The sequence below is a fragment of the Carcharodon carcharias genome, chromosome 5 (genome assembly GCF_017639515.1).
Source record: "Carcharodon carcharias isolate sCarCar2 chromosome 5, sCarCar2.pri, whole genome shotgun sequence".
Classification (NCBI taxonomy): domain Eukaryota; kingdom Metazoa; phylum Chordata; class Chondrichthyes; order Lamniformes; family Lamnidae; genus Carcharodon; species Carcharodon carcharias.
In genome coordinates this window covers 35025206-35088140 of record NC_054471.1, presented here as the reverse complement: position 1 = coordinate 35088140, position 62935 = coordinate 35025206, and the positions used below count along the sequence as shown (strand labels likewise).

Sequence of the window (62935 nt, the reverse complement as noted above, 5' to 3'; positions counted from 1 at the left end):
CTGTGCTGGCTCGGCCACGTTAATCGGGTGCATGACTGCCTTACACACAAAGACATTTTGAATGGTGAATTGGTCACTGGCTCATGTCTTCCTGGGATTCCATACCTCTGTTACAAGGACACCTGCAAGCCAGGTATCAAAATTGCGGACATCCACACTAGAAGACAGTGACTCGGGGCCATGACACCTGGATGCTGACTGTTTGGAGAGGCATTGGAATAGGTGGGAAAAAATGAAAAGCTTAGCCGGCCAAGGAGAGGGCCCAGAGAGAACAGAGGCCAGTGACTTGTACACCTTCTCAGGCCGCTGTATTTTATTACTATTATTGCTCTTCTTATTATTGGCTATCCCTCGCTAGTGAGGATGATTGTGTCCCGTGATTCTGAAGATGACTGACGAGACCGATTCCAGATGTGCAGTCTTTATGGCATTTGGGGCATTTGTTGTCATGCGGGATGTGTGGTCATGTGTTATCACTTCGGGTCATGGCATGAACGTTTTGCCATTTGGGCTCTTCCTCTTCATTTTCTTGTCGTTGCGGCTCAAAATGTTGGCGATCCTTCACCACAGACTCTGCTGCCTCGAGCTTCGGTCCAAGGTGACGATCTCCCAGGTATGAATGTCAACGTTGCCTCTCTTCATGTTGGACCTCTGCACATCCTTGGAGCGCTTCTTTTGTGCTCCTCTGCCCTGACTGAGCCTGGAGAAGATGACCTGCTTTGGGACCCTGGTATCTGACACCGGAACTGTATAACCAAATCACCGAAGCTGATGGCGGATGATTATATCCTCGATGCTTATGGTACCTGCATGTGAGAGGAAACTGATGTTTCTGTCCTACAACTTAAGATGTAAGGTCTGCGCTGGCAGCGTTGATGCATTGACTTCAGAGCTTTGAGGTGCCATTGATGCGTTGCCCATGTTTCGGCCCAATGCAGTACAGAATTGACCACGACCGCATGGTAGACCATGAGTTTGGTGTTAATTTTGACATCATGGTCTTCAACCACTCGCTTCCTCAGTTGACCAAAGGCTGCACCAATAGATTTCAGGCAGTGTTCGATCTCTTTGTCAATATCAGCCGTCTATGAAAGATACCATTGAAGCTACTGGAAGTGTTCCAAATTTCCCAGGCACCCATCATGAATCCTAATCAATGGGGGAAGGACTTCTGCATTTGGAGTTTACTGATGGTAGGCTTTAGCTATCTGAATGTTGAGTGTCAATGCCATCTTCTCAAATACCTCAGTAAATACATCAATGATTCTCTGGATTTCCATTTCCAATATAGCATTTGCTGCAGCATCACCAGCGTATTGGAGCTCAGTGACTGGGGTCGGCAAGGTCTTAGTTTGTGATTGGATTCATCTGAGAGTAAATAGTTTACTGTCCATTCCAGTTGTAAGCTGCAATCCATCGGGGAGCTTGTCTCTATTCAGACGGAGCAAAGAAGCAAGGAAGGTCAAAAACAGAGTTGAAGCGACCATTCAACCTTGTTTCTCATCCGTCTTAACAGCAAACAGACTAATGTATCCATTGTTAAGGATCGCCACTCGCATTTCATCATGAAACAGGCAGAGGGTGGGAACATTTTGGAGGACTTGCATATTTCAGCAGAATCTTCCAGCGTCCCTCATGAATTACAGAGTCAAGTGCCTTTGTCAAATCAAAGAACGCTATGTAGAGAGGTTGATTTGTTCGTGACATATTTTCTTGTAGCTGGCGACATGTAAAAGTCATGTTGGCCGTGCCTCTTGATAGCCTAAGGCCACATTGAGATTCAAGGAGTATCTCTTGAGCAAGCATAATAAGTCGATTCAGAAGGGTTCTTGTAACGATCTTTTCTGCAATGGGAATCAGGGGAGATGGCTGTGTAATTTGCACCACTGCATTTGTCCTCTTTCTAGAAGATTGTCACAATGATGGTGTCCTTGAGGTAATTTGGGACGTCCTGTTCATTCCAGCTCTGTGGGATCAGGGCATGGAGCTGTAATGTTAGTTCCTCTCCTCCCTCCTTCCTTCATTTGTGTGATGGCTTGCATCATCTCCATAGACGTTGGTGGAGTTCTGAGCTCATCCCTAATTAGGTGTTGTGGGGTGGAGTTGAAAACACTCTCTTCAGCGACTGATACTTGATTGAAAAAGTCTTCAAATTGGACCCAGCAACATGCTACCTCTGCAACAAACGCAGCCAAGAGCTGCCATGCCAGAGTGGAGCTCCTCCAGCTCACACCGAGTTGGGAAACACGGTACAAACCATCGCTGTACAAGATGTAGTACAGCCAACTGCTGCTGTTGACAGAGTATTATGTCTCCAACAAATGAAATGGAAAGAAAGGACTTTCCAAAATACATCCATTTAGTAGGCACGCCTGAAAGGTGGAATTGAACCACTCTGTTGCTAGACAGCTACAGGTTTGAAGCCTGCACCCCAGACCACTGAGGGTCATCCAGGCATTATTTATTTTTTGTCGGAGCGGTATATAAACCACTAATGTCTTCCTCCTTTTTAGTTTGCAGCGATTTATTCTGTGCTTTTTAAAATATCTCTCTGACTATTATTCCGCAAGTCTTCAAATTACAAACTGAAATCACTGCAGCAAAGAAGTTTCAACTCAGTTCACATGGATGATGCCTGCAAACCCATCACAATCTGCAGACTCATATGCAAATATTGAACATTCTGATTGGACAAGGTCGCCAATTCAGAAGTGCTGGAGCCTGCTAATTCCACCAGCACAGAGTCATTGTTAAGCCCACAAAGTCTGTGCTGGCTCGGCCACGTTAATCGGGTGCATGACTGCCTTACACACAAAGACATTTTGAATGGTGAATTGGTCACTGGCTCATGTCTTCCTGGGATTCCATACCTCTGTTACAAGGACACCTGCAAGCCAGGTATCAAAATTGCGGACATCCACACTAGAAGACAGTGACTCGGGGCCATGACACCTGGATGCTGACTGTTTGGAGAGGCATTGGAATAGGTGGGAAAAAATGAAAAGCTTAGCCGGCCAAGGAGAGGGCCCAGAGAGAACAGAGGCCAGTGACTTGTACACCTTCTCAGGCCGCTGTATTTTATTACTATTATTGTTCTTCTTATTATTGGCTATCCCTCGCTAGTGAGGATGATTGTGTCCCGTGATTCTGAAGATGACTGACGAGACCGATTCCAGATGTGCAGTCTTTATGGCATTTGGGGCATTTGTTGTCATGCGGGATGTGTGGTGATGTGTTATCACTTCGGGTCATGGCATGAACGTTTTGCCATTTGGGCTCTTCCTCTTCATTTTCTTGTCGTTGCGGCTCAAAATGTTGGCGATCCTTCACCACAGACTCTGCTGCCTCGAGCTTCGGTCCAAGGTGACGATCTCCCAGGTATGAATGTCAATGTTGCCACTCTTCATGTTGGACCTCTGCACATCCTTGGAGCGCTTCTTTTGTGCTCCTCTGCCCTGACTGAGCCTGGAGAAGATGACCTGCTTTGGGACCCTGGTATCTGACACCGGAACTGTATAACCAAATCACCGAAGCTGATGGCGGATGATTATATCCTCGATGCTTATGGTACCTGCATGTGAGAGGAAACTGATGTTTCTGTCCTACAACTTAAGATGTAAGGTCTGCGCTGGCAGCGTTGATGCATTGACTTCAGAGCTTTGAGGTGCCATTGATGCGTTGCCCATGTTTCGGCCCAATGCAGTACAGAATTGACCACGACCGCATGGTAGACCATGAGTTTGGTGTTAATTTTGACATCATGGTCTTCAACCACTCGCTTCCTCAGTTGACCAAAGGCTGCACCAATAGATTTCAGGCAGTGTTCGATCTCTTTGTCAATATCAGCCGTCTATGAAAGATACCATTGAAGCTACTGGAAGTGTTCCAAATTTCCCAGGCACCCATCATGAATCCTAATCAATGGGGGAAGGACTTCTGCATTTGGAGTTTACTGATGGTAGGCTTTAGCTATCTGAATGTTGAGTGTCAATGCCATCTTCTCAAATACCTCAGTAAATACATCAATGATTCTCTGGATTTCCATTTCCAATACAGCATTTGCTGCAGCATCACCAGCGTATTGGAGCTCAGTGACTGGGGTCGGCAAGGTCTTAGTTTGTGATTGGATTCATCTGAGAGTAAATAGTTTACTGTCCATTCCAGTTGTAAGCTGCAATCCATCGGGGAGCTTGTCTCTATTCAGACGGAGCAAAGAAGCAAGGAAGGTCAAAAACAGAGTTGAAGCGACCATTCAACCTTGTTTCTCATCCGTCTTAACAGCAAACAGACTAATGTATCCATTGTTAAGGATCGCCACTCGCATTTCATCATGAAACAGGCAGAGGGTGGGAACATTTTGGAGGACTTGCATATTTCAGCAGAATCTTCCAGCGTCCCTCATGAATTACAGAGTCAAGTGCCTTTGTCAAATCAAAGAACGCTATGTAGAGAGGTTGATTTGTTCGTGACATATTTTCTTGTAGCTGGCGACATGTAAAAATCATGTTGGCCGTGCCTCTTGATAGCCTAAGGCCACATTGAGATTCAAGGAGTATCTCTTGAGCAAGCATAATAAGTCGATTCAGAAGGGTTCTTGTAACGATCTTTTCTGCAATGGGAATCAGGGGAGATGGCTGTGTAATTTGCACCACTGCATTTGTCCTCTTTCTAGAAGATTGTCACAATGATGGTGTCCTTGAGTTAATTTGGGACGTCCTGTTCATTCCAGCTCTGTGGGATCAGGGCATGGAGCTGTAATGTTAGTTCCTCTCCTCCCTCCTTCCTTCATTTGTGTGATGGCTTGCATCATCTCCATAGACGTTGGTGGAGTTCTGAGCTCATCCCTAATTAGGTGTTGTGGGGTGGAGTTGAAAACACTCTCTTCAGCGACTGATACTTGATTGAAAAAGTCTTCAAATTGGACCCAGCAACATGCTACCTCTGCAACAAACGCAGCCAAGAGCTGCCATGCCAGAGTGGAGCTCCTCCAGCTCACACCGAGTTGGGAAACACGGTACAAACCATCGCTGTACAAGATGTAGTACAGCCAACTGCTGCTGTTGACAGAGTATTATGTCTCCAACAAATGAAATGGAAAGAAAGGACTTTCCAAAATACATCCATTTAGTAGGCACGCCTGAGAGGTGGAATTGAACCACTCTGTTGCTAGACAGCTACAGGCTTGAAGCCTGCACCCCAGACCACTGAGAGTCATCCAGGCATTATTTATTTTTTGTCGGAGCGGTATATAAACCACTAATGTCTTCCTCCTTTTTAGTTTGCAGCGATTTATTCTGTGCTTTTTAAAATATCTCTCTGACTATTATTCCGCAAGTCTTCAAATTACAAACTGAAATCACTGCAGCAAAGAAGTTTCAACTCAGTTCACATGGATGATGCCTGCAAACCCATCACAATCTGCAGACTCATATGCAAATATTGAACATTCTGATTGGACAAGGTCGCCAATTCAGAAGTGCTGGAGCCTGCTAATTCCACCAGCACAGAGTCATTGTTAAGCCCACAAAGTCTGTGCTGGCTCGGCCACGTTAATCGGGTGCATGACTGCCTTACACACAAAGACATTTTGAATGGTGAATTGGTCACTGGCTCATGTCTTCCTGGGATTCCATACCTCTGTTACAAGGACACCTGCAAGCCAGGTATCAAAATTGCGGACATCCACACTAGAAGACAGTGACTCGGGGCCATGACACCTGGATGCTGACTGTTTGGAGAGGCATTGGAATAGGTGGGAAAAAATGAAAAGCTTAGCCGGCCAAGGAGAGGGCCCAGAGAGAACAGAGGCCAGTGACTTGTACACCTTCTCAGGCCGCTGTATTTTATTACTATTATTGCTCTTCTTATTATTGGCTATCCCTCGCTAGTGAGGATGATTGTGTCCCGTGATTCTGAAGATGACTGACGAGACCGATTCCAGATGTGCAGTCTTTATGGCATTTGGGGCATTTGTTGTCATGCGGGATGTGTGGTCATGTGTTATCACTTCGGGTCATGGCATGAACGTTTTGCCATTTGGGCTCTTCCTCTTCATTTTCTTGTCGTTGCGGCTCAAAATGTTGGCGATCCTTCACCACAGACTCTGCTGCCTCGAGCTTCGGTCCAAGGTGACGATCTCCCAGGTATGAATGTCAACGTTGCCACTCTTCATGTTGGACCTCTGCACATCCTTGGAGCGCTTCTTTTGTGCTCCTCTGCCCTGACTGAGCCTGGAGAAGATGACCTGCTTTGGGACCCTGGTATCTGACACCGGAACTGTATAACCAAATCACCGAAGCTGATGGCGGATGATTATATCCTCGATGCTTATGGTACCTGCATGTGAGAGGAAACTGATGTTTCTGTCCTACAACTTAAGATGTAAGGTCTGCGCTGGCAGCGTTGATGCATTGACTTCAGAGCTTTGAGGTGCCATTGATGCGTTGCCCATGTTTCGGCCCAATGCAGTACAGAATTGACCACGACCGCATGGTAGACCATGAGTTTGGTGTTAATTTTGACATCATGGTCTTCAACCACTCGCTTCCTCAGTTGACCAAAGGCTGCACCAATAGATTTCAGGCAGTGTTCGATCTCTTTGTCAATATCAGCCGTCTATGAAAGATACCATTGAAGCTACTGGAAGTGTTCCAAATTTCCCAGGCACCCATCATGAATCCTAATCAATGGGGGAAGGACTTCTGCATTTGGAGTTTACTGATGGTAGGCTTTAGCTATCTGAATGTTGAGTGTCAATGCCATCTTCTCAAATACCTCAGTAAATACATCAATGATTCTCTGGATTTCCATTTCCAATATAGCATTTGCTGCAGCATCACCAGCGTATTGGAGCTCAGTGACTGGGGTCGGCAAGGTCTTAGTTTGTGATTGGATTCATCTGAGAGTAAATAGTTTACTGTCCATTCCAGTTGTAAGCTGCAATCCATCGGGGAGCTTGTCTCTATTCAGACGGAGCAAAGAAGCAAGGAAGGTCAAAAACAGAGTTGAAGCGACCATTCAACCTTGTTTCTCATCCGTCTTAACAGCAAACAGACTAATGTATCCATTGTTAAGGATCGCCACTCGCATTTCATCATGAAACAGGCAGAGGGTGGGAACATTTTGGAGGACTTGCATATTTCAGCAGAATCTTCCAGCGTCCCTCATGAATTACAGAGTCAAGTGCCTTTGTCAAATCAAAGAACGCTATGTAGAGAGGTTGATTTGTTCGTGACATATTTTCTTGTAGCTGGCGACATGTAAAAGTCATGTTGGCCGTGCCTCTTGATAGCCTAAGGCCACATTGAGATTCAAGGAGTATCTCTTGAGCAAGCATAATAAGTCGATTCAGAAGGGTTCTTGTAACGATCTTTTCTGCAATGGGAATCAGGGGAGATGGCTGTGTAATTTGCACCACTGCATTTGTCCTCTTTCTAGAAGATTGTCACAATGATGGTGTCCTTGAGGTAATTTGGGACGTCCTGTTCATTCCAGCTCTGTGGGATCAGGGCATGGAGCTGTAATGTTAGTTCCTCTCCTCCCTCCTTCCTTCATTTGTGTGATGGCTTGCATCATCTCCATAGACGTTGGTGGAGTTCTGAGCTCATCCCTAATTAGGTGTTGTGGGGTGGAGTTGAAAACACTCTCTTCAGCGACTGATACTTGATTGAAAAAGTCTTCAAATTGGACCCAGCAACATGCTACCTCTGCAACAAACGCAGCCAAGAGCTGCCATGCCAGAGTGGAGCTCCTCCAGCTCACACCGAGTTGGGAAACACGGTACAAACCATCGCTGTACAAGATGTAGTACAGCCAACTGCTGCTGTTGACAGAGTATTATGTCTCCAACAAATGAAATGGAAAGAAAGGACTTTCCAAAATACATCCATTTAGTAGGCACGCCTGAAAGGTGGAATTGAACCACTCTGTTGCTAGACAGCTACAGGTTTGAAGCCTGCACCCCAGACCACTGAGGGTCATCCAGGCATTATTTATTTTTTGTCGGAGCGGTATATAAACCACTAATGTCTTCCTCCTTTTTAGTTTGCAGCGATTTATTCTGTGCTTTTTAAAATATCTCTCTGACTATTATTCCGCAAGTCTTCAAATTACAAACTGAAATCACTGCAGCAAAGAAGTTTCAACTCAGTTCACATGGATGATGCCTGCAAACCCATCACAATCTGCAGACTCATATGCAAATATTGAACATTCTGATTGGACAAGGTCGCCAATTCAGAAGTGCTGGAGCCTGCTAATTCCACCAGGCACAGAGTCATTGTTAAGCCCACAAAGTCTGTGCTGGCTCGGCCACGTTAATCGGGTGCATGACTGCCTTACACACAAAGACATTTTGAATGGTGAATTGGTCACTGGCTCATGTCTTCCTGGGATTCCATACCTCTGTTACAAGGACACCTGCAAGCCAGGTATCAAAATTGCGGACATCCACACTAGAAGACAGTGACTCGGGGCCATGACACCTGGATGCTGACTGTTTGGAGAGGCATTGGAATAGGTGGGAAAAAATGAAAAGCTTAGCCGGCCAAGGAGAGGGCCCAGAGAGAACAGAGGCCAGTGACTTGTACACCTTCTCAGGCCGCTGTATTTTATTACTATTATTGTTCTTCTTATTATTGGCTATCCCTCGCTATTGAGGATGATTGTGTCCCGTGATTCTGAAGATGACTGACGAGACCGATTCCAGATGTGCAGTCTTTATGGCATTTGGGGCATTTGTTGTCATGCGGGATGTGTGGTGATGTGTTATCACTTCGGGTCATGGCATGAACGTTTTGCCATTTGGGCTCTTCCTCTTCATTTTCTTGTCGTTGCGGCTCAAAATGTTGGCGATCCTTCACCACAGACTCTGCTGCCTCGAGCTTCGGTCCAAGGTGACGATCTCCCAGGTATGAATGTCAATGTTGCCACTCTTCATGTTGGACCTCTGCACATCCTTGGAGCGCTTCTTTTGTGCTCCTCTGCCCTGACTGAGCCTGGAGAAGATGACCTGCTTTGGGACCCTGGTATCTGACACCGGAACTGTATAACCAAATCACCGAAGCTGATGGCGGATGATTATATCCTCGATGCTTATGGTACCTGCATGTGAGAGGAAACTGATGTTTCTGTCCTACAACTTAAGATGTAAGGTCTGCGCTGGCAGCGTTGATGCATTGACTTCAGAGCTTTGAGGTGCCATTGATGCGTTGCCCATGTTTCGTCCCAATGCAGTACAGAATTGACCACGACCACATGGTAGACCATGCGTTTGGTGTTAATTTTGACATCATGGTCTTCAACCACTCGCTTCCTCAGTTGACCAAAGGCTGCACCAATAGATTTCAGGCAGTGTTCGATCTCTTTGTCAATATCAGCCGTCTATGAAAGATACCATTGAAGCTACTGGAAGTGTTCCAAATTTCCCAGGCACCCATCATGAATCCTAATCAATGGGGGAAGGACTTCTGCATTTGGAGTTTACTGATGGTAGGCTTTAGCTATCTGAATGTTGAGTGTCAATGCCATCTTCTCAAATACCTCAGTAAATACATCAATGATTCTCTGGATTTCCATTTCCAATACAGCATTTGCTGCAGCATCACCAGCGTATTGGAGCTCAGTGACTGGGGTCGGCAAGGTCTTAGTTTGTGATTGGATTCATCTGAGAGTAAATAGTTTACTGTCCATTCCAGTTGTAAGCTGCAATCCATCGGGGAGCTTGTCTCTACTCAGACGGAGCAAAGAAGCAAGGAAGGTCAAAAACAGAGTTGAAGCGACCATTCAACCTTGTTTCTCATCCGTCTTAACAGCAAACAGACTAATGTATCCATTGTTAAGGATCGCCACTCGCATTTCATCATGAAACAGGCAGAGGGTGGGAACATTTTGGAGGACTTGCATATTTCAGCAGAATCTTCCAGCGTCCCTCATGAATTACAGAGTCAAGTGCCTTTGTCAAATCAAAGAACGCTATGTAGAGAGGTTGATTTGTTCGTGACATATTTTCTTGTAGCTGGCGACATGTAAAAATCATGTTGGCCGTGCCTCTTGATAGCCTAAGGCCACATTGAGATTCAAGGAGTATCTCTTGAGCAAGCATAATAAGTCGATTCAGAAGGGTTCTTGTAACGATCTTTTCTGCAATGGGAATCAGGGGAGATGGCTGTGTAATTTGCACCACTGCATTTGTCCTCTTTCTAGAAGATTGTCACAATGATGGTGTCCTTGAGTTAATTTGGGACGTCCTGTTCATTCCAGCTCTGTGGGATCAGGGCATGGAGCTGTAATGTTAGTTCCTCTCCTCCCTCCTTCCTTCATTTGTGTGATGGCTTGCATCATCTCCATAGACGTTGGTGGAGTTCTGAGCTCATCCCTAATTAGGTGTTGTGGGGTGGAGTTGAAAACACTCTCTTCAGCGACTGATACTTGATTGAAAAAGTCTTCAAATTGGACCCAGCAACATGCTACCTCTGCAACAAACGCAGCCAAGAGCTGCCATGCCAGAGTGGAGCTCCTCCAGCTCACACCGAGTTGGGAAACACGGTACAAACCATCGCTGTACAAGATGTAGTACAGCCAACTGCTGCTGTTGACAGAGTATTATGTCTCCAACAAATGAAATGGAAAGAAAGGACTTTCCAAAATACATCCATTTAGTAGGCACGCCTGAAAGGTGGAATTGAACCACTCTGTTGCTAGACAGCTACAGGTTTGAAGCCTGCACCCCAGACCACTGAGGGTCATCCAGGCATTATGTATTTTTTGTCGGAGCGGTATATAAACCACTAATGTCTTCCTCCTTTTTAGTTTGCAGCGATTTATTCTGTGCTTTTTAAAATATCTCTCTGACTATTATTCCGCAAGTCTTCAAATTACAAACTGAAATCACTGCAGCAAAGAAGTTTCAACTCAGTTCACATGGATGATGCCTGCAAACCCATCACAATCTGCAGACTCATATGCAAATATTGAACATTCTGATTGGACAAGGTCGCCAATTCAGAAGTGCTGGAGCCTGCTAATTCCACCGGCACAGAGTCATTGTTAAGCCCACAAAGTCTGTGCTGGCTCGGCCACGTTAATCGGGTGCATGACTGCCTTACACACAAAGACATTTTGAATGGTGAATTGGTCACTGGCTCATGTCTTCCTGGGATTCCATACCTCTGTTACAAGGACACCTGCAAGCCAGGTATCAAAATTGCGGACATCCACACTAGAAGACAGTGACTCGGGGCCATGACACCTGGATGCTGACTGTTTGGAGAGGCATTGGAATAGGTGGGAAAAAATGAAAAGCTTAGCCGGCCAAGGAGAGGGCCCAGAGAGAACAGAGGCCAGTGACTTGTACACCTTCTCAGGCCGCTGTATTTTATTACTATTATTGTTCTTCTTATTATTGGCTATCCCTCGCTAGTGAGGATGATTGTGTCCCGTGATTCTGAAGATGACTGACGAGACCGATTCCAGATGTGCAGTCTTTATGGCATTTGGGGCATTTGTTGTCATGCGGGATGTGTGGTGATGTGTTATCACTTCGGGTCATGGCATGAACGTTTTGCCATTTGGGCTCTTCCTCTTCATTTTCTTGTCGTTGCGGCTCAAAATGTTGGCGATCCTTCACCACAGACTCTGCTGCCTCGAGCTTCGGTCCAAGGTGACGATCTCCCAGGTATGAATGTCAATGTTGCCACTCTTCATGTTGGACCTCTGCACATCCTTGGAGCGCTTCTTTTGTGCTCCTCTGCCCTGACTGAGCCTGGAGAAGATGACCTGCTTTGGGACCCTGGTATCTGACACCGGAACTGTATAACCAAATCACCGAAGCTGATGGCGGATGATTATATCCTCGATGCTTATGGTACCTGCATGTGAGAGGAAACTGATGTTTCTGTCCTACAACTTAAGATGTAAGGTCTGCGCTGGCAGCGTTGATGCATTGACTTCAGAGCTTTGAGGTGCCATTGATGCGTTGCCCATGTTTCGGCCCAATGCAGTACAGAATTGACCACGACCGCATGGTAGACCATGAGTTTGGTGTTAATTTTGACATCATGGTCTTCAACCACTCGCTTCCTCAGTTGACCAAAGGCTGCACCAATAGATTTCAGGCAGTGTTCGATCTCTTTGTCAATATCAGCCGTCTATGAAAGATACCATTGAAGCTACTGGAAGTGTTCCAAATTTCCCAGGCACCCATCATGAATCCTAATCAATGGGGGAAGGACTTCTGCATTTGGAGTTTACTGATGGTAGGCTTTAGCTATCTGAATGTTGAGTGTCAATGCCATCTTCTCAAATACCTCAGTAAATACATCAATGATTCTCTGGATTTCCATTTCCAATATAGCATTTGCTGCAGCATCACCAGCGTATTGGAGCTCAGTGACTGGGGTCGGCAAGGTCTTAGTTTGTGATTGGATTCATCTGAGAGTAAATAGTTTACTGTCCATTCCAGTTGTAAGCTGCAATCCATCGGGGAGCTTGTCTCTATTCAGACGGAGCAAAGAAGCAAGGAAGGTCAAAAACAGAGTTGAAGCGACCATTCAACCTTGTTTCTCATCCGTCTTAACAGCAAACAGACTAATGTATCCATTGTTAAGGATCGCCACTCGCATTTCATCATGAAACAGGCAGAGGGTGGGAACATTTTGGAGGACTTGCATATTTCAGCAGAATCTTCCAGCGTCCCTCATGAATTACAGAGTCAAGTGCCTTTGTCAAATCAAAGAACGCTATGTAGAGAGGTTGATTTGTTCGTGACATATTTTCTTGTAGCTGGCGACATGTAAAAATCATGTTGGCCGTGCCTCTTGATAGCCTAAGGCCACATTGAGATTCAAGGAGTATCTCTTGAGCAAGCATAATAAGTCGATTCAGAAGGGTTCTTGTAACGATCTTTTCTGCAATGGGAATCAGGGGAGATGGCTGTGTAATTTGCACCACTGCATTTGTCCTCTTTCTAGAAGATTGTCACAATGATGGTGTCCTTGAGGTAATTTGGGACGTCCTGTTCATTCCAGCTCTGTGGGATCAGGGCATGGAGCTGTAATGTTAGTTCCTCTCCTCCCTCCTTCCTTCATTTGTGTGATGGCTTGCATCATCTCCATAGACGTTGGTGGAGTTCTGAGCTCATCCCTAATTAGGTGTTGTGGGGTGGAGTTGAAAACACTCTCTTCAGCGACTGATACTTGATTGAAAAAGTCTTCAAATTGGACCCAGCAACATGCTACCTCTGCAACAAACGCAGCCAAGAGCTGCCATGCCAGAGTGGAGCTCCTCCAGCTCACACCGAGTTGGGAAACACGGTACAAACCATCGCTGTACAAGATGTAGTACAGCCAACTGCTGCTGTTGACAGAGTATTATGTCTCCAACAAATGAAATGGAAAGAAAGGACTTTCCAAAATACATCCATTTAGTAGGCACGCCTGAAAGGTGGAATTGAACCACTCTGTTGCTAGACAGCTACAGGTTTGAAGCCTGCACCCCAGACCACTGAGGGTCATCCAGGCATTATTTATTTTTTGTCGGAGCGGTATATAAACCACTAATGTCTTCCTCCTTTTTAGTTTGCAGCGATTTATTCTGTGCTTTTTAAAATATCTCTCTGACTATTATTCCGCAAGTCTTCAAATTACAAACTGAAATCACTGCAGCAAAGAAGTTTCAACTCAGTTCACATGGATGATGCCTGCAAACCCATCACAATCTGCAGACTCATATGCAAATATTGAACATTCTGATTGGACAAGGTCGCCAATTCAGAAGTGCTGGAGCCTGCTAATTCCACCAGCACAGAGTCATTGTTAAGCCCACAAAGTCTGTGCTGGCTCGGCCACGTTAATCGGGTGCATGACTGCCTTACACACAAAGACATTTTGAATGGTGAATTGGTCACTGGCTCATGTCTTCCTGGGATTCCATACCTCTGTTACAAGGACACCTGCAAGCCAGGTATCAAAATTGCGGACATCCACACTAGAAGACAGTGACTCGGGGCCATGACACCTGGATGCTGACTGTTTGGAGAGGCATTGGAATAGGTGGGAAAAAATGAAAAGCTTAGCCGGCCAAGGAGAGGGCCCAGAGAGAACAGAGGCCAGTGACTTGTACACCTTCTCAGGCCGCTGTATTTTATTACTATTATTGTTCTTCTTATTATTGGCTATCCCTCGCTATTGAGGATGATTGTGTCCCGTGATTCTGAAGATGACTGACGAGACCGATTCCAGATGTGCAGTCTTTATGGCATTTGGGGCATTTGTTGTCATGCGGGATGTGTGGTGATGTGTTATCACTTCGGGTCATGGCATGAACGTTTTGCCATTTGGGCTCTTCCTCTTCATTTTCTTGTCGTTGCGGCTCAAAATGTTGGCGATCCTTCACCACAGACTCTGCTGCCTCGAGCTTCGGTCCAAGGTGACGATCTCCCAGGTATGAATGTCAATGTTGCCACTCTTCATGTTGGACCTCTGCACATCCTTGGAGCGCTTCTTTTGTGCTCCTCTGCCCTGACTGAGCCTGGAGAAGATGACCTGCTTTGGGACCCTGGTATCTGACACCGGAACTGTATAACCAAATCACCGAAGCTGATGGCGGATGATTATATCCTCGATGCTTATGGTACCTGCATGTGAGAGGAAACTGATGTTTCTGTCCTACAACTTAAGATGTAAGGTCTGCGCTGGCAGCGTTGATGCATTGACTTCAGAGCTTTGAGGTGCCATTGATGCGTTGCCCATGTTTCGGCCCAATGCAGTACAGAATTGACCACGACCGCATGGTAGACCATGAGTTTGGTGTTAATTTTGACATCATGGTCTTCAACCACTCGCTTCCTCAGTTGACCAAAGGCTGCACCAATAGATTTCAGGCAGTGTTCGATCTCTTTGTCAATATCAGCCGTCTATGAAAGATACCATTGAAGCTACTGGAAGTGTTCCAAATTTCCCAGGCACCCATCATGAATCCTAATCAATGGGGGAAGGACTTCTGCATTTGGAGTTTACTGATGGTAGGCTTTAGCTATCTGAATGTTGAGTGTCAATGCCATCTTCTCAAATACCTCAGTAAATACATCAATGATTCTCTGGATTTCCATTTCCAATACAGCATTTGCTGCAGCATCACCAGCGTATTGGAGCTCAGTGACTGGGGTCGGCAAGGTCTTAGTTTGTGATTGGATTCATCTGAGAGTAAATAGTTTACTGTCCATTCCAGTTGTAAGCTGCAATCCATCGGGGAGCTTGTCTCTATTCAGACGGAGCAAAGAAGCAAGGAAGGTCAAAAACAGAGTTGAAGCGACCATTCAACCTTGTTTCTCATCCGTCTTAACAGCAAACAGACTAATGTATCCATTGTTAAGGATCGCCACTCGCATTTCATCATGAAACAGGCAGAGGGTGGGAACATTTTGGAGGACTTGCATATTTCAGCAGAATCTTCCAGCGTCCCTCATGAATTACAGAGTCAAGTGCCTTTGTCAAATCAAAGAACGCTATGTAGAGAGGTTGATTTGTTCGTGACATATTTTCTTGTAGCTGGCGACATGTAAAAATCATGTTGGCCGTGCCTCTTGATAGCCTAAGGCCACATTGAGATTCAAGGAGTATCTCTTGAGCAAGCATAATAAGTCGATTCAGAAGGGTTCTTGTAACGATCTTTTCTGCAATGGGAATCAGGGGAGATGGCTGTGTAATTTGCACCACTGCATTTGTCCTCTTTCTAGAAGATTGTCACAATGATGGTGTCCTTGAGGTAATTTGGGACGTCCTGTTCATTCCAGCTCTGTGGGATCAGGGCATGGAGCTGTAATGTTAGTTCCTCTCCTCCCTCCTTCCTTCATTTGTGTGATGGCTTGCATCATCTCCATAGACGTTGGTGGAGTTCTGAGCTCATCCCTAATTAGGTGTTGTGGGGTGGAGTTGAAAACACTCTCTTCAGCGACTGATACTTGATTGAAAAAGTCTTCAAATTGGACCCAGCAACATGCTACCTCTGCAACAAACGCAGCCAAGAGCTGCCATGCCAGAGTGGAGCTCCTCCAGCTCACACCGAGTTGGGAAACACGGTACAAACCATCGCTGTACAAGATGTAGTACAGCCAACTGCTGCTGTTGACAGAGTATTATGTCTCCAACAAATGAAATGGAAAGAAAGGACTTTCCAAAATACATCCATTTAGTAGGCACGCCTGAAAGGTGGAATTGAACCACTCTGTTGCTAGACAGCTACAGGTTTGAAGCCTGCACCCCAGACCACTGAGGGTCATCCAGGAATTATTTATTTTTTGTCGGAGCGGTATATAAACCACCAATGTCTTCCTCCTTTTTAGTTTGCAGCGATTTATTCTGTGCTTTTTAAAATATCTCTCTGACTATTATTCCGCAAGTCTTCAAATTACAAACTGAAATCACTGCAGCAAAGAAGTTTCAACTCAGTTCACATGGATGATGCCTGCAAACCCATCACAATCTGCAGACTCATATGCAAATATTGAACATTCTGATTGGACAAGGTCGCCAATTCAGAAGTGCTGGAGCCTGCTAATTCCACCAGCACAGAGTCATTGTTAAGCCCACAAAGTCTGTGCTGGCTCGGCCACGTTAATCGGGTGCATGACTGCCTTACACACAAAGACATTTTGAATGGTGAATTGGTCACTGGCTCATGTCCTCCTGGGATTCCATACCTCTGTTACAAGGACACCTGCAAGCCAGGTATCAAAATTGCGGACATCCACACTAGAAGACAGTGACTCGGGGCCATGACATCTGGATGCTGACTGTTTGGAGAGGCATTGGAATAGGTGGGAAAAAATGAAAAGCTTAGCCGGCCAAGGAGAGGGCCCAGAGAGAACAGAGGCCAGTGACTTGTACACCTTCTCAGGCCGCTGTATTTTATTACTATTATTGTTCTTCTTATTATTGGCTATCCCTCGCTAGTGAGGATGATTGTGTCCCGTGATTCTGAAGATGACTGACGAGACCGATTCCAGATGTGCAGTCTTTATGGCATTTGGGGCATTTGTTGTCATGCGGGATGTGTGGTGATGTGTTATCACTTCGGGTCATGGCATGAACGTTTTGCCATTTGGGCTCTTCCTCTTCATTTTCTTGTCGTTGCGGCTCAAAATGTTGGCGATCCTTCACCACAGACTCTGCTGCCTCGAGCTTCGGTCCAAGGTGACGATCTCCCAGGTATGAATGTCAATGTTGCCACTCTTCATGTTGGACCTCTGCACATCCTTGGAGCGCTTCTTTTGTGCTCCTCTGCCCTGACTGAGCCTGGAGAAGATGACCTGCTTTGGGACCCTGGTATCTGACACCGGAACTGTATAACCAAATCACCGAAGCTGATGGCGGATGATTATATCCTCGATGCTTATGGTACCTGCATGTGAGAGGAAACTGATGTTTCTGTCCTACAACTTAAGATGTAAGGTCTGCGCTGGCAGCGTTGATGCATTGACTTCAGAGCTTTGAGGTGCCATTGATGCGTTGCCCATGTTTCGGCCCAATGCAGTACAGAATTGACCACGACCGCATGGTAGACCATGAGTTTGGTGTTAATTTTGACATCATGGTCTTCAACCACTCGCTTCCTCAGTTGACCAAAGGCTGCACCAATAGATTTCAGGCAGTGTTCGATCTCTTTGTCAATATCAGCCGTCTATGAAAGATACCATTGAAGCTACTGGAAGTGTTCCAAATTTCCCAGGCACCCATCATGAATCCTAATCAATGGGGGAAGGACTTCTGCATTTGGAGTTTACTGATGGTAGGCTTTAGCTATCTGAATGTTGAGTGTCAATGCCATCTTCTCAAATACCTCAGTAAATACATCAATGATTCTCTGGATTTCCATTTCCAATACAGCATTTGCTGCAGCATCACCAGCGTATTGGAGCTCAGTGACTGGGGTCGGCAAGGTCTTAGTTTGTGATTGGATTCATCTGAGAGTAAATAGTTTACTGTCCATTCCAGTTGTAAGCTGCAATCCATCGGGGAGCTTGTCTCTACTCAGACGGAGCAAAGAAGCAAGGAAGGTCAAAAACAGAGTTGAAGCGACCATTCAACCTTGTTTCTCATCCGTCTTAACAGCAAACAGACTAATGTATCCATTGTTAAGGATCGCCACTCGCATTTCATCATGAAACAGGCAGAGGGTGGGAACATTTTGGAGGACTTGCATATTTCAGCAGAATCTTCCAGCGTCCCTCATGAATTACAGAGTCAAGTGCCTTTGTCAAATCAAAGAACGCTATGTAGAGAGGTTGATTTGTTCGTGACATATTTTCTTGTAGCTGGCGACATGTAAAAATCATGTTGGCCGTGCCTCTTGATAGCCTAAGGCCACATTGAGATTCAAGGAGTATCTCTTGAGCAAGCATAATAAGTCGATTCAGAAGGGTTCTTGTAACGATCTTTTCTGCAATGGGAATCAGGGGAGATGGCTGTGTAATTTGCACCACTGCATTTGTCCTCTTTCTAGAAGATTGTCACAATGATGGTGTCCTTGAGTTAATTTGGGACGTCCTGTTCATTCCAGCTCTGTGGGATCAGGGCATGGAGCTGTAATGTTAGTTCCTCTCCTCCCTCCTTCCTTCATTTGTGTGATGGCTTGCATCATCTCCATAGACGTTGGTGGAGTTCTGAGCTCATCCCTAATTAGGTGTTGTGGGGTGGAGTTGAAAACACTCTCTTCAGCGACTGATACTTGATTGAAAAAGTCTTCAAATTGGACCCAGCAACATGCTACCTCTGCAACAAACGCAGCCAAGAGCTGCCATGCCAGAGTGGAGCTCCTCCAGCTCACACCGAGTTGGGAAACACGGTACAAACCATCGCTGTACAAGATGTAGTACAGCCAACTGCTGCTGTTGACAGAGTATTATGTCTCCAACAAATGAAATGGAAAGAAAGGACTTTCCAAAATACATCCATTTAGTAGGCACACCTGAAAGGTGGAATTGAACCACTCTGTTGCTAGACAGCTACAGGTTTGAAGCCGGCAACCCAGACCACTGAGGGTCATCCAGGCATTATTTATTTTTTGTCGGAGCGGTATATAAACCACTAATGTCTTCCTCCTTTTTAGTTTGCAGCGATTTATTCTGTGCTTTTTAAAATATCTCTCTGACTATTATTCCGCAAGTCTTCAAATTACAAACTGAAATCACTGCAGCAAAGAAGTTTCAACTCAGTTCACATGGATGATGCCTGCAAACCCATCACAATCTGCAGACTCATATGCAAATATTGAACATTCTGATTGGACAAGGTCGCCAATTCAGAAGTGCTGGAGCCTGCTAATTCCACCGGCACAGAGTCATTGTTAAGCCCACAAAGTCTGTGCTGGCTCGGCCACGTTAATCGGGTGCATGACTGCCTTACACACAAAGACATTTTGAATGGTGAATTGGTCACTGGCTCATGTCCTCCTGGGATTCCATACCTCTGTTACAAGGACACCTGCAAGCCAGGTATCAAAATTGCGGACATCCACACTAGAAGACAGTGACTCGGGGCCATGACACCTGGATGCTGACTGTTTGGAGAGGCATTGGAATAGGTGGGAAAAAATGAAAAGCTTAGCCGGCCAAGGAGAGGGCCCAGAGAGAACAGAGGCCAGTGACTTGTACACCTTCTCAGGCCGCTGTATTTTATTACTATTATTGTTCTTCTTATTATTGGCTATCCCTCGCTAGTGAGGATGATTGTGTCCCGTGATTCTGAAGATGACTGACGAGACCGATTCCAGATGTGCAGTCTTTATGGCATTTGGGGCATTTGTTGTCATGCGGGATGTGTGGTGATGTGTTATCACTTCGGGTCATGGCATGAACGTTTTGCCATTTGGGCTCTTCCTCTTCATTTTCTTGTCGTTGCGGCTCAAAATGTTGGCGATCCTTCACCACAGACTCTGCTGCCTCGAGCTTCGGTCCAAGGTGACGATCTCCCAGGTATGAATGTCAATGTTGCCACTCTTCATGTTGGACCTCTGCACATCCTTGGAGCGCTTCTTTTGTGCTCCTCTGCCCTGACTGAGCCTGGAGAAGATGACCTGCTTTGGGACCCTGGTATCTGACACCGGAACTGTATAACCAAATCACCGAAGCTGATGGCGGATGATTATATCCTCGATGCTTATGGTACCTGCATGTGAGAGGAAACTGATGTTTCTGTCCTACAACTTAAGATGTAAGGTCTGCGCTGGCAGCGTTGATGCATTGACTTCAGAGCTTTGAGGTGCCATTGATGCGTTGCCCATGTTTCGGCCCAATGCAGTACAGAATTGACCACGACCGCATGGTAGACCATGAGTTTGGTGTTAATTTTGACATCATGGTCTTCAACCACTCGCTTCCTCAGTTGACCAAAGGCTGCACCAATAGATTTCAGGCAGTGTTCGATCTCTTTGTCAATATCAGCCGTCTATGAAAGATACCATTGAAGCTACTGGAAGTGTTCCAAATTTCCCAGGCACCCATCATGAATCCTAATCAATGGGGGAAGGACTTCTGCATTTGGAGTTTACTGATGGTAGGCTTTAGCTATCTGAATGTTGAGTGTCAATGCCATCTTCTCAAATACCTCAGTAAATACATCAATGATTCTCTGGATTTCCATTTCCAATACAGCATTTGCTGCAGCATCACCAGCGTATTGGAGCTCAGTGACTGGGGTCGGCAAGGTCTTAGTTTGTGATTGGATTCATCTGAGAGTAAATAGTTTACTGTCCATTCCAGTTGTAAGCTGCAATCCATCGGGGAGCTTGTCTCTATTCAGACGGAGCAAAGAAGCAAGGAAGGTCAAAAACAGAGTTGAAGCGACCATTCAACCTTGTTTCTCATCCGTCTTAACAGCAAACAGACTAATGTATCCATTGTTAAGGATCGCCACTCGCATTTCATCATGAAACAGGCAGAGGGTGGGAACATTTTGGAGGACTTGCATATTTCAGCAGAATCTTCCAGCGTCCCTCATGAATTACAGAGTCAAGTGCCTTTGTCAAATCAAAGAACGCTATGTAGAGAGGTTGATTTGTTCGTGACATATTTTCTTGTAGCTGGCGACATGTAAAAATCATGTTGGCCGTGCCTCTTGATAGCCTAAGGCCACATTGAGATTCAAGGAGTATCTCTTGAGCAAGCATAATAAGTCGATTCAGAAGGGTTCTTGTAACGATCTTTTCTGCAATGGGAATCAGGGGAGATGGCTGTGTAATTTGCACCACTGCATTTGTCCTCTTTCTAGAAGATTGTCACAATGATGGTGTCCTTGAGGTAATTTGGGACGTCCTGTTCATTCCAGCTCTGTGGGATCAGGGCATGGAGCTGTAATGTTAGTTCCTCTCCTCCCTCCTTCCTTCATTTGTGTGATGGCTTGCATCATCTCCATAGACGTTGGTGGAGTTCTGAGCTCATCCCTAATTAGGTGTTGTGGGGTGGAGTTGAAAACACTCTCTTCAGCGACTGATACTTGATTGAAAAAGTCTTCAAATTGGACCCAGCAACATGCTACCTCTGCAACAAACGCAGCCAAGAGCTGCCATGCCAGAGTGGAGCTCCTCCAGCTCACACCGAGTTGGGAAACACGGTACAAACCATCGCTGTACAAGATGTAGTACAGCCAACTGCTGCTGTTGACAGAGTATTATGTCTCCAACAAATGAAATGGAAAGAAAGGACTTTCCAAAATACATCCATTTAGTAGGCACGCCTGAAAGGTGGAATTGAACCACTCTGTTGCTAGACAGCTACAGGTTTGAAGCCTGCACCCCAGACCACTGAGGGTCATCCAGGCATTATTTATCTTTTGTCGGAGCGGTATATAAACCACTAATGTCTTCCTCCTTTTTAGTTTGCAGCGATTTATTCTGTGCTTTTTAAAATATCTCTCTGACTATTATTCCGCAAGTCTTCAAATTACAAACTGAAATCACTGCAGCAAAGAAGTTTCAACTCAGTTCACATGGATGATGCCTGCAAACCCATCACAATCTGCAGACTCATATGCAAATATTGAACATTCTGATTGGACAAGGTCGCCAATTCAGAAGTGCTGGAGCCTGCTAATTCCACCAGCACAGAGTCATTGTTAAGCCCACAAAGTCTGTGCTGGCTCGGCCACGTTAATCGGGTGCATGACTGCCTTACACACAAAGCCATTTTGAATGGTGAATTGGTCACTGGCTCATGTCCTCCTGGGATTCCATACCTCTGTTACAAGGACACCTGCAAGCCAGGTATCAAAATTGCGGACATCCACACTAGAAGACAGTGACTCGGGGCCATGACACCTGGATGCTGACTGTTTAGAGAGGCATTGGAATAGGTGGGAAAAAATGAAAAGCTTAGCCGGCCAAGGAGAGGGCCCAGAGAGAACAGAGGCCAGTGACTTGTACACCTTCTCAGGCCGCTGTATTTTATTACTATTATTGTTCTTCTTATTATTGGCTATCCCTCGCTAGTGAGGATGATTGTGTCCCGTGATTCTGAAGATGACTGACGAGACCGATTCCAGATGTGCAGTCTTTATGGCATTTGGGGCATTTGTTGTCATGCGGGATGTGTGGTGATGTGTTATCACTTCGGGTCATGGCATGAACGTTTTGCCATTTGGGCTCTTCCTCTTCATTTTCTTGTCGTTGCGGCTCAAAATGTTGGCGATCCTTCACCACAGACTCTGCTGCCTCGAGCTTCGGTCCAAGGTGACGATCTCCCAGGTATGAATGTCAATGTTGCCACTCTTCATGTTGGACCTCTGCACATCCTTGGAGCGCTTCTTTTGTGCTCCTCTGCCCTGACTGAGCCTGGAGAAGATGACCTGCTTTGGGACCCTGGTATCTGACACCGGAACTGTATAACCAAATCACCGAAGCTGATGGCGGATGATTATATCCTCGATGCTTATGGTACCTGCATGTGAGAGGAAACTGATGTTTCTGTCCTACAACTTAAGATGTAAGGTCTGCGCTGGCAGCGTTGATGCATTGACTTCAGAGCTTTGAGGTGCCATTGATGCGTTGCCCATGTTTCGGCCCAATGCAGTACAGAATTGACCACGACCGCATGGTAGACCATGAGTTTGGTGTTAATTTTGACATCATGGTCTTCAACCACTCGCTTCCTCAGTTGACCAAAGGCTGCACCAATAGATTTCAGGCAGTGTTCGATCTCTTTGTCAATATCAGCCGTCTATGAAAGATACCATTGAAGCTACTGGAAGTGTTCCAAATTTCCCAGGCACCCATCATGAATCCTAATCAATGGGGGAAGGACTTCTGCATTTGGAGTTTACTGATGGTAGGCTTTAGCTATCTGAATGTTGAGTGTCAATGCCATCTTCTCAAATACCTCAGTAAATACATCAATGATTCTCTGGATTTCCATTTCCAATACAGCATTTGCTGCAGCATCACCAGCGTATTGGAGCTCAGTGACTGGGGTCGGCAAGGTCTTAGTTTGTGATTGGATTCATCTGAGAGTAAATAGTTTACTGTCCATTCCAGTTGTAAGCTGCAATCCATCGGGGAGCTTGTCTCTATTCAGACGGAGCAAAGAAGCAAGGAAGGTCAAAAACAGAGTTGAAGCGACCATTCAACCTTGTTTCTCATCCGTCTTAACAGCAAACAGACTAATGTATCCATTGTTAAGGATCGCCACTCGCATTTCATCATGAAACAGGCAGAGGGTGGGAACATTTTGGAGGACTTGCATATTTCAGCAGAATCTTCCAGCGTCCCTCATGAATTACAGAGTCAAGTGCCTTTGTCAAATCAAAGAACGCTATGTAGAGAGGTTGATTTGTTCGTGACATATTTTCTTGTAGCTGGCGACATGTAAAAATCATGTTGGCCGTGCCTCTTGATAGCCTAAGGCCACATTGAGATTCAAGGAGTACCTCTTGAGCAAGCATAATAAGTCGATTCAGAAGGGTTCTTGTAACGATCTTTTCTGCAATGGGAATCAGGGGAGATGGCTGTGTAATTTGCACCACTGCATTTGTCCTCTTTCTAGAAGATTGTCACAATGATGGTGTCCTTGAGGTAATTTGGGACGTCCTGTTCATTCCAGCTCTGTGGGATCAGGGCATGGAGCTGTAATGTTAGTTCCTCTCCTCCCTCCTTCCTTCATTTGTGTGATGGCTTGCATCATCTCCATAGACGTTGGTGGAGTTCTGAGCTCATCCCTAATTAGGTGTTGTGGGGTGGAGTTGAAAACACTCTCTTCAGCGACTGATACTTGATTGAAAAAGTCTTCAAATTGGACCCAGCAACATGCTACCTCTGCAACAAACGCAGCCAAGAGCTGCCATGCCAGAGTGGAGCTCCTCCAGCTCACACCGAGTTGGGAAACACGGTACAAACCATCGCTGTACAAGATGTAGTACAGCCAACTGCTGCTGTTGACAGAGTATTATGTCTCCAACAAATGAAATGGAAAGAAAGGACTTTCCAAAATACATCCATTTAGTAGGCACGCCTGAAAGGTGGAATTGAACCACTCTGTTGCTAGACAGCTACAGGTTTGAAGCCTGCACCCCAGACCACTGAGGGTCATCCAGGCATTATTTATTTTTTGTCGGAGCGGTATATAAACCACTAATGTCTTCCTCCTTTTTAGTTTGCAGCGATTTATTCTGTGCTTTTTAAAATATCTCTCTGACTATTATTCCGCAAGTCTTCAAATTACAAACTGAAATCACTGCAGCAAAGAAGTTTCAACTCAGTTCACATGGATGATGCCTGCAAACCCATCACAATCTGCAGACTCATATGCAAATATTGAACATTCTGATTGGACAAGGTCGCCAATTCAGAAGTGCTGGAGCCTGCTAATTCCACCAGCACAGAGTCATTGTTAAGCCCACAAAGTCTGTGCTGGCTCGGCCACGTTAATCGGGTGCATGACTGCCTTACACACAAAGACATTTTGAATGGTGAATTGGTCACTGGCTCATGTCCTCCTGGGATTCCATACCTCTGTTACAAGGACACCTGCAAGCCAGGTATCAAAATTGCGGACATCCACACTAGAAGACAGTGACTCGGGGCCATGACATCTGGATGCTGACTGTTTGGAGAGGCATTGGAATAGGTGGGAAAAAATGAAAAGCTTAGCCGGCCAAGGAGAGGGCCCAGAGAGAACAGAGGCCAGTGACTTGTACACCTTCTCAGGCCGCTGTATTTTATTACTATTATTGTTCTTCTTATTATTGGCTATCCCTCGCTAGTGAGGATGATTGTGTCCCGTGATTCTGAAGATGACTGACGAGACCGATTCCAGATGTGCAGTCTTTATGGCATTTGGGGCATTTGTTGTCATGCGGGATGTGTGGTCATGTGTTATCACTTCGGGTCATGGCATGAACGTTTTGCCATTTGGGCTCTTCCTCTTCATTTTCTTGTCGTTGCGGCTCAAAATGTTGGCGATCCTTCACCACAGACTCTGCTGCCTCGAGCTTCGGTCCAAGGTGACGATCTCCCAGGTATGAATGTCAATGTTGCCACTCTTCATGTTGGACCTCTGCACATCCTTGGAGCGCTTCTTTTGTGCTCCTCTGCCCTGACTGAGCCTGGAGAAGATGACCTGCTTTGGGACCCTGGTATCTGACACCGGAACTGTATAACCAAATCACCGAAGCTGATGGCGGATGATTATATCCTCGATGCTTATGGTACCTGCATGTGAGAGGAAACTGATGTTTCTGTCCTACAACTTAAGATGTAAGGTCTGCGCTGGCAGCGTTGATGCATTGACTTCAGAGCTTTGAGGTGCCATTGATGCGTTGCCCATGTTTCGGCCCAATGCAGTACAGAATTGACCACGACCGCATGGTAGACCATGAGTTTGGTGTTAATTTTGACATCATGGTCTTCAACCACTCGCTTCCTCAGTTGACCAAAGGCTGCACCAATAGATTTCAGGCAGTGTTCGATCTCTTTGTCAATATCAGCCGTCTATGAAAGATACCATTGAAGCTACTGGAAGTGTTCCAAATTTCCCAGGCACCCATCATGAATCCTAATCAATGGGGGAAGGACTTCTGCATTTGGAGTTTACTGATGGTAGGCTTTAGCTATCTGAATGTTGAGTGTCAATGCCATCTTCTCAAATACCTCAGTAAATACATCAATGATTCTCTGGATTTCCATTTCCAATACAGCATTTGCTGCAGCATCACCAGCGTATTGGAGCTCAGTGACTGGGGTCGGCAAGGTCTTAGTTTGTGATTGGATTCATCTGAGAGTAAATAGTTTACTGTCCATTCCAGTTGTAAGCTGCAATCCATCGGGGAGCTTGTCTCTATTCAGACGGAGCAAAGAAGCAAGGAAGGTCAAAAACAGAGTTGAAGCGACCATTCAACCTTGTTTCTCATCCGTCTTAACAGCAAACAGACTAATGTATCCATTGTTAAGGATCGCCACTCGCATTTCATCATGAAACAGGCAGAGGGTGGGAACATTTTGGAGGACTTGCATATTTCAGCAGAATCTTCCAGCGTCCCTCATGAATTACAGAGTCAAGTGCCTTTGTCAAATCAAAGAACGCTATGTAGAGAGGTTGATTTGTTCGTGACATATTTTCTTGTAGCTGGCGACATGTAAAAATCATGTTGGCCGTGCCTCTTGATAGCCTAAGGCCACATTGAGATTCAAGGAGTATCTCTTGAGCAAGCATAATAAGTCGATTCAGAAGGGTTCTTGTAACGATCTTTTCTGCAATGGGAATCAGGGGAGATGGCTGTGTAATTTGCACCACTGCATTTGTCCTCTTTCTAGAAGATTGTCACAATGATGGTGTCCTTGAGGTAATTTGGGACGTCCTGTTCATTCCAGCTCTGTGGGATCAGGGCATGGAGCTGTAATGTTAGTTCCTCTCCTCCCTCCTTCCTTCATTTGTGTGATGGCTTGCATCATCTCCATAGACGTTGGTGGAGTTCTGAGCTCATCCCTAATTAGGTGTTGTGGGGTGGAGTTGAAAACACTCTCTTCAGCGACTGATACTTGATTGAAAAAGTCTTCAAATTGGACCCAGCAACATGCTACCTCTGCAACAAACGCAGCCAAGAGCTGCCATGCCAGAGTGGAGCTCCTCCAGCTCACACCGAGTTGGGAAACACGGTACAAACCATCGCTGTACAAGATGTAGTACAGCCAACTGCTGCTGTTGACAGAGTATTATGTCTCCAACAAATGAAATGGAAAGAAAGGACTTTCCAAAATACATCCATTTAGTAGGCACGCCTGAAAGGTGGAATTGAACCACGCTGTTGCTAGACAGCTACAGGTTTGAAGCCTGCACCCCAGACCACTGAGGGTCATCCAGGCATTATTTATCTTTTGTCGGAGCGGTATATAAACCACCAATGTCTTCCTCCTTTTTAGTTTGCAGCGATTTATTCTGTGCTTTTTAAAATATCTCTCTGACTATTATTCCGCAAGTCTTCAAATTACAAACTGAAATCACTGCAGCAAAGAAGTTTCAACTCAGTTCACATGGATGATGCCTGCAAACCCATCACAATCTGCAGACTCATATGCAAATATTGAACATTCTGATTGGACAAGGTCGCCAATTCAGAAGTGCTGGAGCCTGCTAATTCCACCAGCACAGAGTCATTGTTAAGCCCACAAAGTCTGTGCTGGCTCGGCCACGTTAATCGGGTGCATGACTGCCTTACACACAAAGACATTTTGAATGGTGAATTGGTCACTGGCTCATGTCCTCCTGGGATTCCATACCTCTGTTACAAGGACACCTGCAAGCCAGGTATCAAAATTGCGGACATCCACACTAGAAGACAGTGACTCGGGGCCATGACATCTGGATGCTGACTGTTTGGAGAGGCATTGGAATAGGTGGGAAAAAATGAAAAGCTTAGCCGGCCAAGGAGAGGGCCCAGAGAGAACAGAGGCCAGTGACTTGTACACCTTCTCAGGCCGCTGTATTTTATTACTATTATTGTTCTTCTTATTATTGGCTATCCCTCGCTAGTGAGGATGATTGTGTCCCGTGATTCTGAAGATGACTGACGAGACCGATTCCAGATGTGCAGTCTTTATGGCATTTGGGGCATTTGTTGTCATGCGGGATGTGTGGTCATGTGTTATCACTTCGGGTCATGGCATGAACGTTTTGCCATTTGGGCTCTTCCTCTTCATTTTCTTGTCGTTGCGGCTCAAAATGTTGGCGATCCTTCACCACAGACTCTGCTGCCTCGAGCTTCGGTCCAAGGTGACGATCTCCCAGGTATGAATGTCAATGTTGCCACTCTTCATGTTGGACCTCTGCACATCCTTGGAGCGCTTCTTTTGTGCTCCTCTGCCCTGACTGAGCCTGGAGAAGATGACCTGCTTTGGGACCCTGGTATCTGACACCGGAACTGTATAACCAAATCACCGAAGCTGATGGCGGATGATTATATCCTCGATGCTTATGGTACCTGCATGTGAGAGGAAACTGATGTTTCTGTCCTACAACTTAAGATGTAAGGTCTGCGCTGGCAGCGTTGATGCATTGACTTCAGAGCTTTGAGGTGCCATTGATGCGTTGCCCATGTTTCGGCCCAATGCAGTACAGAATTGACCACGACCGCATGGTAGACCATGAGTTTGGTGTTAATTTTGACATCATGGTCTTCAACCACTCGCTTCCTCAGTTGACCAAAGGCTGCACCAATAGATTTCAGGCAGTGTTCGATCTCTTTGTCAATATCAGCCGTCTATGAAAGATACCATTGAAGCTACTGGAAGTGTTCCAAATTTCCCAGGCACCCATCATGAATCCTAATCAATGGGGGAAGGACTTCTGCATTTGGAGTTTACTGATGGTAGGCTTTAGCTATCTGAATGTTGAGTGTCAATGCCATCTTCTCAAATACCTCAGTAAATACATCAATGATTCTCTGGATTTCCATTTCCAATATAGCATTTGCTGCAGCATCACCAGCGTATTGGAGCTCAGTGACTGGGGTCGGCAAGGTCTTAGTTTGTGATTGGATTCATCTGAGAGTAAATAGTTTACTGTCCATTCCAGTTGTAAGCTGCAATCCATCGGGGAGCTTGTCTCTATTCAGACGGAGCAAAGAAGCAAGGAAGGTCAAAAACAGAGTTGAAGCGACCATTCAACCTTGTTTCTCATCCGTCTTAACAGCAAACAGACTAATGTATCCATTGTTAAGGATCGCCACTCGCATTTCATCATGAAACAGGCAGAGGGTGGGAACATTTTGGAGGACTTGCATATTTCAGCAGAATCTTCCAGCGTCCCTCATGAATTACAGAGTCAAGTGCCTTTGTCAAATCAAAGAACGCTATGTAGAGAGGTTGATTTGTTCGTGACATATTTTCTTGTAGCTGGCGACATGTAAAAATCATGTTGGCCGTGCCTCTTGATAGCCTAAGGCCACATTGAGATTCAAGGAGTATCTCTTGAGCAAGCATAATACGTCGATTCAGAAGGGTTCTTGTAACGATCTTTTCTGCAATGGGAATCAGGGGAGATGGCTGTGTAATTTGCACCACTGCATTTGTCCTCTTTCTAGAAGATTGTCACAATGATGGTGTCCTTGAGGTAATTTGGGAAGTCCTGTTCATTCCAGCTCTGTGGGATCAGGGCATGGAGCTGTAATGTTAGTTCCTCTCCTCCCTCCTTCCTTCATTTGTGTGATGGCTTGCATCATCTCCATAGACGTTGGTGGAGTTCTGAGCTCATCCCTAATTAGGTGTTGTGGGATGGAGTTGAAAACACTCTCTTCAGCGACTGATACTTGATTGAAAAAGTCTTCAAATTGGACCCAGCAACATGCTACCTCTGCAACAAACGCAGCCAAGAGCTGCCATGCCAGAGTGGAGCTCCTCCAGCTCACACCGAGTTGGGAAACACGGTACAAACCATCGCTGTACAAGATGTAGTACAGCCAACTGCTGCTGTTGACAGAGTATTATGTCTCCAACAAATGAAATGGAAAGAAAGGACTTTCCAAAATACATCCATTTAGTAGGCACGCCTGAAAGGTGGAATTGAACCACTCTGTTGCTAGACAGCTACAGGTTTGAAGCCTGCACCACAGACCACTGAGGGTCATCCAGGCATTATTTATCTTTTGTCGGAGCGGTATATAAACCACCAATGTCTTCCTCCTTTTTAGTTTGCAGCGATTTATTCTGTGCTTTTTAAAATATCTCTCTGACGATTATTCCGCAAGTCTTCAAATTACAAACTGAAATCACTGCAGCAAAGAAGTTTCAACTCAGTTCACATGGATGATGCCTGCAAACCCATCACAATCTGCAGACACATATGCAAATATTGAACATTCTGATTGGACAAGGTCGCCAATTCAGAAGTGCTGGAGCCTGCTAATTCCACCAGCACAGAGTCATTGTTAAGCCCACAAAGTCTGTGCTGGCTCGGCCACGTTTATCGTGTGCATGACTGCCGTACACACAAAGACATTTTGAATGGTGAATTGGTCACTGGCTCATGTCCTCCTGGGATTCCATACCTCTGTTACAAGGACACCTGCAAGCCAGGTATCAAAACTGCGGACATCCACACTAGAAGACAGTGACTCGGGGCCATGACATCTGGATGCTGACTGTTTGGAGAGGCATTGGAATAGGTGGGAAAAAATGAAAAGCTTAGCCGGCCAAGGAGAGGGCCCAGAGAGAACAGAGGCCAGTGACTTGTACACCTTCTCAGGCCGCTGTATTTTATTACTATTATTGTTCTTCTTATTATTGGCTATCCCTCGCTAGTGAGGATGATTGTGTCCCGTGATTCTGAAGATGACTGACGAGACCGATTCCAGATGTGCAGTCTTTATGGCATTTGGGGCATTTGTTGTCATGCGGGATGTGTGGTGATGTGTTATCACTTCGGGTCATGGCATGAACGTTTTGCCATTTGGGCTCTTCCTCTTCATTTTCTTGTCGTTGCGGCTCAAAATGTTGGCGATCCTTCACCACAGACTCTGCTGCCTCGAGCTTCGGTCCAAGGTGACGATCTCCCAGGTATGAATGTCAATGTTGCCACTCTTCATGTTGGACCTCTGCACATCCTTGGAGCGCTTCTTTTGTGCTCCTCTGCCCTGACTGAGCCTGGAGAAGATGACCTGCTTTGGGACCCTGGTATCTGACACCGGAACTGTATAACCAAATCACCGAAGCTGATGGCGGATGATTATATCCTCGATGCTTATGGTACCTGCATGTGAGAGGAAACTGATGTTTCTGTCCTACAACTTAAGATGTAAGGTCTGCGCTGGCAGCGTTGATGCATTGACTTCAGAGCTTTGAGGTGCCATTGATGCGTTGCCCATGTTTCGGCCCAATGCAGTACAGAATTGACCACGACCGCATGGTAGACCATGAGTTTGGTGTTAATTTTGACATCATGGTCTTCAACCACTCGCTTCCTCAGTTGACCAAAGGCTGCACCAATAGATTTCAGGCAGTGTTCGATCTCTTTGTCAATATCAGCCGTCTATGAAAGATACCATTGAAGCTACTGGAAGTGTTCCAAATTTCCCAGGCACCCATCATGAATCCTAATCAATGGGGGAAGGACTTCTGCATTTGGAGTTTACTGATGGTAGGCTTTAGCTATCTGAATGTTGAGTGTCAATGCCATCTTCTCAAATACCTCAGTAAATACATCAATGATTCTCTGGATTTCCATTTCCAATACAGCATTTGCTGCAGCATCACCAGCGTATTGGAGCTCAGTGACTGGGGTCGGCAAGGTCTTAGTTTGTGATTGGATTCATCTGAGAGTAAATAGTTTACTGTCCATTCCAGTTGTAAGCTGCAATCCATCGGGGAGCTTGTCTCTATTCAGACGGAGCAAAGAAGCAAGGAAGGTCAAAAACAGAGTTGAAGCGACCATTCAACCTTGTTTCTCATCCGTCTTAACAGCAAACAGACTAATGTATCCATTGTTAAGGATCGCCACTCGCATTTCATCATGAAACAGGCAGAGGGTGGGAACATTTTGGAGGACTTGCATATTTCAGCAGAATCTTCCAGCGTCCCTCATGAATTACAGAGTCAAGTGCCTTTGTCAAATCAAAGAACGCTATGTAGAGAGGTTGATTTGTTCGTGACATATTTTCTTGTAGCTGGCGACATGTAAAAATCATGTTGGCCGTGCCTCTTGATAGCCTAAGGCCACATTGAGATTCAAGGAGTATCTCTTGAGCAAGCATAATAAGTCGATTCAGAAGGGTTCTTGTAATGATCTTTTCTGCAATGGGAATCAGGGGAGATGTCTGTGTAATTTGCACCACTGCATTTGTCCTCTTTCTAGAAGATTGTCACAATGATGGTGTCCTTGAGTTAATTTGGGACGTCCTGTTCATTCCAGCTCTGTGGGATCAGGGCATGGAGCTGTAATGTTAGTTCCTCTCCTCCCTCCTTCCTTCATTTGTGTGATGGCTTGCATCATCTCCATAGACGTTGGTGGAGTTCTGAGCTCATCCCTAATTAGGTGTTGTGGGGTGGAGTTGAAAACACACTCTTCAGCGACTGATACTTGATTGAAAAAGTCTTCAAATTGGACCCAGCAACATGCTACCTCTGCAACAAACGCAGCCAAGAGCTGCCATGCCGGAGTGGAGCTCCTCCAGCTCACACTGAGTTGGGAAACACGGTACAAACCATCGCTGTACAAGATGTAGTACAGCCAACTGCTGCTGTTGACAGAGTATTATGTCTCCAACAAATGAAATGGAAAGAAAGGACTTTCCAAAATACATCCATTGAGTAGGCACGCCTGAAAGGTGGAATTGAACCACTCTGTTGCTAGACAGCTACAGGTTTGAAGCCTGCACCCCAGACCACTGAGGGTCATTCAGGAATTTTTTATTTTTTGTCGGAGCGGTATATAAACCACCAATGTCTTCCTCCTTTTTAGTTTGCAGCGATTTATTCTGTGCTTTTTAAAATATCTCTCTGCCTATTATTCCGCAAGTCTTCAAATTACAAACTGAAATCACTGCAGCAAAGAAGTTTCAACTCAGTTCACATGGATGATGCCTGCAAACCCATCACAATCTGCAGACTCATATGCAAATATTGTACATTCTTATTGGACAAGATTGCCAATTCAGAAGTGCTGGAGCCTGCTAATTCCACCAGCACAGAGTCATTGTTAAGCCAACAAAGTCTGTGCTGGCTCGGCCACGTTAATCGGGTGCATGACTGCCGTACACACAAAGACATTTTGAATGGTGAATTGGTCACTGGCTCATGTCCTCCTGGGATTCCATACCTCTGTTACAGGGACACTTGCAAACCAGGTATCAAAATTGCGGACATCCACACTAGAAGACAGTGACTCGGGGCCATGACATCTGGATGCTGACTGTTTGGAGAGGCATTGGAATAGGTGGGAAAAAATGAAAAGCTTAGCCAGCCAAGGAGAGGGCCCAGAGAGAACAGAGGCCAGTGACTTGTACACCTTCTCAGGCCGCTGTCTTTTATTACTATTATTGTTCCTGTTATTATTGGCTGTCCCTCGCTAGTGAGGATGATTGTGTCCCGTGATTCTGAAGATGACTGACGAGACCGATTCCAGATGTGCAGTCTTTATGGCATTTGGGGAATTTGTTGTCATGCGGGATGTGTGGTCATGTGTTATCACGTCGGGTCATGGCGTGAACGTTTTGCCATTTTGGCTCTTCCTCTTCATTTTCTTGTCGTTGCGGCTCAAGATGTTGGCGATCCTTCACCACAGACTCTGCTGCCTCGAGCTTCGGTCCAAGGTGACGATCTCCCAGGAATGAATGTCAATGTTGCCTCTCTTCATGTGGGCTCTCTGCACATCCTTGGAGCGCTTCTTTTGTGCTTCTCTGCCCTGACTGGGCCTGGAGAAGATGACCTGCTTTGGGACCCTGGTATCTGACACCGGAACTGTATAACCAAACCACTGAAGCTGATGGCGGATGATCATATCCTCGATGCTTATGTGAGCACCTGCATGTGAGAGGAAACTGAAGTTGGTGTTTCTGTCCTACAACTTAAGATGTAAGATCTGCGCTGGCAGCGTTGATGCAATGACTTCAGATCTTTGAGGTGCCATTGATGTGTTGCCCATGTTTCGGCCCAATGCAGTACAGAATTGACCACGACCGCATGGTAGACCATGAGTTTGGTGTTAATTTTGACATCATGGTCTTCAACCACTCGCTTCCTCAGCTGACCAAATGCTGCACCAATAGATTTCAGGCAGTGTTCGATCTCTTTGTCAATTTCAGCCGTCTATGAAAGATACCTTTGAAGCTACTGGAAGTGTTCCAAATTTCCCAGGCACCCATCATGAATCCTAATCAATGGGGGAAGGACTTCTGCATTTGGAGTTTACTGATGGTAGGCTTTAGCTATCTGAATGTTGAGTGTCAATGCCATCTTCTCAAATACCTCAGTAAATACATCAATGATTCTCTGGATTTCCATTTCCAATATAGCATTTGCTGCAGCATCACCAGCGTATTGGAGCTCAGTGACTGGGGTCGGCAAGGTCTTAGTTTGTGATTGGATTCATCTGAGAGTAAATAGTTTACTGTCCATTCCAGTTGTAAGCTGCAATCCATCGGGGAGCTTGTCTCTACTCAGACGGAGCAAAGAAGCAAGGAAGGTCAAAAACAGAGTTGAAGCGACCATTCAACCTTGTTTCTCATCCGTCTTAACAGCAAACAGACTAATGTATCCATTGTTAAGGATCGCCACTCGCATTTCATCATGAAACAGGCAGAGGGTGGGAACATTTTGGAGGACTTGCATATTTCAGCAGAATCTTCCAGCGTCCCTCATGAATTACACAGCCAAGTGCCTTTGTCAAATCAAAGAACACTATGTAGAGAGGTTGATTTGTTCGTGACATATTTTCTTGTAGCTGGCGACATGTAAAAATCATGTTGGCCGTGCCTCTTGATAGCCTAAGGCCACATTGAGATTCAAGGAGTATCTCTTGAGCAAGCATAATACGTCGATTCAGAAGGGTTCTTGTAACGATCTTTTCTGCAATGGGAATCAGGGGAGATGGCTGTGTAATTTGCACCACTGCATTTGTCCTCTTTCTAGAAGATTGTCACAATGTTGGTGTCCTTGAGGTAATTTGGGACGTCCTGTTCATTCCAGCTCTGTAGGATCAGGGCATGGAGCTGTAATGTTAGTTCCTCCCCTCCCTCCTTCCTTCATTTGTGTGATGGCTTGCATCATCTCCATAGATGTTGGTGGAGTTCTGAGCTCATCCCTAATTAGGTGTTGTGGGGTGGAGTTGAAAACACTCTCTTCAGCGACTGATACTTGATTGAAAAAGTCTTCAAATTGGACCCAGCAACATGCTACCTCTGCAACAAACGCAGCCAAGAGCTGCCATGCCAGAGTGGAGCTCCTCCAGCTCACACCGAGTTGGGAAACACGGTACAAACCATCGCTGTACAAGATGGAGTACAGCCAACTGCTGCTGTTGACAGAGTATTATGTCTCCAACAAATGAAATGGAAAGAAAGGACTTTACAAAACACATCCATTTAGTAGGGACACCTGAAAGGTGGAATTGAACCACTGTGCCACTAGACAGATACAGGTTTGAAGCCTGCACCCCAGACCATTGAGGGTCATCCAGATATAATTTGTTGTTTGTCTGAGCGGTATATAAACCACCAATGTCTTCCTCCTTTTTAGTTTGCAGCGATTTATTGTGTGCTTTTTAAAATATTTCTCTGACTATTATTCTGCAAGTCTTCAAATTACAAACTGAAATCAATGCAGCAAAGAAGTTTCAACTCAGTTCACATGGATGATGCCTGCAAACACATCACAATCTGCAGACTCATATGCAAATATTGTACATTCTGATTGGACAAGGTCGCCAATTCAGAAGTGCTGGAGCCTGCTAATTCCACCAGCACAGAGTCATTGTTAAGCCAACAAAGTCTGTGCTGGCTCGGCCACGTTAATCAGGTGCATGACTGCCGTACACACAAAGACATTTTGAATGGTGAATTGGTCACTGGTTCATGTCCACCTGGGATTCCATACCTCTGTTACAAGGACACCTGCAAGCCAGATATCAAAATTGCAGACATCCACACTAGAAGACAGTGACTCGGGGCCATGACATCTGGATGCTGACTGTTTGGAGAGGCATTGGAATAGGTGGGAAAAAATGAAAAGCTTAGCCGGCCAAGGAGATGGCCCAGAGAGAACAGAGGCCAGTGACTTGTACACTTTCTCAGGCCGCTGTCTTTTATTACTATTATTGTTCCTGTTATTATTGGCTGTCCCTCGCTTGTGAGGATGATTGTGTCCCGTGATTCTGAAGATGACTGACGAGACCGATTCCAGATGTGCAGTCTTTATGGCATTTGGGGAATTTGTTGTCATGCGGGATGTGTGGTCATGTGTTATCACTTCGGGTCATGGCGTGAACGTTTTGCCATTTTGGCTCTTCCTCTTCATTTTCTTGTCGTTGCGGCTCAAGATTTTGGCGATCCTTCACCACAGACTCTGCTGCCTCGAGCTTCGGTCCAAGGTGACGATCTCCCAGGAATGAATGTCAATGTTGCCTCATTTCATGTTGGCTCTCTGCACATCCTTGGAGCGCATCTTTTGTGCTCCTCTGCCCTGACTGAGCCTGGAGAAGATGACCTGCTTTGGGACCCTGGTATCTGACACCTGAGCTGTATAACCAAACCACCGAAGCTGATGGCGCATGATTATATCCTCGATGCTTATGGTACCTGCGTGTGAGAGGAAACTGATGTTAGTGTTTCTGTCCTCCCACTTAAGATGTAAAATCTGCGCTGGCAGCGTTGATGCAATGACTCCAGAGCTTTGAGGTGCCTTTGATGCGTTGCCCATGTTTCGGCCCAATGCAGTACAGAATTGACCACGACCGCATGGTAGACCATGAGTTTGGTGTTAATTTTGACATCATGGTCTTCAACCACTCGCTTCCTCAGTTGACCAACGGCTGCTCCAATAGATTTCAGACAGTGTTCGATCTCTTTGTCAATATCAGCCGTCTATGAAAGATACCATTGAAGCTACTGGAAGTGTTCCAAATTTCCCAGGCACCCATCATGAATCCTAATCAATGGGGGAAGGACTTCTGCATTTGGAGTTTACTGATGGTAGGCTTTAGCTATCTGAATGTTGAGTGTCAATGCCATCTTCTCAAATACCTCAGTAAATACATCAATGATTCTCTGGATTTCCATTTCCAATATAGCATTTGCTGCAGCATCACCAGCGTATTGGAGCTCAGTGACTGGGGTCGGCAAGGTCTTAGTTTGTGATTGGATTCATCTGAGAGTAAATAGTTTACTGTCCATTCCAGTTGTAAGCTGCAATCCATCGGGGAGCTTGTCTCTATTCAGACGGAGCATGGAAGCAAGGAAGGTCAAAAACAAACTTGAAGCGCAAGTACAACCTTGTTTCTCTCTTGTCTTAACCTGAAATTGTCTGTAATGGATCCATTGTTAAGGATCGCCACTCACATATCATCTTGAAACAGGCAGAGAATGGTGACATTTTTGAGAACATGCATATTTCAGCAGAATCTTCCGGCGTCCCTCATGACTCACAGAGTCAAGTGCCTTTGTCAAAACAAAGATCGCTATGTAGAGAGGTTGATGTTGTTCGTGACATTGTTATTGCAGCTGGTGAGCTGTAAAAATCATGTCGGCCTTGCCTCTTGATGGCCTAAGCCCACATTTAGATTCAAGGACTATCTCTTCAGCAAGTATAATAAGTTGATTCAGAATGGTTCTTGTAACAATCTTTTCTGCAATGGAAATCAGGGAGATGCCTGTGTAATTTGCACCACTGCATTTGTCCCCTTTCTAGAAGATTGTCAGAATGATGGTGTCCTTGAGGTAATTTGGGACGTCCTGTTCATTCCAGCTCTGTAGGATCAGGGCATGTAGCTGTAATGTTAGTTCCTCCCCTCCCTCCTTCCTTCATTTGTGTGATGGCTTGCATCATCTCCATAGATTTTGGTGGAGTTCTGAGCTCATCCCTAATTAGGTGTTGTGGGGTGGAGTTGAAAACACTTTCGTCAGCGACTGATACTTGATTGAAAAAGTCTTTAAATTGCACCCAGCAACATGCTACCTCTGCAGCAAACGCAGCCAAGAGCTGCCATGCCAGAGTGGAGCTCCTCCAACTCACACCGAGTTGGGAAACACGGTATAAACCGTCGCTGTACAAGATGGAATACTGCCAACTGCTGCTGTTGACAGAGTATTATATCTCCAACAAACGAAATGGAAAGGACTTGCAAAAACACGTCCATTCAGTAGCAACGGCTGAAATGTGGAATTGAACCACTCTGTCGCTAGACAGCTACAGGTTTGAAGCCTGCACCCCAGACCACTGACGTTCATCCAGGGACTGTTCATCATTTGTCTGAGCGGTATATAAACCACAAAGTCTTCATCCTTTTTATTTTGCAGTCTTCTATTCTGTGCTTTATTAAATATCTCCCTGACTATCATTGCGCAACTCTTCAATTTACAAACTGAAGCAAAGAAGTTTCAAATCAGTTCATATGGATGATGCCTGCAAACCCATCACAATCTGAAGACTCATATGCAAATATTGTACCATTCTGATTGGACAAGGTCACCAATTCAGAAGTGCTGGAGCCTGCTAGTTCCACCAGCACAGAGTCATTGTTAAGCCAACGACATCTGTGCTGGCTCGGCCACGTTTATCGGGTGCATGACTGCCGTACACACAAAGACATTTTGAATGGTGAATTGGACACTGGCTCATGTCCTCCTGGGATTCCATACTTCTCTTACAAGGACACCTGCAAGCCAGGTATCAAAATTGCGGACATCCACACTGGAAGACAGTGACTGGTGGCCGTGACATCTGGATGCTGACTGTTTGGAGAGACATTGGAATAGGCAGGAAAACTGAAAAGCTTAGCCGGCCAAGGAGAGGGCCCAGAGACAACAGAGGCCAATGACTTGTACACCTTCTCAGGCCGCTGTCTTTTATTACTATTATTGTTCTTGTTATTATTGGCTATCCCTCGCTAGTGAGGATGATTGTGTCCCGTGATTCTGAAGATGACTGACGAGACCGATTCCAAATCTGCAGTCTTTATGTCATGTGGGGCATTTGTTGTCATGCGGGATGTGTGGTCATGTTTTATCAGTTTGGGTCATGGCGTGTTCGTTTTGCCATTTTGGCCCTTCATCTTCATTTTCTTGTCGTTGTGTCTCAAAATGTTGGGATCCTTCACCACAGACTCTGCTGCCTCGAGCTTCGGTCCAAGGCGACGATCTCCCAGAAATGAATGTCAATGTTGCCTCTCTTCATGTAGGCTCTCTGCACATCCTTGGAGCGCTTCTTTTGTGCTCCTCTGCCTTGACTGAGCCTGGAGAAGATGACCTGCTTTGGGGTATCTGACACCTGAACTGTATAATCAACCCCAGGAAGCTGATGCCGCATGTTCACATCCTCGATGCTTATGGTACCTGCGTGTGAGAGGAAACTGATGTTGGTGTTTCTGTCCTCCCAATTAAGATGTAAGATCTGCGCTGGCAGTGTTGATGCAATGACTCCAGAGCTTTGAGGTGCCTCTGATGTGTTGCCCATGTTTCAGCCCAATGCAGTACAGAATTGATCACGACCGCATGATAGACCATGAGTTTGGTGTTAATTTTGACATCATGGTCTTCAACTACTCACTTCCTCAGTTGACCAAAGGCTGCACGAACAGATTTCAGGCAGTGTTCAATCTCTTTGTCAATATCAGCCTTCTGTGTAAGATACCTTCCATGATATTGGAAGTGTTCCACATTTCCAAGGCACCCATCCTGATTCCTAATCAATGGGTGTTGGACTTCTGCATTTGGAGCACGCCTGAAAGGTGGAATTGAACCTCTCTCGCTAGACAGCTACAGGTTTGAAGCCTGTACCCCAGACCACTGAGGGTCATCCAGGCATTGCTTATCATCCGCCTGAGCAATATACACCCAGCAGCAGGCTACCGCTGCAACAAATGTTCGATTTCTTTGTCACTGTCAGCCTTCTGTGAAAGATAACTTCCAAGATACTGGAAGTGTTCCACATTTCCCATGCACCCATCATGAATCCGAATCAATGGTGCCGGGGAATGTGCATTTGGAGATTGCTGATGGACGGCTTTGGTTTTCTGAATGTTGATTGTAAGTCCCATCTTCTCATATACCTCAGTAAATATGCCGATGATTCTCCAGAGATCCGTTTCAGTCACAGCACTTAATGTAGCATCATCAGCATATTGCAGCTGAATGTCTGAGGTCGGGGTGATCTTAGCTTCTGATCGGAGTCACCTGAGATCAAATATTTTACTGTCCATTCGATATATAAGCTGCATTCCAGTAGGGAGCTTCTCTGTAGTCAGGCGGAGCATGGCAGCAAAGATGATCGAAAAAAGAGTTGGATCAATGACACAACCTTGTTTTCCTGTTGTCTTAACCTCAAAAGGTGTGTAATGGATCTGTTCTGAAGGATCACTGCTCACATATCATCACGAAGGAGGCGGAGGTTGATAACGAAATTTTGAAGACATCCATGTTTCAGCAAAATCTTCTAGAGTCCTCACGATTTCCCGAGTCAAAGGCATTTGTCAAGTCAAAGAACGCTATGTAGAGAGGTTGATGTTGTAAATGACATTTTTCTTGTAGTTGGTGAACTGTAAAAATCTTGTTGGCCGTGCCTATTCGTAATGACTTGATATACTGGACGTATTTCTACTTGAAACGGATTGTGCATGTTGATGGCTACATACCGTCTAGACTTGCTCTCCAGCTCTCACTATTGGTATGCATGGCTCTTGCCCAGTTTGGCATAGGATTTGCCTCCAGCTAGCTTTGCATCCAAGTCTTCTATCGTTGGGATGGGATATTAACCTAGTTTAGCTGCCTTGTTCATCATCAATTTATAGTTCCCACAAATGCGTATAGTTTGATCAGGTCAGGTTTCACCACAGGGACTATGGGCGCTGCCCATTATGAAAATTGGTTAAATGTTGCCTATCTTTTCCAAGTGGCACAGTTCTGCATTTACCTTCTCCTTTCACTCATAAGGCACTGGTCTGACCTTAACGAAATGGAGTGTCGCCTGAGAATCTATGTATATTTTTGCTTTCAAGCCTTTTAACTTGCCTAATTCATCACAAAATACACTGCCATATTTCCTTAGCAGCTTAGGAACTCCTTCTGTTCTCAAGTGAAATATTTCAGACCTGTTGAGCTCAATTTTATTATTATGCATGGTTTTGGCTGAAAATGCACCTTCACAAGGCCTGTTAATTCGCTAAAAGATTTAGAATTGGGCACGTACGGGGCTGTCAGACTGTGGATGATTTTGTATGTCTTGCTACCACATACACTCAAAAGGATTGCTTTTTGCTCCTCCTTCGCTGTAATTTTATTCACCATGAAATAAAAACCTAGGCACGCTATAAACAGGCTCCAGTCTTCCATAGACGTGTCATAAGGGTCGATTCTGCTGAAGAGTGGCGTGACCAGGGAGTATACTTTTGTTTTTTGCTTAAGAACTGATATACTCACATTCACAAGATGAGGTGAAGTATCTGAGCTATTTTACCCTCATCGCCAAATGTAACTATTTGACATACCAGACAGGTTTCCACTTGAAACAGATAACTTTATTACAGGGAGCTTTTCAGAAGCTATGTGCTTAAACCAGGTCCTTGACTAGAAAGCCATGCCCCCCCCAGATTACCTGATTTTAGGGCTCACTTGGTAGAGTGCACAAGACCAATCACGCGACACCTTGTGGGCAGTAGGAAAAAGCTATACCATCAATCACTACACTATTGATGGCCTAGACCCACATTGAGATTTCGGGGAGCAGCTCTTCAGCAAATGTAATAAATTGATTCAGAATGGTTCTTGTAATGACCTTTCCTGCAATGGAAATCAGGGAGATGCCTCTGTAATTTCCACCATTGGATTTGTCCCCTTTCTTGAAGATTGTCACAATCATGGCATCCTTGAGGTAATTCGGGACATCCTGTTCATTCCAGATCTGTAGGAGCTGTAACATTAGTTCCTCTTCTCTATGCTTAAAGATTTAAATGGGGGTACCATCTTTATTGTTCTTCATTTGTATGATGGCTTCCATTACCTCCATAGGCATTGGCGAAGTTCTGAGCTCATCTCTAACCGAGTGTTTTGAGATGGATAAAAACAAAAAACTGCGGGTGCTGGAAATTCAAAACAAAAACAGAAACAGAAATACCTGGAAAAACTCAGCCGGTTTGGCAGCATCGGCGGAGGAGAGCACAGTTGATGTTTCGAGTCCTCGTGACCCTTCAACAGAACTAAGTAAAATTAGGAAAGGGGTGAAATATAAGATGGTTTAAGGGTGGGGGGGGAGGGGTGGTTTTGCTGGGACAAGCAGCCAGTGATAGGTGGAGATACCAAAAAGCTGTCACAGACAAAAGAACAAAGAGGTGTTGAAGGTGGTGATATTATCTAAAGGAATGTGCTAATTAAGAGTATAAGACAGGACAGATAAGGTATAGATAGCTCTAGTGGGGATGGGCGAATACTAAAAGGTAGAAATAAACAATGATGGAAATATATTTAAAATTAGTGGAAATAGGTGGGAAAAGAAAAAATCTATATAAATTATTGGAAAAAACAAAAAGGAGGGGGGAGAAATGGGAAGGGGGTGGGGATGGAGGAGAGAGTTCAAGATCTAAAATTGTTGAACTCAATATTCAGTCCGGAAGGCTGTAAAGTGCCTGGTCAGAAGATGAGGTGCTGTTCCTCCAGTTTGCGTTGAGCATCACTAGAACAATGCAGCAAGCCAAGGACAGACATGTGGGCAAGAGAGCAGGGTGGAGTGTTGAAATGGCAAGCGACAGGGAGGTCTGGGTCATTTTTGCGGTCAGACCGAAGGTGTTGCGCAAAGTGGCCACCCAGTCTGCGTTTGGTCTCTCCAATATAGAGGAAACCACATTGGGAGCAACGAATGCAGTAGACTAAGTTGGGGGAAATGCAAGTGAAATGCTGCTTCACTTGAAAGGAGCGTTTGGGCCCTTGGACGGTGAGGAGAGAGGAAGTGAAGGGGCAGGTGTTGCATCTTCTGAGTTTGCATGGGGAGGTGCTGTGGGAGGAGGAGTAGGGGGTGATGGAGGAGTGGACCAGGCTGTCACGGAGGGAACGATCCCTACGGAATGCCGCCAGGGTGGGTGAAGGGAAGATGTGTTTGGTGGTGGCATCATGCTGGAGTTGGCGGAAATGGAGGAGGATGATCCTTTGAATGCGAAGGCTGATGGGGTGATAAGTGAGGACAAGGGGGACCCTATCATGTTTCTGGGAGGGAGGAGAAGGCTTGAGGATGCACAGGAGATGGGCTGGACATGGTTGAGGGCCTTGTCAACTACCATGGGTGGAAAACCTCAGTTAAGGAAGAAGGAGGACATGTCAGAGGAACTGTTTTTGAAAGTAGCATCATCAGGACAGATGCGACGGAGGTGAAGGAACTGGGAGAATGGGATGGCGTCCTTACAGGAAGCAGCGTGTAAGGAGCTGTAGTTGAGTTAGCTGTGGGAGTCGGTAGGCTTGTAATGGATATTGGTGGACAGTCTATCACCAGAAATTGAGACAGAGAGGTCAAGGAAGGGAATGGAAGTGTCAGAGATGGACCATGTGAAAATGATGGAAGGGTGGAGATTGGAAGCAAAATTAATAATTTTTTCCAGGTCCCGACGAGAGCATGAAGCAGCACCGCCCTTGTTAACAGGTTTGATGACAATGTTAGGGCTGGACCTGAGAGGATGGAGTGCAATACCTTCAGAGAGAGACAGGTTAGAATGGGTGAGAGGAGCAGAGAAATTGAGACGACTCATGTCACGCCGACAGTTCTCAATGAAAAGATCAAGAGAAGGTAAGAATCAAGTGCTAAGGAACACAAGCTCCAACAACTCATCGACACCAACACCCATCCAGGACCCTCCACCCCTGCCTGTCCCTCTGTCCCCACCCCATCTTCCAATCCCAGCCCCGGCCATATTTTCACTATACCCCCTGACCTTCCCCTCTCGGACGCTGAATGTTCAGTGCTCAGCAAAGGACTTTGTTTCATACCCTTACGCCCTCATCTCAATGAATTTCGGACTCGGCACGATGCTGAACTCTTCTTCCACCGCCTTCGTCTCCGTGCTCACTTCTTTGGGCACGAGTCCTCTCCCCGTTCAACAGATCCTTTTACCCACCTCTAATATTCTCCCTCCACCTGGACCCCTCCCTCTGGATTCTTACTTTCTCTTGATCTTTTCATTGAGAACTGTCGGCATGACATTAGTCGTCTCAATTTCTCTGCTCCTCTCACCCATTCTAACTTGTCTCTCTCTGAACTTATTGCACACCATTCTCTCAGGTCCAACCCTAACATTGCCATCAAACCCGCTGACAAGGGTGGTGCTGTTGTTGTCTGACCTCTACCTCGCAGAGGCTGAGTGTCAGCTCGCAGACACTTCCTCCTACCTCTTCCTGGACCATGACCCCACCACTGAACATCAAGCCATTGTTTCCAGGACTGTCACTGACCTCATCTCCTCTGGAGATCTTCCTTCCACAGCTTCCAACCTGATAGTCACCCAACCTTGGACAGCCCGCTTCTTCCTCCTACCCAAGATCCACAAACAAGACTGTCCCGGCAGACTGATTGTGTTGGCCTGTTCCTGCCTCACGGAACTCATTTCTCGCTATCTTGACTCCCTTCTCTCTCCCCTTGTCTTTACAGCCTTCCGGACTGAATATTGAGTTCCACAATTTTAGATCTTGAACTCTCTCCTCCATCCCTACCCTCTTCCGGTTTCTTCCCCCTCCTTTTTGTTTTTTTTCCAATAATTTATGTAGATTTTTTCTTTTCCCACCTATTTCCACTAATTTCAAATGTATTTCCACCATTGTTTATTTCTACCTTTTAGTATTCCCCCACCCCCACTAGAGCTATCTGCTCCTTATCTGATGTCCTGTCTTATACTCTTAATTAGCACATTCCTTTAGATAATATCACCACCTTCAGCACCTCTTTGTTCTTTTGTCTGTGACAGCTTTTGGTTATCTCCTCCTATCACTGGCTGCTTGTCCCAACAAAACATCCCCTCCCTCTTAAACCACCTTATATTTCACCCCTTTCCTAATTTTACTTAGTTCTGTTGAAGGGTCATGAGGACTCAAAACGTCAACTCCGCCGATGCTGCCAGACCTGCTGAGCTTTTCCAGGTATTTCTGCTTCTGTTTTTGTTTTGTGATGGAATTGGAAACACTCTCGTCAGCAATTGATCCTTGATTGAAAAGGTCTTCAAAAGGCTCCCACCAATTGCAGCAGAGAAGTGCCATGCCACTTAGCCTCAGCAGGAAAAGGTGAGAAACATGCTGCAAACCATTGTTTAATGAGATGGATGGCAGCTGCCTTCAGCATATGAATTGGAAATGAGTTTTAAAAATGCCAGCTTTGGGCAGCAGCGCCCGAAAGGTGGAATTGAACCACTCTGTCGCTAAACAGCTACAGGTTTGAAGCCTGCACCCCAGACCACTGAGGATCATCCGGGCACTGTTTAAAATCTATGCAAGGAGTATATAAATGATGAATATCTTCATCACTTTTAGTTTGTGGTGACTTATTTTCTATCTGACTATTACTCGGTAACTCTTCAAAGAATGATCTTGAAATCGCCGCAGTAAAGGTGTTTTGACTCATTTCACACGGATGACGCCTCCGATCTCGCCGCGCTCTGTATGCAAATATACCACTTTCTGATTGGCCGCCGCAACCGTTCTGAGACGCGAAACTTCAATGTCATTTTGCAACTTGCTCTTTCAGTGATGTTGCACCCTCGGAGTGTCCTGGAGGAGGAATTCAATCCCCAAATAATAACACAACACCGCCCCTCACAGACTCACCTCGCCCTGGGAGTGATTTCAATCATCGCATAGAAACACAAACCCCCGTTAATAATGCATTCTCAAGCGTCTCTCCTTCTGGCATTAAAGCCGCTTTATTCTTTCCACATCAGAACTTCACACTACAATCTGCCCTTCATACTTTTCCCGAAACGCCGATCTCCCAAGAAAATTAGTAATTGTTCTGAGAAACGTTCTCACATTTCCTGACTGATAACAGATTTCCAAACTCTCAATTTTTTTTTTCCTGGATTAATGCCTTTCCTAACGTCGAGAAACTGGAATTTGATTTAACTTGAAAGCAATTTATTTGTACCGTTTTGCAAAGGAAACATAGCTGAGGGTTTTTTTAAAAAAAAAAACACCCCCAGGGTTGTGGTGATCTGGAATGGCACCACCTCAAAGCAAGCAGATTCAATCATAACTTTCAAAAAAATTGGAAAAATATATGAAGGGAAAAAATATTGCAGGGTAGTGGGGAATGAGTATGGAGAATGGAAATAAGTGGATAGGTCTTTCAGAGAACCAGCACAGGCATGATGGGCAGAATGGACTCTTTTGGTGCTATGTAATTCTAACATGCAGGTGCAGCAGGCAATTAGGAAGGCTAATGGGATGATAGCCTTTATCACAAGAGGCTTTGAGTACAGGAGTAGTGAAGTCTTGCTTCAATTGCATAGAAGCTTGGTTAGACTGCACCTGGAATACTGTGTGCAGTTTTGGTCTCCTTACCTCAGAAAGGATATTATTGCCATAGTGGAAGTACAACGAAGGTTCACCAGGCTTGTTCTGGGGATGGCGGGACTGTCTTATGAAGGGAGACTGGGTAAACTGGGCCTGTATTCTCTAGAGTTTCGAAGAATGATAGGTGATCTCATTGAAATCTACAAAATACTTAAAAGGAATATACAGGGTAGAAGCAGATAAGATGTTTCCCCAGTTGGGGAGTCTAGAAGCAGCGGACACAATTTCAAAATAAGGGGGAAGCCACTTAGCACCAAGATGAGGAGAAATTTCTTTACTCAGAAGCTTGTGAATCTTTGGAATTCTCTACCCCAGAGGGCCGTGGAAGCTCAGTCATTGAGTATGTTTAATGTAGAGATTGATAGATTTCTGATTAACAATAACATAAAAGGTTATGGGGATAGTGTGGTTAAAAGGCATTGAAGTGTTTGATCAGCCATTATCATATTGAATGGCAGAGCAGGCTCAATGGGCTGAATGGCCTTCTCCTGTTCCTATGTTCCTATATGATTTTATAGGATATTTATTCATCTTCCATCTAGGCACATAGGAACGTAGAAATAGGAACAGGCCATTTAGCCTCTCCAGCCTGTTCTGCCATTAAATGAGATTATTGCTGATCTGTGACCTACTCTCCTTACTTTCACTAACACACCATGACTGGTTTTAAAATGTTTCCCTCCTTCCCTGTGCTCCATTTTACTTCTTTTTCCTCTCTCAATTCTTTCATTTTTTTCACCTTCCTTCCACAGCCACTTCTTTCTCTTTCTCTCTCTCTCCCCAGAAAGGCAATCACTCCAATGTTATTATTTTTCTTCTTTCTTTATCACCTTTTTACTTCCTCTGCTGGCACCCTTCATCCCACTCTTTCCATGCTCCTCATGCAATGGGGCCCTTCTTTGATGTGGGATCGGCCCTCAGTTGGAAGGGTCTGGATCCCTTGTGGCCTAATCCAATGTCCGGAGTAGACCGGCCATTGGATTAGGACATTGCCTGATTGAACAGGCAAACTTCACATTGTATTTTTTTCCATGAATCTTGTAAACATTTTGAGTGACTGACAGCTGTTGAATGGCTTGGGAGCAAAATCGCATGGGGTGCATTCCGGTATATAAAAAAAAAATCACTGGTAAGATGTTGCCTGAGTATTTCCAGCATTCTCTGTCTTTATTTTGGGTTTGCAGTATGTACTGATTTTGTACCACATGTGGAGAAGATCTGCCATCAAGCTTGAAAATGTTTGGAGGAGTCTCTTTCCCCCCTTCCTCGCTGTATTAACTTTCCCCTCTCCATTACCCCTGCCTCCTTACGCTACTGCCCCTCTGCCTAACATCCTCACTATTACCCCTGCTTACTTTCTAACCCTATTTCCTCATACTATTTATTTCCTCATACTATCTCACCTCTGTTTATTCTCTTACTCTATTCCTCTTTCTCAATGAGTCTGTCCCAATCCCTCTTTTCCATGAAACACCCTTGCTTCCCTGGAATTCCTGTTTCTTCGATTCAATCCTCTGATTTATTCGCCCAGTGTCGCCCCCGCCTGCCGTTCACTTCAATTGCCTACCTAACTCTAGCTCGCCTCCCTTCCCTCGTCACATCCTCTTGTCCTTTTCAATTTTATCATTGTGTGCTTCCACCCCTTGTTCTTTTCTGTGTGTGTGTGTGATGCAATCCCCTTCCTGCCGTCCCGCTCTCCCGATGACTCGGCTCGGAAATCGTTTGTGAAGCGGTGGCTGGGGGACCTGAGTCAGCCCCCTTCCAGACAGCCGATTCCGGGTAACCTTGGTCTCCCGATGCCTGTAAATCAGGCGCATTGGACATGGGTGAATGATGTAAGCCCCTGGCAGCAGCCGAGGAGGGGGAGTAATAAAGGACCTGTCCTGCCTTGGACATGTGGAGGAGAGGAAACCTCAGGGGAGTTAAGCAACCCACAGCTTAGGACTTGAATGGGATTTGAACCTCCTTTGGTCAGGGAGAGTTACAGAGCAGATAAAACACAGCTCACATCTCTGGATTTACAGTCACTGTCAGAATATATTAGTTTATTCCCGTTCTCTCCTTCTCTATGACATTTCTCTCTTGCATATTCTACTTTCCACATTCCCCCTCTTCTCTTCCCTATTTGCTCTCCACCCTCCCCTCCCCTATCTTCATTCTGTTTCTTTCTCAATGTCTGCCTATTTCTTGTCAATTCTTGCTTTTTCCTTAGGGATAGGGAGAAACTGTTCCACTGGCGGAAGGGTCAAGAACTGGGGTGGTTGGCATTAGAACCAAAGCCGACACAAGGAATACCTTTTTTACACAGCGATTGGTTAGGATCTGGAATGCACTGCCTGAGAGTTTTTAAAAATTAATTTACAGGTAGTGTGGCCGAGGCAGACATAATCGTGGCTTTCAAAAGGTGGACTTGGATAATTATCTGAAGGGAAAAAATTTGAAGAGTGGTGGAGGGGATTGGCTGTGAAGCTCTTGCAGAGAGTGGGTTTTTTTTATTCATTCTTGGAATGTGGGCTTCGCTGGCTGGGCCAGCATTTATTGGCCATCCCTAGTTGCCCTTGAGAAGGTGGTAGTGAGCTGCCTTCTTGAACCGCTGCAGTCCATGTAGTGTTGTAGCCCACAGTGCTGTTAGGAAGGAGTTCCAGGATTTTGACCCAGTGACAGTGAAGGAACGGCGATATATTTTCCAAGTCAGGGTGGTGCGTTACTTGAAGAGGAACTTCCAAGTGTTGATGTTCCCATCTATCTGCTGCCCTTGTCCTTCTAGATGGTAGTGGTTGTGTGTTTGGAAGGTGGTTGAAGGAGCCTTGATGAGTAGCTGCAGTGCATCTTGTAGATGGTACACACTGCTGACACAGAGCATCGGTGGTGGAGGGGGTGAATGTTGAAGGTGGTGAATGGTGGGTGTCGATGAAGTGGGCTGCTTTGTCCTGGATGGCGTTGAACTTCTTGAGTGTTGTGGGGGCTGCACTCATCCAGGCAAGTGGAGAGTATTCCCTCACCCTAACTTGGGCCTTGTAGATGATGGACTGGCTTTCTAGGTTCTAACCAGGTTGGTTAGCTCAGTTTGCTAGATGGCTAGAGTGTGGGTTTAATCCCCATACCAGCCATAGTAATTCATGGAGGCCTACCTCATCTTACCCCACACTTATGGCTTGGTGCTCCTCAAAGCTATGTATAACAAATTGTCTCTCTCTAATGAAGATCTAGGTCTTACAGAGAGCTGACACTGTACTTATGGGCCGAATGGCCTCCTTCTGTGCAGTAATTATTGTAAGATTTTCATTTGTTTTTGTTTATTCCCAATTTTCCTCTCTCCTTAAGGTGACCCTGATTTTAACTCCACGTGACTGAGTTAAAATCGGACCCTTAAGACCAGCATTTCTGCCTCACCTCTCCCTGGTTTTAAGGAAATATCATTCTCACCCCATTCTTCACCACCGCCCCCTACCCCCCTCCACCCGCAGCGAACAACGAGCGGCTGAATCGCAATAAACTACCGGGCATACTTTAAATAGTGAGAGGCAGCCTCCACATCGACCCAGAAAATAACGAGACCATCAACAAGAAACACGACCCGCATTTTTTTTTCCTACATTCGAATCACGGATTTTCAATGCAAGTTACATAAATCGTCGCCAATAAGCTATAAATATGTGCAAACGCTTGTCAGAATATAAAACGTATGCTTTGCTAATAATTCAGTGCATTCAATGAACGGTGATATTTAACTGAAGATATATTCACTTCCAAAGAAGGTGAACCAACTGGAACAATCGAATCACACACTCTGCTAATCGGCTTAATCGCCCCTCCTGCATTGTGGAAAAAAAATAGCTCGCTCTTATTTTTGGATGTTGCGATATAGAGAGAAGGTGCTGCTTTTACGAGCTGGTTCCTTGACGCAAATCCTAAAGTGCTCAGAGGCTCTCTCAACAGGAGGGCACAGCCTCGGTGCCAATGTCACCTCCGCGCCCCCTTCTCTTAAAGGGCCAGCTGCATCTCCCAGGAAAGGCATTTTTACTACCGGAAATATGTTAAGCTTCCTTTTACCCTGCACAGCCATTTATCAGTCGGCCTGGACACTGTTTTTACCCCCCACTTCATGGTTTCCAGTTCGACGTCCAGATTTTTTTTTAAGTTTATTCACAGGATGTGGGTGTCACTGTTACATTCCCAGGGGACCTGCACCTTTTTGACCAGTTCACAATGGCTTGCTAGGCCATTTCAGGGGGCAGTTAATTCAGCTGTGGGTCTACAGTTATATAGGTGCCAGACCAGGTAAGGAGAGCAGATTTCATCCCTAGAAGGGCATTAGTAAATTTTTACAGCAATTCACTATTACTGAATGCTAGGCTTTTAATTCCAGATTATGTATTAATTGACTTTAAATTCCCCCAGTGCTGTAGTGGTGGGATTTGAACCCACATCTCCTGATCAATAGTCCAGCACCCTGCATTACTAAAACAGCCATTATATTAGCATACACCCCTGTAGACCACCCCTGTAGAGCCATTGAATCAAACACTCACAGTCTGAGGATCCGGGGTAGACCACTTAGGACTGAGATGAGGAGAAATTTCTTCACCCAGTGAGTGGTGAGCCTGTGGAATTCACTACCGCAGCAAGTAGTTGAGGCAAAAACAATGTATGTTTTCAAGAAGGAGTTAGATATAGCTCTTGGGACAATAGGGATCAAAGGATATGGGGAGAACGCGGGAGCAGGCTAGTGAGTTGGATGATCAGCCATGATCATGATGAATGGCAGAGCAGGCTCGAAGGGCCGAATGGCCTACTCCTGCTCCTATTTTCTATGTATCTATGTTAGGAGGAGGCCATTTGGTCCATCATGCCTGCGCTGCTCCTTGATAGTACAATCCAATAAATTCCACTCCCTCCTCACTACCCACCCCCTCCCCACACTTTGTAGCCTTGTAATTCCCCAGTACTGTACTGAAGTGTCAGCCTAGATTATTGAGAAGATTGACAGCTAAATCTGTACATCAACTATTTTCTGTGTGACTTAATTTGCTCTTTGCGTCTTTTATTTTGTTTCTTTGTCACATCATATGTTAAATATAATGTTAGAGGGCAGCTTATTTATTATTTTTTTCTCAAATTAACAAGATTTGCCAGCGTATTTGTTGAGCCCCCTCCCCATTTCCAATGTTGCTCGCAGCAATTGAACTGAAACCTTGCGACTACAACTGTGTAATGTTAGCCTCAGAATGGTTAACATGCTCATGATGAACTACTTTGTCCACAATTTCCAACAGGTAAAGCAATGGGACAAAGTGACTCTTTAGCAACCCACGCTTTAAATCATACAGCATCATTTCCCGGACCAAATGACAAATTTCGGTCGTGATCATTTTTTTCCATTGGCTTCCTGACGTCGGCTCCAGATGTCAGAAAATTGCTTCTTAATTTACTGCTTTTGGCAAAGTTTCAGCTCTGTGTCAAGGGACAAGTTCGATGGTTTCTTTTATCATCACACTGAATCTTGCAGTCAATGTTTTACCATTGACTAAATAAGGCTATAGTTACAATATCGCTTTCAAAGGAATACGAACCACTTTCAGTTTCATAATAGGCTGCATCATCCAGGAACTCCAAAGAAGAGTCATACTGGACTCGAAACATTAGCTCTGTTTCTCAGATGCTGTCAGACCTGCTGAGCTTTTCCAACACTTTCTGTTTTTACTGTAGCATAATCTGGGGGTGAAGTTGCTGCTGTCCCATCCAAAACCACTGAAGTGACAGATGTGCAATTATCCCTGCTAAATATCCTCACTCTACCTGGTCTTAGCATCAGTATTACAAATGCAGTTGGTGCAAAGACACATTTTAAAATGCTCAACTGATCTGCTAGGCTGATTTGAACTCTGTAATTGTAGTTTATTTTTTATTTTAATGTTACGTATGAGTCCGTCCGTCCATCTATCCATCTTCTTAGGTTACCTTTAGTCATTTCCCATGTCTCTCCAGAAGACAGTGACATTTACTTCCAGAGGATGCAAGCAGCCTTTGCCATCTTTCCCAAGAGGTCCCATTCTTCAGGAACCTATTTAATCCAATGGGATATCTGTACCAAGGCCATCTTCATCGAAAACCTGAGTAAGAAGGTCATAAAATAGCAGCGGCAGAGGCTTACGTCATAATATCCCAATTCGAATCCTCTTTACCTCAGCACAGTAAATGATAATGTGGTGTCATTAGACCCAACAAAGCCTCTGTGCTCCCCAGAGTGAGAAACAATAGCTCGCTGGGCAGGCCCAGGGTGGCATTACTGAATGTGCTTTCAGTAGTGAATGAATCACACAATTAAGTCAGTGAAGCAAGACACAAGCGGTATCCATCAGTGTCAGCAAGGAGAAAACACATTTCCTTGGAAATCATTTCAGGCATTTTATTTCTGTTCTTTTAGTTCTACCATTTTCATTTAGTACCCATCATGTGTTTATACATTGTCTCATTGACTGTGGCTGATGGATCACTTTGTTATTTTCCCATTTTTTATTTCACTTCCATGAGTTTTGAGCCAATTATGGAATTTCAATTATGACCTTGGAGCGTCGCCAGTTAGAGCAACCCAACTGTTTCCTGACTGCAAACATTCACTCCCTCCACCACCAACACACAGTAGCAGCAGTGTGTACCATCTACAAGACACACTGCAGGAATTCACCAAGGCTCCTCAGGCAGCACCCTTCGAATCCACAAGCACTACCATCTAAAAGGACAAGGAAAGCAGATAGATGGGAACACCACCACCTGGAAGTTCCTCTCCAAGCCACTCACCATCCTGACTTGGAAGCTTATTACCGTTCCTTCACTGTCACTGGGTCAAAATCCTGGGACTCCCTTCCTAACAGCACTGTGGGTGTACCTATACCACATGGACTGCAGCGATTCAAGAAGGCAGCTCACCACAACCTTCTCAAGGGCGATTAGGGATGGGCAATAAATGCTGACCTAGCCAGTGATGCTCACATCCATAAATTAATTTAAAAAAATCAAATTAAATTTGGATTGTCCGCTCCATGTGACTCACACCAGGTAACATACCAAAGCAATCTAGGGAACAGGGAGGCTTATTTTAAATTTATTGCCCAACTTCAGTTTCACTCCTGAATGTACATAAATGCAATGCTTGAGTAATATTGCATAAAGTATAATGACGCAAGGTCCTCAGCCATTACACATCAATCCTTATTTACCAAATGAGGCTTTATTGTGAAAAGTTATACAAAAACTGAGCAGGAACAAGGAAAGCAGCATTAACCTGAGAACCTCACAGCCCAGAACCAGAAATGACAAACGGAACAGTGAGTTGACAAAGTTTTGACTCCCCTGTTTGCATAAGTTGTGACTTTTACTGGTAGCTCACCACCAGTGCTTGCTTTGGCGTGAGATGTCAGTATTTCCAGGAAGCCTGGCAATACTAGGAACACATCAGTAATTGAAAGATTGAACTCAAATGGAAATAATGCCTTCTGGGCCCTACAGATTATAATAATCCAGTTTGGCTTTTACTTAAAACAAAAATAAGTTGTGGATATTTCAATATGGATGGATGAGCAACTCTGGCTGTGTTGTCAATGTTAGGTAGACAATGTTTAGAAATAGTCTATAAGCTACGTGTAGGTTTCAAGCCCCACACCAGGACTTCACCACATAATGTAGACTGTCACATTAACGCAATACTGAGTGAATACTGCATTGTCAGGAGTGACATCCTTCAGGAGAGATGTTGAACAGGGATCCTGCCCATTTGCCTGTCCCTGTGGCTCCTCTGGGCACTGAGAATCGCAATACGTTATTGAAAGAGCATGAAGCTTTCCTGGTGCCCAGGCTACTATTCTACTTTCAACCAATGTTACCAAAAACAGATTAACTGGTTATTGTAACCTGGCTGTCTGTGGGGCATTGCTTTTGTAGAATAGCAGCTGTGTTTAATCACATAACAACAGATACTGCACTTCTGAAATAATAAATTGTTTGTGACGTGCTTTGGCTCAATAAAGCATAATATAAAATTAAACCTTTTTTATGTTAGAGAAAGAGATTCACCATTAGGGCACTTACATTTTGTGAAGAATCTAACTCACCCCATGTAAAACTTTGTCAATGCAAAATGCTAATGGCTTCAGATCAATGACGCTGGAGGTGATGCACAGTAATAATGTGACAAAAAAGTTCTTTTTGACTACATTGAATTTTTAACTTATATTTTGTACCACTAGCATGTTAGGGATTAATACCAAAGGCCACATGTAATATTTCACACCAGGAAAGCTATTAGCATAGACCAGATAAGTTGACCAAAGCGGTCTCTACAGGGGTGAGTATCTGGGGCAAACACCATGGCTTGTCTAAAATGCTTATTGTTTATTTGATTCAGAGCCATCACAAAGTTCACAAACATCTTTGCCCTTATCAAATATTAGTTATCCTTTCAATATTAACGAATGGCTGTTATAATTAGGAAAATTGCAGTTGTCAACTGTCCCTTGTATCAGTCTGGCCGCTGAGGTGGACCGATGACAACATGACACATCTCAAATGGGTTATTGGTGGAACCCTTGAGCAATAAAAGAAGGAAGCTCTGATAAACCTGTATAAAGCATTAGTTTGACCTCAATTAGAGTATTGAGTCCAGTTCTGGGCCTACACTTGAGGATGGATATGAAAGCTTTAGAGAGGGTGCAGAAAAGATTCATGAGGATGGCAAGAGGGATGAGGGACTTGAGTTATGTGGATAGATTGGAGAAGCTAGGGCTGTTCTCCTTGGAGAAGATTAAAAGGAGATTTGATCGAGGTGTTCAAAATCAGGGAGAAATTTTTCCCATAGGTGAAAGAATTGAGAACTAGAGGGCACAGATTTAAGGTGATTGGCAAAAGAAGCAACAGCGACATGAGGAAAGACATTTTTAGGCAGCGAGTGGTTAAGATCTGGAATGCACTGCCGCGAACTTGGTGGAGGCAAATTCAATTGTGGCTTTCAAAAGAGAATTGGACACTCATCAGAAAAGAAAAATATTTGCAGGACCACAGGGAAAGGTAGGTGTTTGGGACCCTTTTAGAGAGTCAGTATGGATGCAATGGGCCGAATGGCCTCCTTCTGTGCTGTAACCACTCTGCAATTCTATATTGGACTGGCATCTAGATGGAAGGTGAGCAGCTTTTTTGTTAGTTATATGTGAAAGAGGGTCGAGTAACTTGTTTCATCGTGTTTTGTGGTTTGCTGAATAAAATCTTTGTTCCAACAAAGTCTGAATTCTCAGTTTGGTAAGAGTACATATTTGATCTTCAGGTTGAAGAGAAATAAAAGCTGTAACAACACATAATATTATACTGTAATTCATGAACTCTTCTGCAGTTCCCAGGATTCACTCCTGATGATGTTGGGCAGAAGAAGGCACATTCCAGAGAATAGGGGCTTAAGAGAATAGGGGATGCAAGATGTAAGGTTGGAACATGGGACAGAACTTAAATCCTGCCCTAGTCAAACCCTGCCGCAGCTTGAGTGGGAGCAGCGTTTGAACGGGGCTGCATTTCATAGCAGCACGTCTTGAATGGGGGTGGATCTCAAATAGTGGAGTCCACAATTGGGACCAGAACTCGATTTCAGACAGAAGTGAGGGAGCAGGCAGGAGATTACAGGACATGACTGATGGAATTACTTGAAGAAGGGTAGTGCACTTAATCCACATGAGTGGAAGTGTAAATTGAGTGGGAACCCCACTCAACCAGGTTATAATTTCACAGGGGTGGGGCATAAGCACAGGTAGAAAGCCGCTGAGGATAGCACTGAAGCAGAGGTATGAATCCCAGTCAGCTGGACTCAGATTGGGTTGGAACATGAGCAGGATTTTAAGAAGTTCACATGCTGCTGTGGGTGGGCTTCTAAGAGTGCTCGAAGGAAGGAGCTGTGCCAATAGTTGAGTAAAAATATTGCCCTTCAGGACTGTCAGTCTGCCTGACTAATATTGTTCACCCTGTTACACTAATGTTATGCACCCTTCCCTAACAATGTTATTCGCGCTGCTGCTCTACTAGGAACATAGGAACTTAGGAGCAGGAGTAGACCATTTGGCGTCTTGAGCCTGCTCCGCCATTCAATACGATCATGGCTGATTGGTTGTAGCCTCAATTCCACTTTCCTGCCTGCCCTCCCCCACCCCCCTCTCCCCCTCCCCCCGCTTAGCCTTTGACTCCCTTGCCTAACAAAAATCTGTCTAACACTGCCTTGAATAAATTCAAAGATCCAGCCCTGCAACTCTCTGGGGAAGAGACTTCCACACACCAATGACCCTTTGGGAGAAAAAGTTTCTCCTCATCTCTTAAAAGGAAGACCTCTTATTTTTAAACTATGTCCCCTAGTTCTAGTCTCTCCCACAAGAGGAAACATCCTCCCAGTATCCACCTTATTAAGTCCCTTCAGGATCTTATATGTTTCAATGAGATCACCTCTCATTCTTCTCAATTCCAATGGGTATAGGCCTAACCTGATCAACATTTCTTCATAAGACAACCCTTCATCCCAGGAATGAGTCCAGTGAACTTTCTCTGAACTGCTTCTAAAATGATTACACATTTTTTAAATAAGGAGACCAAAACTGCACGCAGTACTCCAGATGTGGTCTCACCAAGGCCCTGTACAGCTGTAGTAAAACTTCCCTACTTTTATACTGCATTCTGCTTAATAAATGCCAGTATTCCATTTGCCTTCTTAATTACTTGCTGTACCTGCACACTAACTACTAATGTTATTCACCGTAACCCTACCAATGTTAGTTATTTTATCTTATCCAATGTTATTTAGCTTGCTAAATCGTTGAATTTTATTCATGGTGCTCCTGCAGATGCATGTGTTTGGAAGGCACATCCCCCAAGCTATATAAGGAATATAAAAACAGTCCATTGTAATTATAATTTATAACAAATATTGACATCTTTTCGTATTTATGTCTGGCTTTCATCCTGTGGAGTATCTTGTTTAGACATTGGGCAGTGATGTGTTCATTAAGGATTATATCTGTGGAAACTTGTTAAGCCCAGCAAAGCAAGGTACATCAGAGACACAGTCAATAACTCTGGGTGTCTCATAAACCACATAATGTCAGTTGACTTATGTCAGTCTAACTCTGCTGCCTCTGTTGTGCTTTGGACCCTAGTGCCCCTTTCACATTAGCTCCCCTGTTGCTTCACTGTGTTGCATTTAGATGATCCTCTTCACTGTATGACGGACAGTGCCATGACCTCCAGCACAGGTAGGACAAGGAGGCAGGTCCCGAATCCACACCAGCCAGAACGGGAATCGAACCCCATGCTGTTGGCACAACGCTGGCTGTCCAGCTAACTGAGACAACAGGCCAGCCCACCCCCAACCCCAGGACTTGAGTTGCTGTGGCAGCATAGGCCGGGGGTGGGGGAGGTTGGATCGTACCCCAGAGGTATCCCAGGAGATGCGCTGTGGGACTTCCCAGAAATTCCCATGCAAGAATTTGTTGGCATTGCTCAGGAAGTTTAAACTTCCAATGGGAAAAATGTCCCACACTGGGAACCACCCAATTTAAATTGGAGATTTCGGATGGTCCAGCTCTCTTAACAGCATAGGCACCCAGGAGATGTTAGGAGGATTAAAACCACTTCTAACTCCTGAGTAACTATACTACTGACCGCCCAACTTACGACTGGACCCCCAACTACCCCTTCATACCCCCAACTACCCCGACTACCCTCCTGCCCCCTGATCAATCCCCCACCCCCAAACCACCCGACACCCGCCCAACGATCCCCTCTACCGTCCTGACCACCTCACCACACACCCACGACTACTCCCCTGACCCCCCGAACTACCCCCTCACCTCGCAACCAACCCCTCCCGACTACCCCTTCACACCCCTGACTACCCCCATGACCACCCCACCCCCCCAATTTACCCTCCACACTCTCCAACTGCCCTTCGGAACCCCCACCCTCCCAAAAACCCTCTCACCCCCCGCAACCACCTGCCCCACCCCTCTGACAGCCTCCCAACCCGCTGACTACCCTTCTGAGCCCCCTCGACTAACCCTGACATCCCAGACTACCTGTCCGACACCCGCGACTACCAACACCCATCCCCCCGAATACCCTCTTGACTCCCTGACTACCCAACACCCCCCCCCCCCCCCACCCCCACCACCCCGAAACCACCTCATCCCCGATCACCAGACCCACTCCCAACACCCTCCTGGCCATCTGACACCACACCACGCCCCCCCCCCCTCTGCCCCCCCCCCCCCCCCCCCCCCCCCGGCCACCCAACCCCACCCCCTGGTCACCCGACTCCCCCTGACCCCTGACCACCCTAACCCCTCACCCACTTATCTTACACACTTACCTTCGCCCTGGTTTCTCAAAGTGGCCGGGGCATTTAAACTTACCCGCTTTATGGCAGCTAGTGTTGTAAGAAGGAGGGCTTGGCTTCAGTATCCCTGCATTGGAAGGACTCTGGAGCTGCTGGGCCGACCATTTCTCAGCAGGCCCAGGGTGGAAGTCCGGGCGATAGATGTGCAGCTCCCGGCCTGGGTAAGTAAAAAGGAGCGGCGTGGCGTTCCAACAGTGATTGCTACTCAACAGAAGTTCTGGGCCATTCACTTTTGCATGCAAGCTATAATCTGGAGCTATGGATAGTAATAGTGACGGTAGAGACTCCCAAGTTCACTCCATCACATGGCTGGCCAGGAATCTCTCATCACCTGCCCTTGGCATATGTTGGAAGGATTTGCAAGTTGCCCATGTTATGGGCACACCTTCCTTGAGCAAAAGGTTCTGGAGTGGGGCTTGAAACCAGAGCCTCTGTCTCAGAGGCAAGCGTGTTACCCACCTGCACAACAATATTTCTTCATCTGCATAAAAGGAGGAGTAAAGGATGAAAGTTCAGAGTTGTAGTGTCCTCAGAGAGGAGGGCACGGGTTGTGACAGAGAGAGGTTGAAGTCTAGAGATTTGGGGGGGTGGTTGGGGGGGTGAATCAGCCTGCTTTGTAAACCATCATGCAAACTGCAATGGAGGGAATAGCAACCCAGAAATGTTGTGACGAGCATAGGTACCTTGTAAAAATGCTTGGGATAGAGGTTCCAATCGGAAGAATTAGTCCAATGGGATAGACTACCCACCTACTCCTACCCAGGATAGGCTACAGGACCAACAACTCAAAACTATCACAGAGAGACCAGTTACTGAGTTTGAGAGATGTTGATTTAACTATCAGTCATGCAATGATTTGTTCTTGCCGTATTCACTGACTTCAGGAGGTTTAATGGAAAAATCACTGGATTCAGGCAGCAGATCTTACTGTAATCAGGAAGTGGAGAAACTTGTCAGACTATTCATGGGATGTTGCTGCTTATCACTTGCCCTAACCACGGAGGGTTACAAACCATTTTTCACCCTATATCCTACATATATATATATATATATATGAGGTAAGAAGAGTAAAGGGGTAGAGTAGGTGAGGTAAGTGTGGCAGGGTAGCAGTTGGGTAGGGTGGTCATTGGGTGAGATGACAGGGTGGCAGGTGAGTGAGGTGGTAGGGTGGAAAGTGGGTAAGGGGTAGGTGAGTAGGCTGGCAGGTGGATAGGTGGCAAGGTGGCAGGTATTTAGGGTGGCAGGTGAATGATGGGGGGGGAGGCGCCGTTCTATAGTTACCCAGGGCTTAGACTAGGATTTTCCTGTCTAACATTTGCTGAGTAAATATCCAGGTAAGTAAAGCGGATTTGTCCGAAGTCTCTGCCTCAAACTCAGAATCAGAGACTTTTTCGGAGGGTCCCAGAGAGCAGAGGAAATGCCCATCGGAAGTTCAAACTTCCCAGGCAATTCCTACAGTGTCAGTGCATTGGGACTTCCGAGGGGTCCCATAGCGCACCTTCCAGGGCACGTTTGATCTCTGTCTAACCGGAGGGCGGAAGATTTGGGCTCTCTGCCCTCTCAGGTTTGCATAAAGAAATCAATGGCCACTATTTCGAAGACGGGAAGGGGAGTTGTCCCTTCTGACCTGGGCAATATTTATCTCTCAATCAACATTACAAAGACTGCGTCTGTTCATTATCACACCACTTTTGAGGGAGCTTGCTGTGCGCAAATTGGCTGTTGTGTTTCCTACATTTCAACAGTGACTACACTTCAAAAATACTTAATGAACTAAAGTTCTTTGGGATGTCCCAAGGTCCTGAAATGAAGTTGAGCCAAACTGACAAAGAAAGGAAGGTTAGAAAGAAAAGTAAAATATTGAGTTGGGAAGGGACAGTGTGAAAAAATAAGTGATAGAACATGAGTGACAGGTCTCTTTAATCAATTACATGGTTTGCAATTAAGTCACTCTGAGTACTTACATCAGCTGCTCTGAGACCTATTATCATCATGTTGTACATCCATTAGTATCGCCGCTTCCTGGGAACAGTAGATCATTTAAGCTGTTGCTGGGGCTGTGAGGAATCAGGGGCAGCAGGTGCAATGTCTGTTTGAAGAAACAGATCAGTCAAAACCATAAAATAGCATTGACGTGTGAAGAAGATTTCATCCGTAAACAACTTGAGGGCTGCATTTTCTTTTGGGAACATATCCATTTTTACATTGTACAAAGGAAGGTGAAGTTGGTGAGGGGATTGTTGGCGGGCGGGGGGGAAGGGCCATTGTACTTATTGCTGCATTAACATCTCTATGAGCTGCCTGATTCTTTTCTCCTTCCACCACTGCCACCCTTCATTGACAACCCGGCCAAGTGCATTTGATGGCCCTTTTTGATCCTGATCCCATCTCGTAATCATCTCTATCACCAAGATCGTCGATTTCCACCTCTGTCATCTCCCCTGTTGCAGCTTACCTGCTATTAAAAACCTTACCCGTGTGGATTTGACTGTTCCAGCGTTCCCCTCACCGGCCTCCTGCCTTCCATCCTCTGGAGCTCATCCAAAGCTCTGCTTCACGTATCCTGACTCCGAGTATCATCCATCACCCCTGTGCTCGCTGACCTACAGTGGCTGTCAGCCCACCAGCCGAACGATTTTGAAATCCATATCCTTTCTTTCGAAACCCATGGCTTTGTCTCTTTCAACCTCTTTGCTCCCAGTCCTATAACCCTCAGTGATCTCTGCGCTCCTGCAATTCTGGCCTCCTTTGCATCCCCAATTGTAACTGCACCACCATTGGTGGCAATGCCTTCAGCAATGTAGACCCTGAGCTCTGGAATTTCCTCCCTAAACCTCTCCATTTTGCTCTCCTTCTTTAAAACATTCCTTGAAACTTACTGCTTACCAAGCTTTTCAGTTTCCTGATCACTTGCTCTGAGGGAGTGGGAGAGATCAGTAAGATGGAGCTGGCAGATTACCAGGGTCGGGACTGGGGGTTGGGGGGGTGGGGGGGTGGTGGGTGGTGGTGGTGGGTGGCGGACTGGGGTCTTGTGGGTGGGAGCAGTGGGGGTTAAAGTTGTAATGGGAAGCCAGCAAGAACCTTGGAATGTAGGAAAGGACCTTGACATGGCCGCCTCTCCCTCTCATCTCCCCTCCAACTGATGGTTTTTCTGAAGATGGATTCATTCAGCGTCATGTAGAAATTTCCAATCTGGCACATTTAGGAGCCCTCCATTGTTACAGTGCGTGCTCTCTGCTGCAAGCCCCCACAACATGTTTGTCCTGGGATAGTAGCAGACTTGCACTTCCACTAGGAACCTGCCCCAAGTATATTGGGCCCTGAAGTAGGAAAATGAGCAAGGCCTGCCCTATTTAACTGTAAAACATCTCGGATAAGCCCTATGCTCAATATACCGGCACCTTATATGCAATACCAGGGGAGATAGATTGGTGACTTGGTCATTATTGGAGTCAGATAAGATATGCTTCAAAACAAACAGGCAATGGGATCCATGAGCAGAGTGCAATTATTAACCAGCTTTGCTTGGGCAAGAGACTGCTTCTGCCGTGAGGTCACATGGCTGTCATCCATGTTTCTCTCCTGTACTAAGGGCCCTGACAAACTATCAGGCCATTGGTTCCCATATAATGCAAATAAAGAAACGCCGGACTGTTCACAAACATACACACGTGTGTGTGTATTTATGTTCAGGATATATATATATAAATATGTACATACACACAACTATATATACACCATCACATGCATAGACACAGAGAGGTTTGCACACACACACACACACACACACACACCACTTAGCTGC

The 62935-nt window shown here is 45.4% G+C and overlaps 15 non-coding genes across 15 annotated transcripts; all 15 read right to left on the bottom strand.

Annotated features, from left to right (window-relative positions):
* Positions 1 to 2369: 2369 nt before the first annotated feature.
* On the bottom strand, positions 2370 to 2456 carry trnastop-uca. Its single transcript has one exon. It is a non-coding gene; the product is annotated as a tRNA-Sec (tRNA).
* A 2678-nt stretch (positions 2457 to 5134) lies between these two features.
* trnastop-uca lies at positions 5135 to 5221 on the bottom strand. The gene has a single exon. It is a non-coding gene; the product is annotated as a tRNA-Sec (tRNA).
* A 2678-nt stretch (positions 5222 to 7899) lies between these two features.
* trnastop-uca lies at positions 7900 to 7986 on the bottom strand. Its single transcript has one exon. It is a non-coding gene; the product is annotated as a tRNA-Sec (tRNA).
* Positions 7987 to 10665: 2679 nt separating this feature from the next.
* On the bottom strand, positions 10666 to 10752 carry trnastop-uca. Its single transcript has one exon. It is a non-coding gene; the product is annotated as a tRNA-Sec (tRNA).
* A 2678-nt stretch (positions 10753 to 13430) lies between these two features.
* Positions 13431 to 13517, bottom strand: trnastop-uca. Its single transcript has one exon. It is a non-coding gene; the product is annotated as a tRNA-Sec (tRNA).
* A 2678-nt stretch (positions 13518 to 16195) lies between these two features.
* Positions 16196 to 16282, bottom strand: trnastop-uca. Its single transcript has one exon. It is a non-coding gene; the product is annotated as a tRNA-Sec (tRNA).
* A 2678-nt stretch (positions 16283 to 18960) lies between these two features.
* trnastop-uca lies at positions 18961 to 19047 on the bottom strand. The gene has a single exon. It is a non-coding gene; the product is annotated as a tRNA-Sec (tRNA).
* Positions 19048 to 21725: 2678 nt separating this feature from the next.
* trnastop-uca lies at positions 21726 to 21812 on the bottom strand. Its single transcript has one exon. It is a non-coding gene; the product is annotated as a tRNA-Sec (tRNA).
* A 2678-nt stretch (positions 21813 to 24490) lies between these two features.
* trnastop-uca lies at positions 24491 to 24577 on the bottom strand. Its single transcript has one exon. It is a non-coding gene; the product is annotated as a tRNA-Sec (tRNA).
* Positions 24578 to 27255: 2678 nt separating this feature from the next.
* On the bottom strand, positions 27256 to 27342 carry trnastop-uca. Its single transcript has one exon. It is a non-coding gene; the product is annotated as a tRNA-Sec (tRNA).
* A 2678-nt stretch (positions 27343 to 30020) lies between these two features.
* trnastop-uca lies at positions 30021 to 30107 on the bottom strand. Its single transcript has one exon. It is a non-coding gene; the product is annotated as a tRNA-Sec (tRNA).
* Positions 30108 to 32785: 2678 nt separating this feature from the next.
* On the bottom strand, positions 32786 to 32872 carry trnastop-uca. The gene has a single exon. It is a non-coding gene; the product is annotated as a tRNA-Sec (tRNA).
* Positions 32873 to 35559: 2687 nt separating this feature from the next.
* On the bottom strand, positions 35560 to 35646 carry trnastop-uca. The gene has a single exon. It is a non-coding gene; the product is annotated as a tRNA-Sec (tRNA).
* Positions 35647 to 39897: 4251 nt separating this feature from the next.
* On the bottom strand, positions 39898 to 39982 carry trnastop-uca. Its single transcript has one exon. It is a non-coding gene; the product is annotated as a tRNA-Sec (tRNA).
* Positions 39983 to 45530: 5548 nt separating this feature from the next.
* Positions 45531 to 45617, bottom strand: trnastop-uca. Its single transcript has one exon. It is a non-coding gene; the product is annotated as a tRNA-Sec (tRNA).
* Positions 45618 to 62935: the final 17318 nt, after the last annotated feature.